Here is a 72,089-nt window from a genome sequence, read left to right on the forward strand (position 1 = left end):
TCTATTGAGATAATCATATGGCTTTTATTTTTCAATCTGTTGATGTGGTGTATTACATTGATTGATTGGTGGATATTGAAGAATCCTTGCATCCCTGGGATAAAGCCCACTTGGTCATGGTGTATGATCTTTTTAATGTGTTGTTGGATTCTAATTGCTAGAATTTTGTTAGGGATTTTTGCATCTATGTTCATCAGTGATATTGGCCTGTAGTTTTCTTTTTTGGTGGCATCTTTGTCGGGTTTTGGTATTAGGGTGATGGTGGCCTCATAGAATAAGTTTGGAAGTTTACCTTTCTCTGCAATTTTCTGGAAGAGTTTGAGTAGGATAGGTGTTAGTGCTTCTCTAAATTTTTGGTAGAGTTCAGCTATGAAGCCATCTGGACCTGGGCTTTTGTTTGCTGGAAGAATTCTGATTACAGTTTCAATTTCCATGCTTGTGATGGGTCTGTTAAGATTTTCTATTTCTTCCTGGCCCAGTTTTGGAAAGTTATACTTTTCTAAGAATTTGTCTATTTCTCCCACGTTGTCCATTTTATTGCCATATAATTGCTGATAGTAGACTCTTATGATCCTTTGTATTTCTATGTTGTCTGTTGTGATCTCTCCATTTTCATTTCTAATTTTATTGATTTGATTTTTCTCCCTTTGTTTCTTGATGTGTCTGGCTAATGATTTGTCAATTTTATTTATCCTTTCAAAGAACCAGCTTTTGGCTTTGTTGATTTTTGCTATGGTCTCTTTTGTTTCTTTTGCATTTATTTCTGCCTTAATTTTTAAGATTTCTTTCCTTCTACTAACCCTGGGGTTCTTCATTTCTTCTTTTCTGGTTGCTTTAGGTGAAGAGTTAGGTTATTTATTTCACTTTTTTCTTGTTTCTTGACATATGCCTGTATTGCTATGAACTTTCCCCTTAGCATTGCTTTTACAGTGTCCCACAGGTTTTGGGTTGTTGTGTTTTCATTTTCATTCGTTTCTATGCATATTTTGATTTATTTTTTGATTTCTTCTGTGATTTGTTGATTATTCAGCAGCATGTTGTTCAACCTCCATATGTTGGAATTTTTAATAGTTTTTCTCCTGTAATTGAGATCTAATCTTACTGCATTATGGTCAGAAAAGATGCTTGAAATGATTTCATTTTTTTTTGAATTTACCAAGGCCATATTTATGGCCTAGGATGTGCTCTATTCTGGAGAAGGTTCTGTGTGCACTTGAGAAAAAGGTGAAATGAATTATTTTGGGGTTAAATGTCCTATAGATATCTATTAGGTCTAACTGGTGTATTGGATCATTTGAAGTTTGTGTTCCTTGTTAATTTTCTGTTTAGTTGATTATCCATAGGTGTGAGTGTGGTATTAAAGTCTCCCACTATTATTGTGTTATTGTTAATTTCCCCTTTCATATTTGTTAGCATTTGTCTTACATATTGCAGTGCTCCAATTTTGGGTGCATATATATTTATAATTGTTATATCTTCTTCTTGGATTGGTCCTTTGATCATTATGTAGTGTCCTTCTTTGTCTATTTTCACAGCCTTTGTTTTAAAGTCTATTTTATCTGATATGAGTATTGCTACTCCTGCTTTCTTTTGGTCTCTATTTGCATGGAATATCTTTTTCCAGCCCTTCACTTTCAGTCAGTATGTGTCCCTTGTTTTGAGGTGGGTCTCTTGTAATCAACATATATAGGGGTCTTATTTTTGTATCCATTCAGCCAGGTTTGTCTTTTGTTTGGGGCATTCAACCCATTTATGTTTAATGTTACTATTGATAACTATGATCCTGTTGCCATTTACTTTTTGTTTTTGGGTTCGATGCAAAAAAGCAAAATGGCTGTCAGGGGAGACCTTACAAATAGCTGTGAAAAGAAGAGAAGTGAAAAGCAAAGGAGAAAAGGAAAGATATAAACATCTGAATGCAGAGTTCCAAAGAATAGCAAGAAGAAATAAGAAAGCCTTCTTCAGCGATCAATGCAAAGAAATAGAGGAAAACAACAGAATGGGAAAGACTAGAGATCTCTTCAAGAATATCAGAGATACCAAAGGAACATTTCATGCAAAGATGGGCTCGATAAAGGACAGAAATGGTATGGACCTAATGGAAGCAGAAGATATTAAGAAGAGATGGCAAGAATACACAGAAGAACTGTACAAAAAAGATCTTCACGACCCAGATAATCACGATGGTGTGATCACTCACCTAGAGCCAGACATCCTGGAATGTGAAGTCAACTGGGACTTAGAAAGCATACTACGAACAAAGCTAGTGGAGGTGAAAGCATTCCAGTTGAGCTATTCCAAATCCTGAAAGATGATGCTGTGAAAGTGCTGCACTCAATATGCCAGCAAATTTGGAAAACTCAGCAGTGGCCACAGGACTGGAAAAGGCCAGTTATCATTCCATTCCCAAAGAAAGGCAATGCCAAAGAATGCTTAAACTACCGCACAATTGCACTCATCTCACACACTAGTAAAGTAATGCTCAAAATTCTCCAAGCCAGGCTTCAGCAATATGTAAACCGTGAACTTCCTGATGCTAAAGCTGGTTTTAGAAGAGGCAGAGGAACCAGAGATCAAATTGCCAACATTCACTGGATCATGGAAAAAACAAGAAAGTTCCAGAAAAGCATCTATTTCTGCTTTATTGACTATGCCAAAGCCTTTGACTGTGTGGATCACAATAAACTGTGGAAAATTCTGAAAGACATGCAAATACCAGACCACCTGATCTGCCTCTTGAGACATTTGTATGCAGGTCAGGAAGCAACAGTTAGAACTGGACATGAAACAACAGACTGGTTCCAAATATGAAAAGGAGTACGTCAAGGCTGTATATTGTCACCCTGCTTATTTAACTTATGTGAAGAGTACATCATGAGAAACGCTGGACTGGAAGAAACACAAGCTGGAATCAAGATTGTCGGGAGAAATATCAATAACCTCAGATATGCAGATGACACCACCCTTATGGCAGAAAGTGAAGAGGAACTCAAAAGCCTCTTGATGAAAGTGAAAATGGAAAGTGAAAAAGTTGGTTTAAAGCTCAGCATTCAGAAAATGAAGATCATAGCATCCGGTCCCATCATTTCATGGGAAATAGATGGGGAAACAGTGGAAACAGTGTCAGACTTTACTTTTGGGGGCTCCAAAATCACTGCAGATGGTGACTGCAGCCATGAAAGTAAAAGACGCTTACTCCTTGGAAGAAAAGTTATGACCAACCTAGATAGCATATTCAAAAGCAGAGACATTACTTTGCCAACAAAGGTCTGTCTAGTCAAGGCTATGGTTTTTCTGTGGTCATGTATGGATGTGAGAGTTGGACTGTGAAGAAGGCTGAGTGCCGAAGAATTGATGCTTTTGAACTGTGGTATTGGAGAAGACCCTTGAGAGTCCCTTGGACTGCAAGGAGATCCAACCAGTCCATTCTGAAGGAGATCAGCCCTGGGATTTCTTTGGAAGGAATGATGCTAAAGCTGAAACTCCAGTACTTTGGCCACCTCATGTGAAGAGTTGACTCATTGGAAAAGACTCTGATTCTTGGAGGGATTGAGGGCAAGAGGAGAAGGGGACGGTAGAGGATGAGATGGCTGAATGGCATCACTGACTCGATGGACGTGAGTCTCAGTGAACTCCAGGAGTTGGTGATGAACAGAGAGGCCTGGCGTGCTGCGATTTATGGGGTCGCAAAGAGTCAGACACCACTAAGCGACTGACTGATCTGATCTGATCTGATCTTATACACCCTTTTTGGGTTTCTTGTCTAGAGAATATCCTTTAACATTTATTGGAGAGGTGGTTTGGTGGTGCTGAATTCTCTCAGCTTTTGTTTGTCTGCAAAACTTTTGATTTATCCTTCATATTTGAATGAGATCCTTGCTGGGTACAGTAATCTGGGCTGTAGGTTATTTTCTTTCATCATTTTAAGTATGTCTTGCCATTCCCTCCTGGCCTGAAGAGTTTTTATTGAAAGATCAGCTGTTATCCGTATAGGATTCCCCTTGTGTGTTATTTGTTGTGTTTCCCTTGCTGCTTTTAATATTTGTTCTTTGTGTTTGATCTTTGTTAATTTGATTAATATGTGTTGGGGTGTTTTGTCTTGGGTTTATCCTGTTTGGGACTCTCTGGGTTTCTTGGACTTGGGTGGTTATTTCCTTCCCCATTTTAGGGAAGTTTTCAACTATTATCTCAAGTATTTTCTCATGGTCTTCCTTTTAGTCTTCTTCTTCTGGGACTCCTATGATTCAAATTTTGGAGCATTTAATTTTGTCCCAAAGGTCTCTGAGATTGTCCTCATTTCTTTTAATTCATTTTTCTTATTTCCTCTCTGATTCATTTATTTCTACCATTCTGTCTTCTATTCCACTAATCCTATCTTCTGCCTCCATTATTCTATGTTTTTGGTCTAATTTATTGCATTATTCATTATATTGACTCTTTTTTACTTTCTTCTAGGTCCTTTTTAAACCTTTCTTGCATCTTCTCAAATCTTGTCTCCAGGCTGTTTATCTGTGATTCTATTTTGATTTCAAGATTTTGGATCATTTTCAGATAGTTCCTTGGTCCGCTTATATTTCTCAAGATCTATAGGCACCTTCCTATATAGTCGGTGCTAAATGCATGGGTTTTAATTTATGGCACCTGTCACTTCCAAGGCGGTTCCCTCTGTTTTAGCTTTTGTTTGCTGGTCTCTTCAGTAGCTGATTTCCGTGCTGACACAACGGGGGCGGTAGTGGACACTTTTTTTAGACTCATTTGTTCAGTCATGCTGTGGGGAGGGAGGGACGCTGCAAACAAATAACACTGGAGTCTGTGGGGAGTGCTCACAGTGTCTCAGCAACACTGGGCCTGCCCCCGCTCACGGCGCATGTGCCCTCCCTGTCCACACAGCTGAGGTTCTAGGTTGCTCCACAGGGAATCGTCGGAGGCCGGCCCTGGGCTGCATGCACCTCCCAGGTCTAAGCTGCTCAGGTTCAGGCACTCAGGTAGTCCTCAGAGGTGCAGACTCCATTAGGCCTGCATTTTGCGCCCTTCCCAGGTCCAAGCAGCTCAGGTGATGAGGTCTTTGGTGAGTGCAGTTGGTGCAACGTATCGCCTCTCCTGTCCCTGCCGTTCGGTTTTCTGGGTGTACAACTGACACACCTTCTCAGGTGGATGATGACTGTCCAGAACCCCAAGAAGTCTTAGTCAGCAAAGAAGCCTGCTTGCAGTTTGGTAGATAATGTCTCTCTGGGGCTGCGATTGCCCGCTTCCGGCTCTGGCTGCCTATCACCAGAGGGGGATGGTCTGCAGCCGGCTAGTTCTGTTCAGTCCTTTGTTCTGTGTGTGATCCTGGCGGTGTCTTAGGGCTTTTCGCGTGGTAGCTATCCCACAGTCTGGTTTGCTAGCCCAAGCTAGTTCTCTCTGATTACTCTAGGGGCATTCAGGCCTGATCCTTACTCTAAGCAACACAGCCCACGCCTCCCTGCCCAGCCCCTGCCTGCCAGTGGCGGATGCAGGTGTCTGTGCTGCTTCTCCGCTGGAGGAGTTACCGTTGGGCTTGTAATCTGTGGGTTTTAATTATTTATTCATTTTTCCTCCCTGTTATGTTACCCTCTGTGCTTCCAAGGCTTGCCACAGACTCGGCAGTGAGAGTGTTTCCTGGTGTTTGGAAACTTATGTCTTTTTAAGACTGCCTTCCCAGGATGGAGCTCCGTCCCTACCTCTTTTGTCTCCTTTTTGTCTTTTATATTTTTTCCTACCTCCTTTCGAAGACAATGGGCTGCTTTTGCGGGTGCCTGATGTCCTCTGCTGGCATTTAGAAGTTGTTTTGTATAATTTACTCAGCGTTTAAATGTTCTTTTGATGAATTTGTAGAGGAGAAAGTGGTCTCCCCATCCTATTCCTCCACCATCTTAGGACTGCCCTCTGTTCTTACATCTTTAAAGACAGAAGTGCAACACTTCACACAGCCTCCCTTTTGTCTTCCATCTCTCTAGTACTGCCCCCACCTGCCTCTCTCTCACAAGGATGCTTGTGATTACATCATTTAACCTACCTGGATAATCTAGGCTATTCTTCCCATCTTAAATCATTAACCGTAGCACAAACTATAGAGTCCCATTTGCCATGTAAAAGGCAACATTCCCAGGGCCCAGGAAGCAGGACTTGGATGGATGTCTTGGGGGTCACTACTCAGCCTACCAGAGGAGGCAAAGTGGTTTAAAATTAGTGATCCAAGATTTTGTACATATATATATATATATATATATATATATATATATATATATATATGTACATATATATATATATATGGCAGATAAAAACCAAAAAGAAAAGTCACAATTAAGATAAAAACAAAGATGGATAAAATAAAGGCAGTCATTCAAAACAATATATTAAAGACAAAACTTATTTCTTTAACATGGTTGTTAATAAACTCTAAGAAATTCACAAAGACAATTAGGAAAAAAATGAAAATAAAAATGGTACCATAGATCTGTCAAATATAGAAAAAGAAAATAATGAGTATGTCATAAGCAAATTAAAAAAATAAATTTTACAACATAAATAAAATCATTAGTGTTTGTGTACTTTAGTTATTTTGGAATGTGTTTGAGTTTGGCTATTTTTTAAATTAGAGAGATATAAAATAATTAGAGAATAGGAAATGCAAGGGAAAAAAAATCAGAAGTATTCATGTTTCATATATAAAGACCATCGGGGACCCACCTGTAGATTAAAAGTTCCAAGAAGCCATTCATGCATCACAGGGGACCATGAACCATCTTAATTAAAGGGTGATATTCTATACAGTTGTACTTAAGCCCTTGGGCATGGCCACAGCCTGTTAGAAACCTGGTCACAGAGTAAGAGGTGAAGGGCAGGTAAGCAGAGCTTCATCTGCTGCTTCCCATAACTTGCATTATCTCCTAAACTGCAACCCCCCAAGCCCCACCACACATTGATGGAAACAATGTCTACCAAGAAACTGGTCCTGGTACCAAAAAAGGTTGGGGACTGCTGATTCTCTAGGGTTTGGGTTTGCACTCAGTGGTTTTGAGTAAGGTTTAAAAAAGCAAGCATTTCCTCTGATATCAGAAAGTTGGGGTAATTTTATGACTAATTTCCTAATAAGTTTCACCTAGGAGACAGGTGACATGAATTGAGGCTAATGTAATTGGGAAAGGAGTTTTTCAGCACAGGGAGCCAAAATAGAAGGATGTTTGATTACTTTTACAGTTTTCACAGTGTTCTTGTTTCTGAGTTTAGACAGGGTTACAGAGTGAGCTGCTTTTGTTCTGCTCCTACACGTTCTTGGACTGGTCTGTCTAAACGGCAGCCTGCTGACTTTCCCACGTTAGTAAGGAAATATCTTGGTGCAACTGTTAGTGTTGTCAGGAACCAGCTGACAGCTGTCAGGTCTGCCTTTTTTTCTTTTTTTTTTTTTTTTCCTCAGAGGCCTGAAATGTCTAGAAGCAATGAATACATTGCATTTCCCTTGTGGCTCAGTGGTAAAGAATCCACTTGCAATGCAGGAGATGTGAGTTCTATCCATGGGTCTGGAAGATCCCCTGGAGAAGGAAATGGCAACCCACTCCAGTATTCTTGCCTGAAAAAATCCCATGGACAGAGGAGCCTGGCAAGTTACAATCCATGGGTCACAAAAGAGTCTGAAGCTGAGTTACATGACCGAATGACTAAACAACAACAACAATGAATGCATTGCTTTCAAAAGTAGAGAAATATTTTTGAACCCTAGAGAAAGGAGAAACCCTGTGTGTTTTAGAGCAAGTTGAAGGTTGAATGGGGTGGTAGCTACATGGACCATCAGCATTTGGTGACATTCACACTCGCTCAGTACCTTCCCAAAAGGTTCTCATGTCCAACCTGCAGATGGATAAGTTAGACATCATCTAGAAGGATCTGTGAGGATGGTAACAGAGAGCATCAATACAGTAAAGAATGTGAAAAAAATAAGTTACCAATGGCTTTGAGCTGCTTCCTGTTACCCTATTAACATGTGGACAATTTTAAGACAGAAATCCAAAATTTAGTGGCCGGGGAAATCTTTATGAATGACCGTGTTAGGATCTCTTCTATCTCAAGGATTTTGGAAGATTTGTAATCAGAGATTAACCAGACTCCAAAACACAAATTACTCTGTGAAACAAAATAAGACAATATGGTTTTTTAAAATTTTCTATACAACCTAGCCGGAGAAGGCAATGGCAACCCACTCCAGTACTCTTGCCTGGAGAATCCCATGGACGGAGGAGCCTGGTAGGCTACAGTCCATGGGGTCGCTAAGAGTCGGACACGACTGAGCGACTTCACTTTCACTTTTCACTTTCATGCATTGGAGAAGGAAATGGTACCCCACTCCAGTATTCTTGCCTGGAGAATCCCAGGGACAGAGGAGTCTGTTGGGCTGCCGTCTATGGGGTCGCACAGAGTTGGACACGACTGACGTGACTTTGCAGCAGCAGCAGCAGCAGCATACAACCCAGTAATCCCATTGCTGGTCATACACAGCGAGGAAACCAGAATTGAAAGACACACGTGTATCCCAATGTTCATCACAGCACTGTTTATAATAGCCAGCACATGGAAGCAACCTACATGTCCATCAGCAGACGAATGGATAAGAAAGCGGTGGTACATATACACCATGGAATATTACTCAGCCATTAAAAAGAATATATTTGAATCAGTTCTAATGAGGTGGATGAAACTGGAGCCTATTATACAGAATGAAATAAGCCAGAAAGAAAAACACCAATACAATATACTAACACATATATATGGAATTTAGAAAAATGGTAATGATAACCCTGTATGTGAGACAGCAAAAGAGATACAGATGTATAGAACAGTCTTTTAGACTCTGGGAGAGGGCGAGGGTGGGATGATTTGGGAGCATGGCATTGAAACATGTATAATATCATATGTGAAATGAATTGTGAGTCCAGGTTCAATGCATGATACAGGATGCATGGGGCTGGTGCACTGGGATGACCCAGAGGGATGGTATGGGGAGGAGGTGGGAGGGGGGTTCAGGATGGGGAACACATGTACACCCGTGGTGGATTCATGTGATGTATTGCAAAACCAACACAATATTGTAAAGTAATTGGCCTCCAATGTGGGGTATGAACCAGGACCCAAAAGATTCTAAAGAGTCACCATTATATGCTCCAGGGACTCAAGTCCTAATTAAAGTCTGGAAAGATGGGTCCCCAAAGGCTCAACTCCAGCCCACATGGAAGGGCCTCTACCCTGTAATACTTTCTACCCCCACAGCAGTCAAGATACCAGGACATGACTCCTGGATTCACTGCTCACGAGTCAAGCTGTGGAAGAAAACAGAAGAGGACACTTGATACACCTGTAAGCCCCTGGGAGATCTCAGATACCTATTCAGAACTACAAATGAGTGTCATTCTAATGAACACCCCCAAAATCTGTTTTCTGGGGATAAAATTTCTCAGGATAACTCTAAAGAGCCAACACAGCTTGACAGACTGTACTCCAAAACAGACAGGAGATATATCTTCTGATCCCTGAACAAGGAGGGACTTGAGTCATCGTGGCCATGTGAATTTAAAATTGACTAATGTCCCTACTAGTCCTTGTTATGCTATATTGATGATGCTTATGATTATTCCATGTACTGTCAATTGGCTAATCTGTTTTGTCTCTGCCGAAGTCAACCACCTACAACATGCAGTGCCAGTTCAACAAAGATATAAAACTACAGCCAACCACGGAAAATATCACACACCCTTGGACACTGCTATAAGGACTCTGAGGCTTGAGACTAGCAAGAGGGGGAGGCCCAATACCCCTCGCCATCCCAGTTCAGCAGGAAGTAGCCAGAAAGACCTCGATGCCCCTATTCCCAAAGAATTGGGCCTCCCATCTCTTGAGGGGGGAATGTTAGGTAGGTAGAATAGGGAAAAGGAGTCCAAAATGGTGGTGGCTAAAAGACAAGGAAGGTCAAAGGGAGGTCCAAGGACCAGAGTGAAGACTTCAGGCAGAACAAACAGCACTCCTGGCTAAGCCCAATTTGCATAGGGCAGGCCCAGGTGGAGGAAAAAAACATATAAAAGGAGGAGCCAAAGCACTCTCTCATGGACTCTCTTTCCCACATGCGTGCACTCTTTTCTTTCTCTCTCTCTTTCATTTTCCTGCTATCTTCTAAATAAAATAGAGCTGTATCACTGAAAAAAATAAAATAAAATAAATAAATTTATATTAAAAAATTCTAATTGTGAATTTGAAATCTAACCAGATAAACTCACACAGTTCACATTAGGTGATACTTCTTGCCAATTTTACATGCATTTATACTGTATATCCCCTGGTAGCTCAGCTGGTAAAGAATCTGCCTGCAATGCAGGAGACCTGGATTCAATCCCTGGATTGGGAAGATCCCCTGGAGAAGGGAAATATTACCCACTCCAGTATTCTGGCCTAGAGTATTCCATTGACTGTACAGTTCATGGGTTTGCAAAGAGTCAGATTCGACTGAGAGACTTTCAATCACATATTGTATACAATGGATCTTCACTATGTTATGAGGTTATTTTGGGAAAGTCAGTACATTTCTATGAGCTTTAATTATGACACCTCTAAAATAAGATGTATGCACTAATATATCCTTTGTCTCTATTCTTTTGTTGAACTATGTACATTGGTATCTATATTTAACTTCAAATGTTTATTCATATTTGGAAGTACCACAGAAGAACAAAACTCAGTTCCTGAAAATATTAAGCTGTATTTTGAGACTGTCTAGAGAAAGCAAAATAATTTTTCACCCAAGAATAATGTTAAAATAACATTAGCCAAACATTTTATAAATAACCCAATGTCTTTTTCTTCCCCCAACTACAGCTTTCTGTTTATCTCCTTTATAGACATCCTTACTATTTAGAGTCAAGACTAATAAAAATGGGTCAGCAAAGGAATTGGGAAAGTATATCACTAGTGCCAGCAGCAAAACTGAGTGCATGCTTGTGGCCACCTCCTATCTTTCACTCATGTCATCTTAGGAATTTATAGCACCATAGCACGGCTGCACCATCATATTCCATGTATTTTCTGAATCTACATATGCTATCAAATTAAAATGCAATTAAATGCATGAGAATGATGAATGTTTTATTAAGTAAAAATATGTTTATTCTACAAGTAAAGGAAAATGTCTAGCTCATGAAATTATAGAAAAGAGAAGTAAAAATACTGACAACATCTATAAAAACTTGATTTGCGACTGATGATTGTGAACTCTGTAAGGGAGGTGGCTTGAGTGCTCAGTTGCTTCAGTCATGTCTGATTCTGTGACCCTATGGATTGTAGGGGCTAGTCTCCTCTATCCATGGGATTCTCCAGGCAAGAGTACTGAAGTGGCTTGCTATGCCCGTTTCCAAGAGATCTTCCTTACCCAGGAATCGATACCATACCTCTTGTGTCTCCTGCATTGCAGGTTGATTCTTTAAACACTGAGCCACCTGGGAGGCCCAAGGAAGGTGGCAGATGAAAAAAACTACTTGCAGACCATGGAGTTGATTATTGGCTATCTACCGCTGATCAGGTACATGACCCTGGACGGGTTATTTTACCAATTTCCTCATTTGTAAAATAAATATGTTAATATATACACCAGAGTGTTCTGATTTAAAATTTAAAAGCACATGCAAAGTGATTAAATTATTTGGCAAATAGCAAGCACTCAATACCTGTCAGCTTTTAGATTGTTCCTGCCCACTTCTGGCCTCTGTGGAAATTTATTTTTCAGATTTGTCCTTCCAGTGTTTATTTACATTCTTTTTCACTTGACTTCCTTAGATCTTTGACACTTTTTACACGAACCAGGAATATTTAATATAATATGAACACTCAAATAATGAATATTTTTAGATAAACCAAGGGGAAAGAAAACAATGGGGTCATCTATTCATTCTATCAGTAGAGTTACTGTTTAAATTCAGTGATGTCAGCTGGTCTGTCCATAATATAATTCACATGCCTCTACTGCAGATGGCAACTGCAGCAATGAAATTAAAAGATGCTTACTCCTTGGAAGGAAAGTTATGACCAACCTAGACAGCATATTAAAAAGCAGAGACATTACTTTGTCAACAAAGGTCCATCTAGTCAAGGCTATGGTTTTTATAGTGGTCATATGAGAGTTGGACTATAAAGAAAGCTGAGTGCTGAAGAATTGATGCTTTTGAACTGTAGTGTTGGAGAAGACTCTTGAGAGTCCCTTGGACTGCAAGGAGATCCAACCAGTCCATCCTAAAGGAAATTAATCCTGGATGTTCATTGGAAGGACTGATGTTGAAGCTGAAATTCCAATACTTTGGCCAAAAAAGCTGACTCATTTGTAAAGACCTATTGCTGGGAAAGATTGAGGGCAGGAGGAAAAGGGGACGACAGAGGATGAGATGGTTGGATGGCATCACTGACTCATTGGACATGGGTTTGGGTAAACTCTGAGAGTTGGTGATGGACAGGGAGGCCTGGCATGCTGCGGTTCATGGGGTCACAAAGAGTCGGACACGACTGAGCAACTGAACTGAATTGACTCATATCATAAAATATAATCCCTATGCTTCTTATCATCTGAACAAAGCAATTTCTCTGTGTGTCTATATTAAAAATATGAAGTGTGGTGGACATTAGTACAATTTACTAATATTTGTAGTTTTCCTCCTTCCAATTATACAAGGTATTTGCATCCCTGCCATGTTAAGGTTTTTGCTCAAGTGGCTGATGAAATGTTGCCCTTTCAGGTGGATGTGTCTAATGTCTGGTGCTCAAATCTGCAGCCCATACATTCTCTGCAGGGGTGATTGTGGAAAAAAGTGATAAGAAGATGCCATAAGACTGAGACTGTGGGGACAGTCTCAGACTCTTACCTGAGTCTACATATAGACAGTAACTATCTTAAATAAATAAAATAATAAATTTTGTTGTTGCACAGACTTTCTTTCATCAGCCAAAAGTAACAGGAAGTCCAAATCAGCACTGGTTTCAACAAAATACAAAAAAAAATAATTGATTTCTCTCTTAGAAAATTGAGAGTTAAATTGAGTAAGTTAAATGGAGGCAGCAGCATCAGGGATGGAAAGATGCCCAACAGTTCCAGTGGACAGGCTTTTCTGAACTGGTTGTTGTAAGGTCTCCCTTACTCAGTATGTTGCTGGTTTAGAATTGCTGTTTCAACTCTAACTTTCATATCCACATTACAATCAATAAGAAGAAATAAAAAAGCAATAAAGACATGGTTCTTCCCTTTAATAACTTTTTTTCTGTAAGTTGCACATACATTTGCATTCTGTTGGAATGTAACATAGTTACATAATCATTATTACTTGTTAAGGCAGTAGAAAATAAAAGCTACATTCTGAAAGGCCAGGTGTCCAACTGGAACATTTTGAAAGAGATAATGGTTTTTTGGAGAAGGCAATGGCACCCTACTCCAGTACTCTTGCCTGGAAAATCGCATGGACGGAGGAGCCTGGTAGGCTGCAGTCCATGGGGTGGCGAAGAGTCAGACATGACTAAGCGACTTCACTTTCACTTTTCACTTTCATGCATTGGAGAAGGAAATGGCAACCCACTCCAGTGTTCTTGCCTGGAGAATCCCAGGGATGGGGGAACCTGGTGGCCTGCCATCTATGGGGTCACACAAAGTCGGACACGACTGACGCGACTTAGCAGCAGCAGCAGGGGATTTTAAAAGAAAGATTTTATCATTTAGGTATTTTATAAATTACAGTCACAATGCCTAATGTCTGCAATGGGAAAGACATGGGCAGTTACGTTGGAACACACTGAATCTTTGCTCAAGACTGTCTGTATCCTAGAAATTGCTTAGATGGGTACTGCCAACATGCAACTCTACTCAAAGCTACTATAGATAACCAAGATCCTTTGGGACCAATATATTTTACTATATCTAGGATTTTTTTCTTTTTTTTCCCAGCTTTATTGAGATATAATTGACATACAGCATTGTGTAAGTTTAAGTTGTATTATGTGAAGATTTAGTACCATATATGTTGTAAGGTGATTACCAAAATTAGAATAAGACGTTAACACATGCTTACCTTACATAGCTCCTCCGGGCCGCCGCCCCTGACCCCGGACTTGGGTAGCTCTTCTTGGCTGTTCCTGCGCCCTTGCAGCCTGGCACTCTTGGCTGCTGCCCCTGACCTCGGACGTGGGGTAACTCCTCTTGGCCGCTGCCCTTCGGGCATGGGGTCCTCCTGGCTTCTGCCCCTGACCTCAGACACGGGGTAGCTCCTCTTGGCTGTGCTTAGTGCACCGGTCTCAGCCACCCGTGCTTAGTGCGCTGAGCTACCCCACGTCCAAGGTCAGGGGAGGCAGCCGAGAGGAGCTACCCTGCGTCGGAGGTCAGGGGCAGCGGTCGAGAGGAGCTACCCCACGTCCGAGGCTAGGGGCGGTGGCCGGGAGGAGCAACCCCATGTCCAAGGAGCAGTGGCTGCGCGGGCGCAGGAGGGCCTAGACAAGCTATCCCATGGTGAAGGTCAGGAAGTGCAGTGGGGAGGAGATACCCCTTGTCCAAGGTAAGGAGCAGTGGCTGCGCTTTGCTGGAGATACCCACGCCCAAGGTAAGAGAAACCCAAATAAGACGGTAGGTATTGCAAGAGGGCATCAGAGGGCAAACACACTGAAACCATACTCACAGAAAACTAGTCAATCTAATCACACTAGGACCACAGCCTTGTCTAACTCAATGAAACAAAGCCATGCCCATGGGGCAACCCAAGACGGCCCGATCATGGTGGAGAGATCTGACAGAATGTGGTCCACTGGAGAAGGGAATAGCAAACCACTTCAGTATTCTTGCCTTGAGAACCCCATGAATAGTATGAAAAGTCAAAATTATAGGATACTGAAAGAGAAACTCCCCAGGTCAGTAGGTGCCCAATATGCTACTGGAGACCAGTGGAGAAATAACTCCAGAAAGAATGAAGGGATGGAGCCAAAGCAAAAAGAATACCCAGCTGTGGATGTGACTGGTGATAGAAGCAAGGTCTGATGCTGTAAAGAGCAATATTGCATAGGAACCTGGAATGTCAGGTCCATGAATCAAGGCAAATTGAAAGTGGTCAAACAAGAGATGGCAAGAGTGAACATTAATATTCTAGGAATCAGAGAAACTAAAATGGACTGGGATGGGTGACTTTAAATCAGATGACCATTATATCTACTACTGAGGGCAGGAATCCCTTAGAAGAAATGAAGTAGCCATCATGGTCAACAAAAGAGTTTGAAATGCAGTACTTGGATGCAATCTCAAAAATGACAGAATGATCTATGTTTGTTTCCAAGGCAAACCATCCAATATCACAGTAATCCAAGTCTATGCCCCAACTAGTAACACTGAAGAAGCTGAAGTTGAATGATTCTATGAAGACGTACAATACCTTTTAGAACTAACACCCAAAAAAGATATCCTTTTCATTATAGGGGACTGGAATGCAAACGTAGGAAGTCAAGAAACACCTGGAGTAACAGGAAAGTTCGGCCTTGGAATACAGAATGAAGCAGGGCAAAGACTAATAAAGTTTTGCCAAGAAAATGCACTGGTCATAGCAAACGCCCTCTTCCAACAACACAAGAGAAGACTCTACACATGGACATCACCAGATGGTCAACACCGAAATCAGGTTGATTGTATTCTTTTTAGTCAAAGATGGAGAAGCTCTATACAGTCAACAAAAACAAGACCAGGAGCTGACTGTGGCTCAGATCATGAATTCCTTATTACCAAATTCAGACTTAAATTGAACAAAGTAGGGATAACCACTAGACAATTCAAGTATGATCTAAATCAAATCCCTTGTGATTATACAATGGAAATGACAAATAGATTTAAGGGACTAGATATGATAGATAGAGTGCCTGATGAACTATGGAATGAGGTTTGTGACATTGTACAGGAGACAGGGATCAAGACCATCCCCATGGAAAAGAAATGCAAAAAAGCAAAATGGCTGTCTGGGGAGGCCTTAAAAATAGCTGTGAAAAGAAGAGAAGCAAAAAGCAAAGGAGAGAAGGAAAGATATAGACATCTGAATTAAGAGTTCCAAAGAATAGCAAGAAGAGATAAGAAGGCCTTCCTCAGCGATCAATGCAAAGAAATAGAGGAAAACAACAGAATGGGTAAGACTAGAGATCTCTTCAAGAATATTAGAGATACCAAGGGAACATTTCATGCAAAGATGGGCTCGATAAAGGACAGAAATGGTATGGACCTAACAGAAGCAGAAGATATGAAGAAGAGATGGCAAGAATACACAGAAGAACTGTACAAAAAGATCTTCACGACCCAGATAATCACGATGGTGTGATCACTGACCTAGAGCCAGACATCTTGGGATGTGAAGTCAAGTGGGCCTTAGAAAGCATCACTAAGAACAAAGCTAGTGGAGGTGATGGAATTCCAGTTGAGCTATTTCAAATCCTGAAAGATGATGCTGTGAAAGTGCTGCACTCAATATGCCAGGAAATTTGGAAAACTCAGCAGTGGCCACAGGACTGGAACAGGTCAGTTTTCATTCCAATCCCAAAGAAAGGCAATGCCAAAGAATGCTCAAACTACCGCTCAATTGCACTCATCTCACACGCTAGAAAAGTAATGTTCAAAATTCTTCAATCCAGGCTTCAGCAATACGTGAACCATGAAGTTCAAGCTGGTTTTAGAAAAGACAGAGGAACCAGAGATCAAGTTGCCAACATCCGTGGACCATGGAAAAAGCAAGAGAGTTCCAGAAAAATATCTATTTGTACTTTATTGACTATGCCAAAGCCTTTGACTGTGTGGATCACAATCAACTGTGGAAAATTCTGAAAGAGATGGGCATACCAGACCACCTGACCTGCCTCTCGAGAAATCTGTATGCAGGTCAGGAAGCAACACTTAGAACTGGACATGGAACAGACTGGTTCCAAATAGGAAAAGGAGTACGTCAAGGCTGTATATTGTCACCCTGCTTATTTAATATATGCAGTGTACATCATGAGAAACGCCTGACTGGAAGAAACACAAGCTGGAATCAAGATTGCTGGGAGAAATATCAATAACCTCAGATATGCAGATGACACCACCCTTATGGCAGAAAGTGAAGAGGAACTCAAAAGCCTCCTGATGAAAGTGAAAGTGGAAAGTGAAAAAGTTGGCTTAAAGCTCAACATTCAGAAAACGAAGATCATGGCATCTGGTCCCACCTCTTCATGGGAAATAGATGGGGAAACAGTGGAAACAGTGTCAGACTTTATTTTTTTGGGCTCCAAAATCACTGCAGATGGTGACTTCAGCCATGAAATTAAAAGACGCTTACTCCTTGGAAAGAAAGTTATGACCAACCTAGATAGCATGTTCAAAAGCAGAGACATTACCTTGCCAACAAAGGTCTATCTAGTCAAGGCTAGTGGTTTTTCCTGTGGTCATGTATGGATGTGAGAGTTGGACTGTGAAGAAAGCTGAGCACAGAAGAATTGATGCTTTTGAACTGTGGTGTTGGAGAAGACTCTTGAGAGTCCCTTGGACTGCAAGGAGATCCAACTAGTCCATTCTGAAGGAGATAAGCCCTGGGATTTCTTTGGAAGGAATGATGCTAAAGCTGAAACTCCAGTACTTTGGCCACCTCATGCGAAGAGTTGACTCATTAGAAAAGACTTTGATGCTGGGAGGGATTGGGGGCAGGAGGAGAAGGGGACGACAGAGGATGAGATGGCTGGATGGCATCACTGACTCAATGGACTTGAGTCTGAGTGGACTCCGGGAGTTGGTGATGGACAGGGAGGCCTGGCGTGCTGCGATTCATGGGGTCGCAAAGAGTCAGATACGACTGAGCGGCTGAAATGAACTGAACTGAACTACCTCACATAATTACCTTGTTGCTGCTTTTGCTGTTATTGTAAAAACATTAAAGTTCTATTTTCATAGTAGCTTATGGGTGTGTGTATATATCAATTCAGTTCAGTCAGTCAGTCATGTCTGACTCTCTGGAACCCCATGGACTGCAGCACACCAGGCTTCTGTCGATCACCAACTCCCAGAGCTTACTCAAACTCATGTCCATTAAGCCGGTGATGCCATCCAACCAACTCATCCTCCATCATCCCCTTCTTATCCTGCCTTCAATCCTTCCCAGTATCAGGGGCTTTTCCAATGGGTCAGTACTTCACCTAAGGTGGCCAAAGTATTGGAGTTTCAACTTCAGGATCAGCCCTTCCAATGAATATTCAGGACCAATTTCCCTTAGGATGGACTGGTTTGATCTCCTTGAAGTCCAAGGGACTCTCAAGAGTCTTCTGCAATACCACGGTTCAAAAGCATCATTGCTTCAGCTCTCAACTTTCTTTATAGTCCAACTCTCACATCCATACATGACTATTGGAAAAACTGTAACTTGACTACATGGACCTTTGTCGGCAAAGTAATGTCTCCGTTTTTTAATATGCTGTCTAGGTAGGTCATAGCTTTTCTTCCAAGGAGCAAGCATCTTTTAATTTCATGACTGCAGTCACCATCTGTAGTGATTTTGGAGCCCAAAAATGTAGTCTCTCGCTGTTTCTATTGTTTCTCCATCTATTTGCCATGAAGTGATGGGACCAGATGCCATGATCTTAGTTTTATGAATGTTGAGTTTTGAGCCAACTTTTCCACTGTCCTCTTTCACCTTCATCAAGAGCCTCTTTACTTATTTTTCACTTTCTCCTGTAAGGATGGTGTCATCTGCATATCTGAGGTTATTGATATTTCTCTCAGCAATCTTGATTCTAGATTGTGTTTCATCTAGCCTGGCATTTCACATGAAGTACTCTGCATAGAAGTTAAATAAGCAGGGTGACAATATACAGCCTTGACGTACTCCTTTCCTGATTTGGAACCAGTCTGTTCCGTGTTTGGTTCTAACTGTTGCTTCTTGACCTGCATACAAATATCTCAGGAGGCAGGTAAGGTAGTCTGATACTTCCATTTCTTGAAGAATTTCCCACAGTTTGTTGTGATCCACACAGTCAAACTTTGTCACTGTCCTCTTTCACTTTCATCAAGAGCCTCTTTCCTTCTTTTTTGCTTTCTGCCATAAGAATGGTGCCATCTGCATATCTGAGGTTATTGATATTTCTTCTGGCAAACTTGATTCTAGATTGTGCTTCATCTAGCCTGGTATTTCACATGAAGTACTCTGCATAAAATTTAAATAAGCAGGGTGACAATATACAGCCTTAAAATACTCCTTTCCTGATTTGGAACCAGTCTGTTGTTCCACATTTGGTTCTAACTGTTGCTTCTGGACTTCCCTGGTGACTCAGATGGTAAAGCATCTGCTTACAATGTGGGCGACCAGGGTTCAACCCCTGGGTAGGGAAGATCTCTGGAGAAGGGAATGGCAACCCATTCTTGCCCCCCCCCCCCCAACAAAAATGGGCTCAAAGAAGTGTTTTTTTTTTTTTTTTTTTTTTTCAGGGATTCCCTTGTGGCTCAGATGGTAAATTGTCTGCTTACAATGTGGGAGACCCATGTTTGAGCCTTGGGTCAGGAAGTTCCCCTGGAGAAGGAAATGGCAACCCAGCCCAGTATTCTTGCCTGGAAAATCCCATGGACTGAGGAGTCCAGTAGGCTACAGACCATGGGGTCGCGAAGAGTTGGACACGACTGAGCAACTTCACTTTACTTCACTTCACACAGTCAAAGGCTTTGGTGTAGTCAATAAAGCACAAATGTATGTTTTTCTGGAACTCTCTTGCTTTTTCTATGATCCAATGTATGTTGGCAGTTTGACCTCTGATTCCTCTGCCTTTTCTAAATCCAGCTTGAATATCTGGAAGTTCTTGGTTCACATATTTTTGAAGCCTCACTTGGAGAATTTTGAGCATTACTTTGCTAGTGTCTCCTGCATTGCAGTGGATTCCTTACCCACTGAGCTATCAGGGAAGACCATGTGTATGTATGTATACACACACACACATATAATATATATCAGGAGATGATTAAATCAGTATGTTGATAAAATATCTGCACTCTCATATTCACAGAAGCATTATCCACAATAGCCAAGATATGAAAACAACCTAAATGTCCAATGACAGATGAATGGGTAAAGGAAATGACATATATATGTGTGTGGGTGAAGGAGACGCACACATGAAGGAGACTTGTGAAGATCAAATAGAAGATAAAAGTTGAGACCAGATTATTGAAAGGTTTTATACATTTTCTCAAGTAACAGACTTTATGATTTGATTATTGAAAAATTTATAACATTGTACATTATGAATTGAAGAAAATTATTTTAAAAAATTTTTAAAAATAAATAACTCTGGTAGTACTCAAGAATGTAACTGGTTTTAATACTGGAGAGGCAGGCATAAATAAATAACCTATAAAGCTAAGGAAGGTTAAAGCAGAGCAACTCATTTTCATGGGCTTGTGCAAAATACTTCAGTGAGTGAAGTTGCTCAGTTGTGTCCAACTCTTTGCAACCCCATGGACTGTAGCCCATCAGGCTCTTGCATCCATGGAATTTTCTAGGCAAGAGTACTGCAGTGGCTTGCCATTTCCTTCTCCAGGGAATCTTCCCGACCCAAAGATCAAACCCAGGTCTCCCGCATTGCAGGCAGATGCTTTACCGTCTGAGCCACCAGGGAATCAGATGGGGTAACAAAATGTTCACATATTTATAATTTTTATAAAATTTGAAAAATTAACCAAAATTTAACTTAAAACTACTGTAACCACATTGACTTTTATTTTTTTCCCATTTCTCTTCCACATATCAGACAGTGATTCAGTTTTCTTGGGCATTTTGTCCGTTAGTCAAATTTTTGGAAGATGGAGACATTTAACTTGAGCTATATCAGAACAGGGCTTCTCAGGTGGCGCTAGTGATAGAGAACCCTCCTGCCAATGCAGGAGACGTAAAAGATGCAGGTTTGATCCCTGGGATGTGAAGATTCCAGGAGGGCATGGCAACCTACTCCAGTGTTTTTGTCTGGAGAATCCTAGGGACAGGGGGACTGGCAGGCTGCAAAGAGTCAGACATGACTGAGGCAACTGAGCATGAATGCATTATCAGAACCAGTACGTAAGGACAGCAATCCTGTGGACATGGTTTGCTTAACACTTTGAGTTTAACCAGAAAACTAGTGAGAAAGACCTGAGGGATCACAGTGGAACTTCTTTAGTCCTCCAGGTTATTTCACAGTCATTTGCAATACTGTGATCTTAAAAGAATATTATATTTTGTACACACCATAAAGAAAACCAGTCAACACCAGACATCATGATGGAGCAAAAAGAGTAGACAAACCACTGCCCATACACAAATAAAGGAGTGATTTTTTAAAAATGGAAACATGTCATTGACAGTAGTCCTTTCACATGATTCTGAGTGAGGTTTGAACATTCTTTGGCATCCTTTCTTTGGGATTGGAATGAAAACTGACCTTTTCCCGTCCTATGGCCACTGCTGAGTTTTCCAAATTTCCTGGTATATGGAGTGCAGAACTTTCACAGCATCATCTTCCAGGATTTGAAATAGTTCCACTGGAATTCCATCATCTCCATTAGCTTTGTTTGTAGTGATGCTTTCTAAGGCCCATTTGACTTCACATTCCAGGATGTCTGGCTCTAGGTGAGTGATCATACCATCGTGATTATCTTGGTTGTGAAGATCTTTTTTTGTACAGTTCTTCTGTGTATTCTTGCCACCTCTTCTTAATATCTTCTGCTTCTGTTAGGTCCATACCATTTCTGTCCTTTATCGAACCCATCTTTGCATGAAATGTTCTGTTGGTATCTCTAATATTCTTGAAGAGATCTCTAGTCTTTCCCATTCTGTTGTTTTCCTCTATTTCTCTGCATTGATCGCTGAGGAAGGCTTTCTTATCTCTCCTTGTTATTCTTTGGAACTCTGCATTCAGATGCTTATATCTTTCCTTTTCTCCTTTGCTTTTTGCTTCTCTTCTTTTCACAGCTATTTGTAAGGTCTCCCCAGACAGCCATTTTGCTTTTTTGCATTTCTTTTCCATGGGGATGGTCTTGATCCCTATTTCCTGTACAATGTCATGAACTTCCGTCCATAGTTCATCAGGCACTCTATCTATCATATCTAGTCCCTTAAATCTATTTCTCACTTCCACTGTATAATCACAAGGGATTTGATTTAGGTCATACCTGAATGGTCTAGTGGTTTTCCCTACTTTGTTCAATTTAAGTCTGAATTTGGCAATAAGGAGTTTTTTGCTTTACTGACTATGCCAAAGCCTTTGACTGTGTGAATCACAATAAACTGTGGAAAATTCTGAAAGAGATGGGAATACCAGACCACCTGACCTGCCTCTTGAGAAACCTATATGCAGATCAGGAAGCAACAGTTAGAACTGGACATGGAACAATAGACTGGTTCCAAATAGGAAAAGGAGTATGTCAAGGCTGTATATTGTCACCCTCATTATTTACCTTATATGCAGTGTACATCATGAGAAACGCTGGGCTGGAAGAAACACAAAATGGAATCAAGATTGCAGGGAGAAACATCAATAACCTCAGATATGCAGATGACACCACCCTTATGGCAGAAAGTGAAGAAGAACTAAAAAGCGTCTTGATGAAAGCGAAAGAGGAGAGTGAAAAAGTTGGCTTAAAGCTCAACATTCAGAAAACGAAGATCATGGCATCTGGTTCCATGACTTCATGGCAAATAGATGGGGAAACAGTGGAAACAATGTCATACTTTATTTTGGGGGGCTCCAAAATCACTGCAGATGGTGACTGCAGCCATGAAATTAAAAGGTGCTTACTCCTTGGAATGAAAATTATGACCAACCTTGACAGCATATGAAAAAGTAGAGACATTACTTTGCCAACAAAGGTCCATCTAGTCAAGGATAGACGGTCATGTATGGATGTGAGAGTTGGACTGTGAAGAAAGCTGAGCACTGAAGAATTGATGCTTTTGAACTGTGGTGTTGGAGCAGACTCTTGAGAGTCCCTTGGACTGCAAGGAGATCCAACCAGTCCATTCTGAAGGAGATCAGTCCTGGGTGTTCTTTGGAAGGACTGATGCTAAAGCTGAAACTCCAATACTTTGGCCACCTCATGCAGAGAGTTGACTCATTGGAAAAGACCCTGATGCTGGGAGGGATTGGGGGCAGGAGGAGAAGGGAATGACAGAGAATGAGATGGCTGCATGGTATCACCGACTCGATGGACATGAGTTTGGGTGAACTCCAGAAGTTGGTGATGGACAGGGAAGCCTGGGATGCTGCCATTCATGGGGTCGCAAAGAGTCGGACACGACTGAGCGACTGAACGGAACTGAACTGAACTGAGTGAGGTACACTGGATAGGAACCTCTGTGGACTAAAGAGAGGGATCAAAGAAATAAGAGGGATTTGGTTTGAAATGGGTGTTATTATGGCTTCTACTACTTGTTGTGTGATATTTTCCCAATCACCCTAGAAGTTACTGTTTCCGAAAACAGAAAACTACAGGTAGGGAAGCACAGAGGTGATATTAATTATTTATTTCTGCATGTTTCAACCACAAACTTACTAACTTAAAACACAAATTTATTATTTGAGTTTCAAAAGTCTGGGCACAGCTTAGCTGGGTTCTGTGCATGTCTCACCAAGCTGCAACGTACTGGTGGGAGATAGAGTCCATCTGGATGTTGGAGGAGGACAGAAAATTCTTCCTTGGATCACAAGGTGTTGACATCAATCAGCTCCTTGGGGTTTAGGATTCATAGTGGACTGCTTCATCACAGGTAGTGAGGGAGAGAGACAGAGAGAGAGAGGAGACTATCAAGATGACACTACTCTTATGTAATCACACACTTAACTGCACCCATCACATCACCTTGGCTACATTGTATTGGCTAAAAATAAGGCACTAGTCCTTAACATTGCAAATACCAGTAAGATGAAATACGGTTTAAAGTCTACTGGCCAGAGGCTCCACTCCTCTCTTTGTGAATAATGCTGTGAGTGACTTAATGTAGGCTTCCCGTTGAGCAAATGACTCTCCAAAAAGAAGTCCAGACAAAAACAGTAGAATAGTAATAGCTCAGTAACTTGGAATAGTAGCTAATGATGATAGGGTCAACCAATTACAATTGCTAATAAATTTAAAACCAAGCACTTGGGACAATGAAAATGAAGAGAAACATTTGCAATTTTCTTGCAGTTTCAGTCTATGCCATGCTCAATTAAATACGTTAGAAAACTTTACTAAATATAATGATAAAGTTTGTGAATATCTTTTTCTTAAGATTTTTAAATTTAAGGAGGAAAGTCATTTACTGTTATAAAAATACTCTTCTCAATATATTAAATTGATTAAATAAAAAAAAAAAACCCTACAAACTAAAGTGCATTTCTTTGCCAACAAATATTATTGAAATATGCATGGAAAACATTGCAGATAATATGAAAAGTGTTAGAATACTGATACAGTAATACAGTTACAGTATGAAACATTTGCTTCCTAGTTGAATAATTTTCAGATACTCCCAGAATATCTGAGTTTAGGGTATTTTCTGGATTTTGTTTCAATAATAAAATATTCTACAAAGTGCCTTTTTATTGACATATTAAAAAAAAGTGAAAGTTGCTCAGTCGTGTCTGACTCTTGCGACCCCATGGACTGTAGAGTCCATGGAATTCTCTAGGCCAGAATACTGGAGTGGGTACCCTTTCCCTTCATCTGGGGATCTTCCCAACCCAGGAATCAAACCAGGGTCTCCTGCACTGCAGGTGGATTCTTTACCAACTGAGCTATCAGGAAAGCCCTATTAAAGGAAAGAAGTACTGACAAAGAATATAGTTAAAGACATCTTTAACAAAAGTCAGTGCTTGGGTTAAAAACTATGCATGGATAACCACTGATGAAATGATCACTTTTACTTGGCCAAAGGTTGTGGAATATGGTCCAGTGTGAGCACTAGAGCATTATCTGAAAATTTTTCCAATGAATTATTCATAACCTAGTTAATGCAGAAACTAATTAATTTTGTCAGTTGCTAGCTTTGTGACCAGAAGAAGATTATTTAAAGTCACTAAGGGCTCCAGTTCTCTTGTATGTCAGGTGGGAACACTACCTAAGTACACTATAAGCAGTGACATTCTTAGCAGTGCTTGGGTTGTGGCAGGCACTGTCCATCACCATGTCTACCCTTCACTCTCCTTTCACTGCACTGCACATTTGCATCTTTGGTCCACCCACACAGCAGACCAGAAGTGTTGGTGAACTAGGCCCCTTGTGTGGAGCCAAACCAGGGATATACTGAAGTGGGTACAAAAACCTCAATGTTCTCATTTCTCAATTAGGATAATTCAACTCATTAAATATTTTGACTCTGCTTAGGAACTATTATGTCAGTTCGGTCACTCAGTCAGGTCTAACTCTTTCTGACCCCATGGACTGCAGCATGCCAGGCTTCCCTGTCCATCACCAACTGCCGGAGCTTGCTCAAACTCATGCCCATTGAGTTGGTGATGCCCTCCAACAATCTCAACCTCTGTCATCCCCTTTTTCTCCTGCCTTCAATCTTTCTCAGCATCAGAGTCTTTTCCAGTAAGTCAGCTCTTTGCATCAGGTGGCCAAAGTATTGGAGTTTCAGCTTCAGAATCAGTCCTTCCAAGGAACTATTGCTGCTGCTGCTAAGTCACTTCAGCCGTGTCCGACTCTATGTGACCTCATAGATGGCAGCCCAACAGGCTCCCCCATCCCCGGGATTCTCCAGGCAAGAACTCCTTAGAAGAATGGATACTAATGGAGCACTCTATGTATTTGTGTATTTGTTTTATTGCACTTGCCAAGAAATGCACATGGAAATGTTTATGTAGTCACATTAAAATGATAACTTTACTAGATATTTGTTCTTGCTTCCTTCTTTATATATAATCTAACTTATTTTTCATTTATCAGACTTATTTTATGTACGTATTGTAATCAAGTTTACGGAAATCTCTTTTTGAAGCAGTCTATATAAAAATTGGATAGACAGTAGAAGGCAGGTAGAGAACAGAAAGCAAGAGAAGGAAATAGTAAGATTAACTATTTGTAGATTTTCCCCAAGTCCTGGGAATCCCGAGAAATGAAACATGAGACTTTGGCCGGCTAATATCAGGTTTCCTGGGAGGGCAAGAAGAGGAGGTTGTGTTCAGTCACTGGCCCGTCAGTCAGCCAAGCCTATGTAATTAAAGTCTAATAAAATCTGAACCACACAGATAGAGTGTACTTGCTGGTGGGTGACACACGTTGATGTGCCAGGAAAGTGACACATCTTGAGGACAAGGAAGCTCCATGTTTGGAACCCTCCTATCCTCACCCTTTGAGTCTCTTCATTTGGTTGATTGTTATTTGTATCTTTTACAATAAAACTGCATTCATAACTATAGCACTTTCTTGAGTTCCATGAGTCATTCTAGAAAATTATCAAATCTGAAAGGACAGTGAGAATCATCAAATTTGTAGCCCATTAGTTGTGTAGGTGGCTGATGAACCTCAGAACTTTCAGCTTCACCTCCTTTGAAGAGGAGAGTCTTCTGGAGACTCAGAGGTCAACCTGAGAAATCTATACTAACTCCAGGTAGTTACTATCAGAATTACATGGCAGAATTTAATGAAAATGAAGAGCAGAAAGAAGGCAAAATTGTGTTTAGAAAATAGTAGGAAAGAAGGAGGTAGGTATAGACCAAACCAGTGGGAGCTAATGGTATGCAAAATATGGAGTCTGAATGTTTTTCCTAAGTGCAAGAGAAAGCGTTTTAAAAATTTAAAGCATCAGTGTCTCTTTTGCTGTCTCGTACACCGGGTTATTGTTACCATCTTTCTAAATTCCATATATATGCGTTAGTATACTGTATTTATGTTTTTCCTTCTATGCACGATACTGGATGCTTGGGGCTAGTGCACTGGGACGACCCAGAGGGATGGTATGGGAAGGGAGGAGGGAGGAGGGTTCAGGATGGAGAACACATGTATACCTGTGGCAGATTCATTTTGATATTTGGCAAAACTAATACAATTATGTAAAGTTTAAAAATAAAATAAAATTAAAAAATAAATAAATAAAAATAAAATAAAATTTCAAAACTTCAAAAAAAAATTTAAAGCAGATAAAAAATAGAAATAGAATTACGGTTAAAACATTACCCTGGATGCTGTGTGAAAAACTGCAGACTGTTTGGTGGCTGCAATGACCATCCAGTGAAGATAATCCAGGCATGGATGTGTATAGTCACAGTGGAAATGGAGATATTGGGATTTATGTTGATTTTAGAGCCTCAAGTCTTGCAGCTGGTTGGTTGAGGAGTAAAGAAACTGAGAGGAGACAAGGGGCTATTTATTTTTAGGTATTGACCTGAATTGCCAATGCAGGAGACATGAGAGACAGATTCGATCCCTGGGTATGGAAGATCCCCTGGAGGAAGGTGTGGGAACCCGCACCAGTATTCTTGCCTGGAGAATTTCATGAAGAAAGGAACCTGATAGGCTACAATCCATATTTGCACAGAGTCAGACACAACTGAAGTGACTTAGGATGAATGCATGAATTGGCCTGAAAGTAGTAAGTACTCAGATGGAAAAAAAATGGGGAGAAGAACTGACCTATTAGGAGAGATGGAGAGAATTTTGTGTATCTTTAGGTGGTTTATTGTGGCAGCATTTTGATGAATTCCCCAAAGATTTTTACATCCAGATTTGGAAACTGTGATTACATTACTGTATATATTAGTGGGGAATTAAGTGAGCTCTGGGAGTTGGTGATGGACAGGGAGGCCTGGTGTGCTGTGATTCATGGGGTCACAAAGAGTCGGACATGACTGAGCAACTGAACTGAACTGAAGGTTTCAAATAAGCAGACATTAAAAATAGAGAACTTAGTGTGTGTTATCTGGATAGGCCCTATGTAATTATAGTTTTTTGAGTGGAAGAGAGAAGTACAAGAAAGAGAATGAGAAAGATGGCAGAGTGAGGACTCAACTCAATGATGCTGACTCTGAATATGGTTAAGTAGGACATAATCCAAGGAATGCAGGTGGCTTCCAGAAAAGGCAAGGAAATGGATTTTCTCAGAAAACCTCAAGAAGGGAACTCAACACTACTGACAGCTTGATTTTAGCCCAGGAGAAGCCTGTGATAGAATTCTAATCTACAGAAATACAATACTATTATGTGGTTGAAATCAGTAAATTTGTGGTAATTTTTTACAGCAGCAATAAAATATTAATATACCTGTTAATCATACAGTTTGAGGTTTTCAGAAAGAAGTTATTTTATAAATATTTAGTTCAGAGAAGGTTGGGTAAAGAGATGCAGACATGAGGGTTGAGAACATATTGATAAAAAGGCAGATAGACAAAGGAGAGGCTAATTTAGATAATACATAGGTTAAGATAGTACAGCTTAGCATTTTGGAAGTCTAATACTACACAGTTACTGTGTGGCATAATGAGGGAATTACTTAAGGTATGTTTTGTGTCAAGTCACAAGTGTGAAAACTTACTTATTGTAATTGCTGATGTATTTTTTACATTGTGAATTATTTTGTTTAAGACATTCAAATTTATATTTTTATCTAGTACAGTTTTTAACATGGAAGTGAGCATCAGAATGCAAATAACAGAAAAAAAGAGAAGCTCAAGGCAAAGGAGAAAAGGCAAGATATACCCATCTGAATGCAGAGTTCCAAAGAATAGCAAGGAGAGATAAGAAAGCTTTCTTCAGTGATCCATGCAAAGAAATAGAGGAAAACAATAGAATGGGAAAGACTAGAGATATGCAGATGACACCATCCTTATGGCAGAAAGCAAAGAGGAACTGAAGAGCATCTTGATGAAAGTGAAAGAGGACAGTGAAAAAGTTGGCTTAAAGCTCAACATTCAAAAAACTAAAATCATGGCATCTGGTTCCATCACTTCATGGCAAATAGATGGGTAAATAGTGGAAACAGTGTCAGATTTTATTTTCTTGGGCTCCAAAATCACTGTAGATGGTGACTGCAGCCATGAAATTAAAAGACACTTGCTCTTTGGAAGAAAAGCTATGACCACTCTAAACAGTATATTAAAAAGCAGAGACATTACTTTGCCAACAAAGGTCCAACTAGTCAAAGCTATGGTTTTCCTAGTAGTCATGTATGGATGTGAGAGCTAGACTATAAAGAAAACTGAATGCTGAAGAATTGATGCTTTTGAACTGTGGTGTTGGAAAAGACTCTTGAGAGTCCCTTGGACTGCAAGGAGATCCAATCAGTCCATCCTAAAGGAAATCAGTCCTGAATATTCATTGGAAGCACTGATGGTGAAGCTGAAACTCCAATACTTTGGCCACCTGATGTGAAGAATTTACTTATTGGAAGAAGACCCTGATGCCGATAAAGATTGAAGACAGGAGGAGAAGGGGACGACAGAGGATGAGATGGTTGGATGTCCACTGACTCAATGGACATGAGTTTGAGCAAGCTCTGGGGGTTTGTGATGGATAGGGAAGTCTGACATGCTGCAGCCCATGGGGTTGCAAAGAATCTGACACAACTGAGTGACTAAACTGAATTGAACTGAAGCATCAGAAAATAATTAACATAGAGGTTTAGATACTAAAGGAAACTTTTAAAATGTATTCTATATTAGGAAGATTGGAAGATTTTTTGTTTTCATTTTCTTCTTAGACATAATTTCATACTTCTTGAAAACTACTGAAAAAATTCCGAGAGAGCACTGACCAAGTACCAGTATGAATGATTCTCTGTTTGCCAAACAATAATTATTACGTCTCAAAGGGTTACAAAATGTATATTAATGACTTTTTTTTTTTATCATTTCTGGACTCTGCCTTGTCAATTATTTTGAGAAATGATAAAAATTATTCCCTACAAATTGTCAGCAATTAGAGTCCATTTCCCTGTGTTTGGTATACATATTTCATATTATCCTATAGTGACATTATAATTGACTAAAGTGTTTAACCAATTATACTTTGAGGGTTATTTTCCCTGGCTCTAGAAGTATCTTATTGAGACAATAATGAATTCTGTGCAGCCAATCTTATTCTCTCCGGTTGAAAAGACTTTATTATTTATCACAGATAGAGAAAGGCAGTTTTCTTCACTGAAAAAAAGCAAATTAAAGTGAAGTGAAAAAAAAATAGGATTGCTGGAGCAAAAATTTGAGAAAGCTGCTTCATGAGAATAAAGCAGGCTGTGAAGAGAAGCTGGCCTTTTACAGTCAGATGTTGCCTTTCACTGGTATTTGTTAAATTTAAAGACACCATGAAAATCGTGTGACATTGCATTCAAATGCTTTTAGACCTCTCTTTGGATACAAAATGTAGGTTTCATGCACCTTTTATCTCTCCAAGCTAGTGGAGACTAGGGCAATGCTGTTTGTGCTTCAGAGCACTGCGTTAGTTACAGAATCCAAATGCAGCCACACAAGAACTTGGGAAGCTTATTTTCAATGGTACTTTTTAACTGCAATGGTTTAGTATTTCTTCATACTAAAAATTAGCTGCTGTATGGATAGTTTACTCAAACCCAGTTGCATTATTTATGTGCTATCAAAATTAATTTTTTAAGCTCATCTATCAAAGCATTTTAATATTTGCAAAAAATCTTGAAACAATCAATCATACAAGGAGTTTCCTGGTTCCGGAATATCCTCAAGTGTTGTGAAAGTGAAAGCACACCCCCTCGCCTTCCTGAGAGGTGGAGGATTTTACTTCATCTCTCTCCTGGACAAGGGTCTTTTTCTGTTTGTTTTCATTTCTTTGTTTAATGAGACAATGCTACTTGGAGCACATATTTAAATACACAGTTTTCAAAGCTTGAATAAATATTTCAATTTCTTTAACCATTAAGATAACAAGCATATTTATTATCCCCCCAAATTTCCTTTTGTTTCTTTGCAATGCCTCCCTCCTACCTCTATAGCCAATCCCCAGGCAACGACTGATCTGCTTTGTCAAAGTGGATCAGTGTTCATGATTTCAAATTTTATATGAAAGTTATACAGTTTGTATCTTTAATTTCGTTCTTACTTTTTTTTAACTCAGATACTTTTTTTTTGAAATTCATTATGTTGCAGCATGAATCAATACTTTTTAATTTATTTTTAATTCAGCACAGTATTCTACTGCATGTTATTGTTGTTGTTTAGTCACTAAGTTGTGTCTGACTCTAAAGCATGGAAACCTTACAATTTATGTGTTTATTCCATATGTTGATGGATATTACAAATAATATTGCTGGGTGGTTATAAGTTGCATTTGCCCAGGGACTGATGATGTCGAATATATTTTCATGAGTTTTTTGGTCATCTATCTTTGGGAAAGTGTCCGAATCTTTTGTCCATTAAAAAAAAAATTTGGACCATATTTTTTATGAAATTTGTATACTCATTAAGAGTCTGAACTTCTAAAATTCTTTCTAAAGACCATATTCTGGATACAAGCTCATTATGAGACACATGATGTACAAAGAACAAATATTTTCTCTGTCTGTGGCTTGTCTTTTCATTCAACTCTGAAGGAAGAAACCAGAAGTGTCAAATTTAAATTCTGTAAGTGTACACTACACACTTCCTTCTCAGGAATACTCAGGAGTAAAATATCATTACATCAAACAACAACCATAATGATAGAATTTGGATAATTAGAAGCTATAAGCTGTTTAATGACAGGGCATAGGTTGATCTCTGAAATCCAGGCATCTTAAAATATTGATTTGTTCAAATAATACTTCCAAGGAGAATTTTGCGCTAATAGAAAGTAAAACAGCATTGTATATTTTTTATACAGCCTCCATATTTGAGAAGAAATAAGACTAGCATTTTGAGAATATTCTCAATTTGATATCAGCTCTAAATTTATGAATTTGAATTGTGTTTGCACTTCTCTAGCTGCAAAAGGAGAAATAATATATTCTCTCTTTGAGACTATTTTTCACTATCATTATTTTCAAGACTAAGCAATGGAATTCCACAGTTAACACTAAAGGAAGACAACAGGTCTAAAACAAATATATTATTGGAGCCTGGTAGCTCCCTGAATTAAGGAGATAGAACTCCATGTCTTGTGAAGCCAGTGTGGGTAGAATTTGCATGACAGAGTACTGCAGAAAAGAGAGTTACCCAAGGAAAGAAGTTCAAATATATTCAGAAGGGCCTCCTAGAATATTCAGTTGATTACTAATCAGAGAATGAAGTAAAGACAATACCTGGTGCCAGGCAAAGGACTTCTTCAAAAACTTAAAGGTAAAAATATCTGGAATTAAAGAGAATATGGAACAACAGATATGCTTAACAACCAAAGTAGAAAGCTGTATAATCAGGGGCGGGTGGTGGGGTGCGGGGGTTGTGGTGAGGTTGGAGGGACGGTTGGCTACAGTATTAAGCAGGATGTTGCCACAAAAGTGGAAGAAAAAATAATCCTGACTAAACATAGTTCAAATCCAGCCTAGAAAAGTTTAAAAGCAAGATTCAGATGGTAAAAATATTATCAAAAACTTAACGATATTCTGGAACTAAGCCCCAAAATTTGGTAAAATAAAAATATTTTAGTTAAGAATCAAGGTAAAATTCAGAATGTCTGGTAAGCCCCAAAATGACCAGATATGAAAAGAAGGAGGAGAAGAGAAAATCTAATGAGAAAAAAAAAAAAAAACAACGGACCCAGAATTACGCAGATGGTAGAAATTTTAAAAAAGAGCAAACGTTAAAACACTGATTATGAAAATATACTTTATGTCCATGTTAGTTAATTTGGTCTTTGGCAGTTTCCCAACTTTTAAATTTATTATTTTTTCTTTGTGACTAATATCATGTTGATGTATATTGCCAATGTACGAATATGATGTGTTTATAATTATGGAAAATTGTCATAATTTTTTTTTTTGGAAAATTGTCATAATTTTTAACATTCAAAGTGAAAAAGAAACCATATGTTCCAAAGGACAATGAATTGGTCTTGCTATTTATTTACATCTACCAGCATTTATCTAGCTACTCATGTTTTGAAGCACAGCTAGTTTTGTAAAGGAGGGGAGAAAATCTTTGAATTTGGACTTTGAATTATGGACTCTGGGCTTAGAGAACAAAATTTCTCCCTGTAGATCATCTACACACTTTGAGGGCAGGAAAGCCTTGTGTGCTGCAGTCCATGGAATCTTACTGAAGAGTCAAACTGACTGAGCAACTGAACACAACACAGTTTAAGCTACTTGATTCTGCAAGGTGACAACAAGGTGGGCTTAGGTCTTAGGCTTCTTCTGAATCTCAACTATTCTTTTTGCTTCGGGACAAATAACACAATTCCTCTAATGCACCTCATCCACAAAATGGAAATCATAATACTTGCTAAAAAAATAAATAATATAAAAATGACTAGAACATAATTGGAGAAGGCAGTGGCAACCCACTCCAGTACTCTTGCCTGGAAAATCCCATGGGCGGAGGAGCCTGGTAGGCTGCAGTACATGGGATCGCTGAGAGTCGGGCACAACTAAGTGACTTCACTTTCACTTTTCACTTTCATGCATTGGAGAAGGAAATAGCAACCCACTCCAGTATTCTTGCTTGGAGAATCCCAGGGACAGAGGAGCCTAGTGGGCTTCCATCTATGGGGTGACACAGAGTCGGACACGACTGAAGTGACTTAGCAGTAGCAGCAGCAGAACATAATAGAAACTTACTAAATGTCAACTTTTAGAGAAAATTATGTTGAAGAAGTGAGCATGCATATTTAAAGAAATGAAAATTGAATTTTTAAAATATGTTTAAACAGAAGCTATGTGTTCTTTTCCTGTTCTTTGGCTATTATGTGTGTGTGTGTGTGTGTGCGCGCGTGTGCGCGTGTGTGTGTGTAGTGGATTTATAATTTATTTTCTCCTCCTTTCAATAATTCTAATTTTAAAATGTAGACTGTTAGAATCAATATTTTACTAGGGTGAGAACTTACTACTTGACTCCTGTGTTGGGAAGAGGTACAGTAAATTTTTAAACTCTTTAAAAATTTTGCTATTTTTTTCATCGTTAGGAAATTCAGTGATATGTGAGTTGGTGCTCTATATAATGTGCAAAGCAGTATATAAAGTACAAACAATTTTAACAGTACTTATTAATTTTAACAGTACTTATTAACATTTTTCACTATGTTAATTTTAATGAAAACAATTAAATAAATGTTACTTTAACTGGAGCTCTATGACTTAATAATCCCTGCAGGTGCCTGCCAACACACAACAGCTTTTCTTTCCCACTTACAGTTCCATTAGACAGAGTAATAAGTAGCAGTGTAGGTATTACATTTCTAGGGGAAATGGAGTTTAAATAGTAAAAAAAAAAAATATTACAATGATATTAATCTCACGGTCATATTGATAGTTACTAAAAAAGTAGGATTAATGAATAAATCATACTAATCTGACCTAAAGAATGGATTCAGTTACTATGCTTTGAAAAAGTCATTTCGTTAATCTTACAACTGTTCACCAATTCATAAAAGGTTAAATGAAACATTATTTTCATTAGGTCTCTTCACAGCCATCTTGAGTGATTATCTAGAGCTTGTCAGGTTATGTGATTATTTTCCTTCTATGTAAGGCAACGTGAAATTTATAAAATTTATTGGATATTTTGAAAGACTGGCAATTTAATAATGTTAGTAGCTAAGGCATGCTTGATTCAGAAGATAGACTGTGGAGACTTTGTTATTCCTTACAATGGTTATCTAAAGGGGTCTGGTGAATTAAAAAATGTTTTCCAGGGCCCTTCCTGTGCTACGGGCTGGTGAGGAGATGGTGGCGAAGGTTTCCTGGCCATTCCCCTCCAACTACTCCCCAGCGGGAGCTGGAACCAGTTGGCCTGCAATGAGATTTCATTCTCACCATTCAAAGGACATCCTTTCTGAGCTGCTGTGAATAAATTTGGAGTGATACTGTATGTTTCTATCTGATGGAGAATTAGCTGAACCTTGACTAAATATTGTTGCACTGGACGACTTCAGAATATTATTGGGCATGTCACTCAACAGGAGTCAGAAGCCCCATGGACTGAAGCACATTGGCCTCGATCAGTTCTGGGACGACCTCAGAGCTGGCATCCAGCAAGCGTACACTAGATGGAGCACGGCCAAGTCCAGATCTACAGAACTCTACACTCACACGTGTAACTACCACACCAGTGTTCGGAACACGAGTGTTCACCAGTCCAACCAGGCTCGAGGGGCTGGTGTCTCTCCTAAATTGAAAAAGGAGCAGACTCCAGGGGAGCTCAGTTTGCAGGCTTGGAATTGTACAAATGGCTTAAAGAATTCCTGAAGAATTACTTGACAAATCTTCTTCAGGATGGAGATGATTTTATGGATGTGAGTGTACTGAAGTTCTACAGTAAGCAATGGGAAGACTACAAATTTTCAAGCAAAGTGCTGAATGGGATTTGTGCCTACCTCAATCGACATTGGGTTCACCATAAATGTGACAAAGGGTGGAAAGGAATCTATGAAATCAATTCTCTTGCATTGGTGACTTGGGGAGACTGTCTTTTCAGGCCACTGAATAAAGAGGTAACAAATGCTGTTTTAAAACTCATTTAAAAAGAAAGAAATGGTGAAGCCTTCAATACAAGACTGGCAAATGGAGTTGTACGGTCTTACGTGGAACTGGGGCTGAATGAAGATGATGCCTTTGTGAAGGGTCCTATGCTAACAGTGTAAAAAGAATCCTTGCATATCAGTTTCTTGCTGACACAGAAAGATTTACCAGAGAGAGTACTGAATTCTTGCAGCAGAACCCGGTTACCCCCTTTGCTGGAGGAGCAGCAGAGGGTCCAGATGTACCTTCATGAGAGCACGGAGGATGAACTTGCCAGGAAGTGCCAGAAGGTGCTCATCAAGAAACACCTGGAGATCTTCCACACAGTTCATGAACCTTCTGGATGCCAACAAAATGAAGATTTGGGTCTCATATATAATCTTGTATCTAGAATCCAGGATGACCTGGGAGAATTGAAAAAACTCCTGGAGATACACATTCATAATCAGAGTCTTGCAGCAATTGAGAAGTGTGGAAAAGCTGAGTTAAAAGACCCCAAAATGTGTATACAGACAGTGTTGGATGTTCATAAAAAATACAATGCCCTGGTGATGTCGGCATTCAACAATGATGCTGGCTTTCTGGCCTCACTGGACAAGGCTTGAGGTTGCTTCATAAACAACGTGGTTACCAAAATGGCTCAGTCATCTAGTAAACGCCCCTAGTTGCTGACTTGATACTGTGACTTGCTGGAGTCCAGCTCCAGCAGCCAGGGATTCAACCTGAAGGGGTGACTGGACTCTTTTGAGTCAGCCTCTCAGTTTTCTTGGACTGACTATTTATTTCAAGTGAAGATTCTCTTTTATACTTTTACAAAAGTATTAGATCAGAGGTTTGACATCAGTTCCCCCTGACCCAGATTTTTTGTCTCCAAAAGTCATTGTTGCCCCTCAAAAGGAGTTCCTGCCTCAGTGATTCTCTTATCTACTTCTCATATGTCCTTGTGAATACATAGTAACTCCTGTTAATGTCTGGGCTGCGTACCACATTCCTCAGTTTATTTCTTATCTTTCTAACTCCTGTTTGTCCCTAATATCTTAGCTCGCTATTTCTTAAAAAGGGCTTCTAGCTATTAATATCTCTAAAGTTCCTAATCTCTATAAGCTATAGTAGAATATGCTAACATTACAACATTCCTTAAATCTTTAGCTTCTAACTATTTTAATTATTCCTAAGCCCTAAATTCAGCAAACTCCTTTGCCATAAACACTTTCCTAACAAATAGGCTTCAGATAGCAATCCCTCCCATGGCCTCAAGCTGTAGCCTATGTGCTTACCCTGGAACACTCTTTTGTAAAAGTCCTTGAACAAATGTCAATGATTAACTTTACAAATTATTTTCTGAGCACAGCTGCAGAAGACTTTGTGCCTTCTCAAGCTCCTCTCAAAAACAATAAGCACGTTAATATTCTTTTCAGTCAACTCAGCCGAGGAAAGGGAAAAACAAGTCAGAATCACAAAGCCTAACTCCTTCATCCCAGGTCCATGCCTGTGGGACAAAAAGAGGGAGTTGGGGCCATGCCTCCATTTTGTCAGTAATGCCTAACGCGGCTCCTGACTCCCTTTTAAAAGAGTTCAAAGAACCATTCAACCAAGTGATGGTGGTCTTCAAATAAATTGAAGACAAAGATGTGTTTCAGAAGTTCTACATGAAGAGGTTGTCTCTGCTGGCTAAGAGGTTGTCTGTCAGAGTGTGTGAGTGATGATGACGAGGCAAGCACAATCTCTAAGCTACAGCAAGCTTGTGGGTTTGAGTATATCTCTAAACTTCAGCGTGGGCACAGCTCCTCGGTATGTAAAACCTGTAGGACTTGTGCCAAAATGTCCGTTTTGATCTGGGTGCTCCTGGTCAGCTGCTGATGGCATAAGCCATCAGCATAAGCATTCAATGTTTCAAGACATTGGTGTAAGCAAAGATTTGAATGAGCAGTTCAAAAAGGACCAGACGAACTCCAAGCCGCTGGACTTGGATTTCAGTATTCAAGTACTGAGTTCCAGACTGTGGCCCTTTCAGCAATCTTGTATGTTTGCCTTGCTGTCTTGGGCTGGAAAGGAGTTACCAGCAATTCACAGCCGTTTACTCCAGCCATCACAGTGGCAGAAAATTGACATGGTTATATCAAGTATCAAAAGGAGAATTAGTAACAAACTACTTCAAAAACAGATACACTTTGCGGGCATTTACAGTCCAGATGGCCATCCTGCTCCAGTACAACACAGAGGATGCTTATGCCATCAGCAGCTGACCCGGAGCACCCAGATCAAAACGGATATTTTGGCACAAGTCCTACAGGTTTTATGCTCTGAGGGGCTGTGCCCACCCTCAGACTTTTTGGGGTTAAGCCAGGAAACTGTAGGTGTTCTCCTCCCTGTCCACTCACTCCAAATACTCTATCTCGATCAGAATGTCAATGCATTTCTTAATTTACTGGGTCCTGGGGCTTGCATCTTGAGGACAGCTGAGTCAGTACTTCTACAGGTTTTATGGAAGTCAAAGTTATTGGTCTTGTAAGATGAAAATGCAAATGCGGATGAGGTGGAATTGAAGCCAGACACCTTAATAAAATTAAATATTTGTTATAATAAGAAGAAATGAAGGGTTAACTTCAATATGCCACTGAAAATGCAGAAACAAGAAACCACACACCTAAACATCCAGGAAGATTGCAAACTACTGGTTCTGGCTATTGTCAGAATTATGACAATGAGGAAGGTCCTAAAACACCAGCAGTTTTGGAGAACTACTTGGAGAACTACTGACTCAGTTGTCCTCAAGATGCAAGCCCCAGGACCCAGTAAATTAAGAAATGCATTGACATTCTGATGGAGAAAGAGTATCTAGAGTGAGTGGACGGGGAGGAGGACACCTACAGTTTCCTGGTTTAACCCCAAAGAGTCTGAGCGTGGGCATAGCCCCTCGGTGCACGGGGAGGGGAGCTGAGTGTGCAGCGGCGGAGCCTCCGGACTCCTGCTCGGCCTGAGGCCCAGGCTCCCATCGTGGGCTGGGGCTACTGGAGCTGCTCAGGATCGCCACAATTCCTGTCGTCCATACTGACACCAATGCCATTTAACCTAATTTAAGACTAAAGGGTGGAGAAGTCAATGGCACCCCACTCCAATACTCTTGCCTGGAAAATACCATGGATGGAGGAGCCTGGTAGGCTTCAGTCCATGGGGTCGCTAAGAGTCGGACATGACTGAGCGACTTCACTTTGACTTTTCACTTTCATGCATTGGAGAAGGAAATGGCAACCCACTCCAGTATTCTTGCCTGGAGAATCCCAGGGATGGGGGAGCCTGGTGGGCTGCCTTCTATGGGGTCACACAGAGTCGGACACGACTGAGGAGACTTAGCAGTACCAAGACTAAAGGGTGGGACCTTCTGCGCTGAGGGCTGCACGCTTCTGCATCCGAATCAACCCATTGGCCATGTGAGCACCGCCTGCTGGCGGGGGCCCCTCTGAGGCCAGCAGGCCTGGAGAGCCGCTCTGAAGCAACCCACGTGTAATCTGCTATGAAAAGCCACTTGTATAGTGTCTTTCATCTTTTTAATGTGTGAAAATAAAGAAAATTAAAGGATTTCTGTACAAAAAAAAATATTTTCCACAAACAAGACGTATAATTTCATCAAATCATTTACTAAAGTTTGATTTCATATGACTATATTTAGTCATATAATATGAAGACACTTAACCAACTGGAATGGCAAGTTATACTAAGATCACAACTATCCACATTTTAGAATTATTTGCTGAAGACATCTATAACGAAGACATCAAAATGTCAAATATGTATATTTCAATAAAGTCTCACATCATTTCCTTATAATCAAATATTTATACTTAAATTTAAAAATATTTAGTTATAAAAGTATATTAAGTGACTAAATAAATAACGTATGAAATAAATTCAATTTGCCACCAAAGAGATGTTACCAATTCTATAGGAACTTTTTTTTTTTTTTCACAAAGTTTAAAGGGTTTCTTTTCTCTTTTTTTAAAATTTATTTTAATTGGAAGCTAATTACTTTACAATATTGTAGTGGTTTTTGCCATACATTGACATGAATCAGCCATGGGTGTACATGTGTTCCCTATCCTGAACCCCCTCCCACTACCCTCCCTATCCCATCCCTCAAGGTCATCCCAGTGCACAGGCCCTGAGCACCCTGTCTTATGCATCAAACCTGAAGTGACGATCTGTTTCACATATGATAATATACATGTTTCAATGCCATTCTCCCAAATCATCCCATCCTCACCTTCTTCCACAGAGTCCAAAAGACTGTTCTTTACATCTGTGTCTTTTTTGTTGTCTCGCATATAGGGTCATCATTACCATCATTACCAATGACGCATAAATTCCACATATATGCGTTAGTATACTGTATTGGTGTTTTTCTTTCTGACTTACCTTACTCTATAATAGGCTCCAGTTTCATCCACCTCATTAGAACTGATTCAAATGCATTTTTAATGGCTGAGTAATATTTCGTTGTGTATATGTACCACAGCTTTCTTATCCATTTGTCTGCCGATGGACATCTAGGTTGCTTCCATGTCCTGGCTATTGTAAACAGTGCTGTGATGAACATTGGGGTACATGTGTTTCTTTCAATTCTGGTTTCCTTGGTGTGTATGCCCAACAGTGGGATTGCTGGTTCGTATGGCAGTTCTATTTCCAGTTTTTTAAGGAATCTCCACACTGTTCTCCATAGTGGCTGTACTAGTTTGCATTCCATCCAACAGTGTAAGAGGGTTCTCTTTTCTCCACACTCTCTCCAGCACTTATTGTTTGTAGACTTTTTGATAGCAGCCATTCTGACTGGCATGAAAAGGTACCTCATTGTGGTTTTGATTTGCATTTTTCTGATACTGAGTGATATTGAGCATCTTTACATGTGCTTGTTAGCCTTCTTTGGAGAAATGTCTATTCGGTTGTTTGCCCACTTTTTACTGGGTCATTTATTTTTCTGGAATTGAGCTGCAGGAGCTACTTTTATATTTTTGAGATTTGGGTTTCTTTTAATTATCTTTAACATAGGCAAGGTTATTTAAGTCAATAAATTCTTAAGGAACTGCACACGTTCTTATTTTTTCCACTGCCAATCTCCATGGCTTGTGATGCACTGCAAGACTGTAATTGCACAGCTCAGACTGGGGAGATTAGTTTGTAGTAAGGTTACAATGTCATCTTTGGTAAAAAATAAGATATTACTGCTTTTGGTTCTTTCTTTTCGAAGGCTATAAATACACATTTTATTGGATAAGATTGTGTGTTATTCTAAGGTTGACTGTTCAGTTGAGTTAAGTTCAGTCACTTAGCCATGTTCAACTCTTTGCAACCTCATCAATTACAGCACGCCAGGCCTCCCTGTCCATCACCAAATTCCAGAGTTCTCTCAGACTCATGTTCATCAAGTCGGTGATGCCATCCAGCCATCTCATCCTCTGTCGTCCCCTTCTCCTCCCAGCATCAGAGTCTTTTCCAATGAGTCAACTCTTCACATGAGGTGGCCAAAATACTGCAGTTTCAGCTCTAGCATCATTCCTTCCAAAGAACACCCAGGACTGATCTCCTTTAGAATGGGCTGGTTGGATCTCCTTGCAGTCCAAGGGACTCTCAAGAGTCTTCTCCAACACCACAGTTCAAAAGCATCAAGTCTTCGGTGCTCAGCTTTCTTCACAGTCCAACTCACACCCATACATGATTACTGGAAAAACCATAGCCTTGACTAGGGGGACCTTTGTTGGCAAAGTAGTATCTCTGCTTTTTAATATGCTATCTAGGTTGGTCATAACTTTCCTTCCAAAGAGTAAGAGTCTTTTAATTCATGGCTGCAATCACCATCTGCAGTGATTTTGGAGCCCCCCAAAACAAAGTCTGATACTGTTTCCACTATGTCCCCATCTATTTCCCATGAAGTGATGGGACCAGATGCCATGATCTTCGTTTTCTGAATGTTGAGTTTTAAGCCAACTTTTTCACTCTCCTCTTTCACTTTCATCAAGAGGCTCTTTAGTTCTTCTTCACTTTCTGCCATAAGGATGGTGTCATCTGCATATCTGAGGTTATTGATATTTCTCCCAGCAATCTTGATTCTGGCTTGTGCTTCTTCCAGCTCAGCGTTTCTCATGATGTACTCTGCATATAAGTTAAATAAGCAGGGTAACAGTATACAGCCTTGACATACTCCTTTTCCTATTTGGAACCAGTCTGTTGTTCCATGTCTAGTTCTTGACTGCAAATGTAATAAATTCTTTCCTTAACAATAAAAAATGTAATTTATTCTGTCATAAACTAAAAATGCCTTTCTGTGGGAAAGCCAAATCAAGTTATTATAAAGGTACACTGAATATCGGAACTCAGAAAATATTAGTAGAATTGTATAGGCATGTATTTGTATAAAATAATAGTATTTTGGAATGAGAAATTTTTTGAAGCTTCTGTTAGCTATGATGCTGGAGTAGGAAATGGCAACCCACTCTCGTATTCTCGCCATGAGAATTCCATGGACAAAGGAGCCTGGTGGGCTATAATCAGTGGGTCTGCAGAGAGTTGGACATGACTGACAGACTGAGTACCTTGACCAGGATATATTTAAACATACAATTATGAAATAGTAATATAATGTACCATGACTTGTCGGTATTGGTTGGCCCTAATAGCATGGCTTAATTTTATTGAGTTAGACAAAATGTGGTTCATGTGATTAGATTGGCTAGTTTTCTGTGATTGAGGTTTCAGTCTGTCTGCCCTCTGATGCCCTCTCTCAGCACGTACTATCTTAGTGGGGTTTCTCTTACCTTGTACGTGGGGGTATCTCCTCTTGGCCACTCCAGCACCTGCGCAGCCACTGCTCACCACAATGTCAGAATATTATCAAGTACTTTCACTCTCTTCCCATCTCTCAGCTGGAATTCCCTGTGTCTTCTGGTGCTGTGAAAAAAAAAAAACAGCATCGAAAGATCTTCATGACCCAGACAATCACAATGGTGTGATCACTCACCTAGAGCCAGACATCCTGGAATGTGAAGTCAAGTGGGCCTGAGGAAGCATCACTACGAACAAAGCTAGTGGAGTTGATGGAATTCCACTTGAGTTTTTCAAATCCTGAAAGATGATGCTGTGAAAGTGCTGCACTCAATATGCCAGCAAATTTGGAAAACTCAGTGGCCACAGGACTGGAAAAGATCAGTTTTCATTCCAATCCCAAAGAAAGGCAATGCCAAAGAATGCTCAAACTACTGCACAATTGCATTCATCTCATACTCTAGTAAAGTAACGCTCAAAATTCTCCAAGCCGGGCTTCAGAAATAGGTGAACCGTGAACTTCCAGTTGTTCAAGCTGATTTTAGAAAAGGGAGAGGAACAAGAAATCAAATAGCCAACATCTGCTGGATCATCAATAAAGCAAGAGAGTTACAGAGAAACATCTATTTCTGCTTTATTGACTATGTCAAAGCCTTTGACTGTGTCGATCACAATGAACTGTGGAAAATTCTTAAAGAGATGGGAATACCAGACCGCTGCCTCTTGAGAAACCTGTTTGCAGGTCAGGAAGCAATAGTTAGAATTGGACATGGAACAAAAACTGTTTCCAAATAGGGAAAGGAGTTTCCAAATCGGGAAAGGCTGTATATTGTCACCCTGCTTATTTAACTTATATGCAGAGTACATCATGAGAAACGCTGGGCTGGAAGAAGCACAAGCCAGAATCAAGATTGCTGGAGGAAATATCAATAACCTCAGATATGCAGTTGACACCATCTTTATGGCAGAGGGTGAAGAATAACTAAAGAGTCTCTTGATGAAAGTGAAAGAGAGGAGTGAAAAAGTTGGCTTAAAGCTCAACATTCAGAAAATGAAGATCATGGCATCTGGTCCCATTACTTCATGGGAAACAGATGGGGAAATAGTGGAAACAGTGTCAGACTTTATTTTGGGGGGCTCCAAAATCACTGCAGATGGTGATTGCAGCCATGAAATTAAAAGACACTTAATCCTTGGAAGGAAAGTTATGACCAACCTAGACAACATATTAAAATGCAGAGACATTACTTTGCTAACAATGGTCTGTCTAGTCAAGGCTATGGTTTTTCCAGTAGTCATGTATGGATGTGAGAGTTGGACTATAAAGAAAGCTCAGCGCTGAAGACTTGAAGCTTTTGAACTGTGGTGTTGGAGAAGACTCTTGAGAGTCCCTTGGACTGCAAGGAGATCCAACCAGTCCATTCTAAAGGAGATCAGTCCTGGGTGTTCTTTGGAAGGACTGATGTTGAAGCTGGAACTCCAATACTTGGGCCGCCTGATGCAAAGAACTGACTCATTTTAAAAGATCCCTGATGCTAGGAGAGATTGAGGGCAGAAGGAGAAGTGGACAACAGAGGATGAGATGGTTACATTGCATCGCTGGCTCAATGGACATGAGTTTGGGTGGACTCTGGGAGTTGGTAATGGACAGGGAAGCCTGGTGTGCTGCAGTCCATGGGGTCGCAAGGAGTTGGACATGACTGAGTGACTGAACTGAGCTGAACTGAATATAATGTAATATTCTGATTTATTTATCATACTGAATATACTAGTTTCCTAGACCCATACTAATAAATTACCCAAACTGGGTGGCTTAAAAACAGAAATGTGTTCTCTCATATCTCTGGAGGCTAAACGCTCTAAATCAAGGTATTGACAGTGCTATTCTCTCTCTCTCTCTGAAGGCGCTAGGGGGGGCTTTACTGATTCTTCTAGCTTCTCATGGTTCCTTTCCTTGAAGGTGCATCTTTCCTTCATTGTCACATGTCATTATCCCCGTGTATCTGTGCCTCTCTGTCCAAATTTCCCTCTCCTTATTTGTTTCCATGTAGGCATGACTCCAATTTTGAAGGGAAACTATTCAACTCAGTACATAACTCACAAAAATCCAAATTATAATGCTTACATGAAAGTTCAGTCTTCAGGTTTCTACTTAATTTACTGATTGCTGGTCTCATGTAAGGTTTTATCAGATCAATGTTAAAAGTTATTGTATGTTCAGCAGTGGTGGCTAATTGTGGCACATGGACTTAGTTGCTCATGGCTTGTGGAATCTTCCTGGATCAGGGATCGAACCAGTGTCTCCTGCACTAGCAGATGGATTCTTTAGGGCTTTCAAGGGGACACAGTGGTAATGAATCTGTCTGCTAATGCAGGGGATGCACCAGATATGAGTTCTATCTCTGAGCCGGGAAAATCCCCTGGAGGAGGGAATGACAACTAACTCCAGTATTCTTGCCTGGAAAATTCCATACACAGAGGAGATGGACAGGCTACTGGGGTTGCAAAGAACTGGACATGACTGAGCCACTGAGCATGCATGAATGCATACATGCATAAAGGAATGCAAACATGCAGCAAGGCTGAATATATCAATATGATGAAAAACATGTAAGAATATAGGAATAATAAGGAGACATTTAAAATGGTGAAACTTAAATAATCATGTCTGTAACAATCACCAAGTATCATGGAATCTTGGAAAAAATAAAGCAAATTAATGGAACTATTAATATTTTCTTCTCTAACTTTGGAAGTTGACTATAATAAAAAAAGAGAAAAAAGTTTTGTTTAAAGTAAGAAATTGTAAGTTGTTTCTAAAATTATATAAACATAACTTAGATAACCTAACATTTAAGTAATCCTTTCCCTAAAGCTGACTTTAAAGAATAGCAAGAAGAGATAAGAAAGCAAAGAATAACAAGAAGAGATAAGAAAGCCTTCTTCAGCGATCAATGCAAAGAAATAGAGGAAAACAACAGAATGGGAAAGACTAGAGATCTTTTCAAGAAAATTAGAAATACCAACAGAACATTTCATGCAAAGATGGGCTCGATAAAGGACAGAAATGGTATGGACTTAACAGAAGCAGAAGATATGAAGAAGAGATGGCAAGAATACACAGAAGAACTGTACAAAAAAGATCTTCACAACCCAGATAATCACGATGCTGTGATTACAGACCTACAGCCAGACATCTTGGAATGTGAAGTCAAGTGGGCCTTAGAAAGCATCACTAAGAACAAAGCTAGTGGAGGTGATGGAATTCCAGTTGAGCTATTTCAAATCCTGAAAGATGATGCTGTGAAAGTGCTGCACTCAATATGCCAGCAAATTTGGAAAACTCAGCAGTGGCCACAGGACTGAAGAAGGTCAGTTTTTATTCTAATCCCAAAGAAAGGTAATGCCAAAGAATGCTCAAACTACCGCTCAATTGCACTCATCTCACATGCTAGTAAAGTAATGCTCAAAATTCTCCAAGCCAGGCTTCAGCGATATGTGAACCGTGAACTTCCAGATGTTCAATTTGGTTTTAGAAAAGGAAGAGGAACCAGAGATCAAATTGCCAGCATGTGCTGGATCATGGAAAAAGCAAGAGAGTTCCAGAAAAACATTTATTTCTGCTTTATTGACTATACCAAAGCCTTTGACTGTGTGAATCACAATAAACTGTGGAAAATTCTGAAAGAGATGGGCATACTGGACCACCTGATCTGCCTTTTGAGAAATCTATATGCAGGTCAGGAAGCAACAGTTAGAACTGGACATGAAACAACAGACTGATTCCAAATAGGAAAAGGAGTATGTCAAGGCTGTATATTGTCAACCTGCTTATTTAACTTATATGCAGAGTACATCATGAGAAATGCTGGACTGGAAGAAACACAAGCTGGAATCAAGATTGCTGGGAGAAATATCAATAACCTCAGATATGCAGATGACACCACCCTTATGGCAGAAAGTGAAGAGGAACTGAAAAGCCTCTTGATGAAAGTGAAAATGGAGAGTGAAAAAGTTGGCTTAAAGCTCAACATTCAGAAAACGAAGATCATGGCTTCTGGTCCCTTCACTTCATGGGAAATGGATGGGGAAACAGTGGAAACAGTGTCAGACTTTATTTTGGGGGGCTCCAAAATCACTGCAGATGGTGACTGCAGCCATGAGATTAAAAGATGCTTACTCTTTGGAAGGAAAGTTATGACCAACCTAGATAGCATATTCAAAAGCAGAGACATTACTTTGCCAAAATGGTTCGTCTAGTCAAGGCTAGTGGTTTTTCCTGTGGTCATGTATGGATGTGAGAGTTGGACTGTGAAGAAGGCTGAGCACTGAAAAATTGATGCTTTTGAACTGTGGTGTTGGAGAAGACTCTTGAGAGTCCCTTGGACTGCAAGGAGATCCAACCAGTCCATTCTGAAGGAGATCAGCCCTGGGATTTCTTTGGAAGGAATGATGCTAAAGCTGAAACTCCAGTATTTTGGCCACCTCATGCGAAGAGTTAACTCTTTGGAAAAGACTCTGATGCTGGGAGGGATTGGGGGCATGAGGAGAAGGGGACAACAGAGGATGCGATGGCTGGATGGCATCCCTGACTCAATGGACATGAGTCTGAGTGAGCTCAGGGAGTTGGTGATGGACAGGGAGGCCTGGCTTGCTGCGATTCATGGGGTCGCAAAGAGTTGGACACGACTGAGTGACTGAACTGAACTGAACTGAAAGGTGACTTTCTGATAGTCAATTCATTAAATGGAACTGGTCAGACTTTAAGATATACTTTGTATATCATCACTAAATGACCTGAGATATTTTGTATTCATGAGCTAATTGAAAGATGCTTGTTGCAATTAGTGCTTCAAAGAGAGGAGAATTACCTCTGTCAATTATATATCAGCTATAATACATGTAGCTCTGAATTAGCTAGATGAAAGTTATTTATAAGACTTGTAAAACCCAGCAGTAAAGTCACTTCATATCTGAGTGATTGGAATATGCCACTAGCAGATATTTTTTTTCTTTCAGAGCATTTGTGTAATAAATTAAAACGTGGTACTTAATATATTCACAATAAATAACAGATCTCTGTGAAATTTGAAAGTTTTTAAACCTGTTTTTAAAATCATGGGGGAAAGTGTTTTAAGTTGGAGAAAAGCATAGTTTTGTTCCAAATAATAGGGTAAAAATGAAAAAAAAAAGTATGTTTTAGATTCATATAATTTATATTTTTTATATAATTTTTGGTTTGGTTTGAAATAATTTGAAATCTAGTGTACATCTAATACCAGATTAATTCAAAAGCAAAAAAGTTTTAAAGTATTTGTAAATTTTACAGCAAAATGAAATATAAATTTAGGAGATGGTATGTTTTAATATGTAGAAAAATATTATTGTCTAGTAGTGCTCTCTTACTGAGAATAATTTGAGAATCTAGAAAAAGACAAGAAAAATATCGTCAAGTCAGAGACTTGGGAAACTTAAGACATAAAAGAATGATGGTCAAGAACAAAAAGAATAAGAAAAACCAGAACTGCGAGTGTGGCATTTAGGGTTGCTTTCCCTGTATTCTTCTCCTGATTCAAAAAGAAGAAACTGAGAAGCTTCTAGGCTGAACTGAACTTTTCACACTCTCCTAGGACTAGGAAGAGTTTTTCAGTAGTATTTAAAAATTTTCACTAGCTAGCTCCTGGTTGTGGGGGCCCTCCTGAGCATTGCAGAATGTATAACAGTGTCTCTGGTCTCTACACACTAGATGCCAGAAGTAACAAACTTTCTTTTCAAAATGTAACAACCAAATTTTCCCCAGGTAATAGATATGAATTGGGGCTTCCCTGGTGGCTCAGACGGTAACCTATCCACCTGCAATGAGGGAGACGCAGGTGTAATCCCTGGGTCAGTCGGGATGATCCCCTGGAGGAGGGCATTGCAACCCACTCCAGCACTCTTACCTGGAGAATTCCACAGACAGAGGAGCCTGGTGGGCTACAGTCCATTGGATCATAAACAGTCGGACACAACTGGAGTGATTTAGCACACACAAATGCAATAAATACCAAATATCTCCTGCAACAAAAAAGAACCTAATAAAGAACTACTGTGATAAAGGAACTGAAGTTTTAGTTCAATTTAGGGCTTCCCAAGACGGGGTTCCTAGTAAATAGTTCAGGCTTTCAACTGAGACCCCAAAAGGTATTCTTCTACTTCTAGATATAAATATAAACTTGAAATAAGTTGGCCCTGGAGGAATGAGGTTCAACTTTAAAATATTTGGATCCCTGAATTTTATTAAGCGGTCTGAAACTGCTAGCACATCAAATGTCTGCAAGAAGCAAACCTAATTCATATGCCATTATAGGCCACAAATAATGTTTATGTTCACTGTATATCATTTAATCCATCTCAGCAGGCACTGAACAAGAATAGGCACCACGACTAGAATTCAAAGAAATATTATAACTTGTCTCTCCATGGAACAGAGTTCTTACATACAGACTTTTAAAATATATATTCATAGTGTATTTGAGCAACTAAAAGGTGAGATTGCAAACTTTCCCAGAGAATTGGAAAACACAAAAATAAAATATATGGAGAAGGAAATGGCAACCCACTCCAGTACCCTTGCTTGGGAAATCCCATGGGCAGTCTAGTGTGCAACGGTCCATGGGGTACAACAGGGCCGGACACGGCTTAGCGACTAACAACAGCAAATGGCAGTTCTAGCCAGTGTGTGAGAACAAAGACTTGTAAGGAATCGGGGGTTGGGGCTGAAACCAACATCCTGTTGTTTACAGATGTGAATGTCTATTTAGAAAAACCAAAATAAACTGCAAGCAAATATTTAAACTAATATATATATATATATATATATATATATAAAAGTTCTAGAAATGGCATAAAAATTAAAACTAGAGAGGTGGAAATTATGGTCAAAAACTTTCTTGAGGTTTCCTAAACAACAGATGTTATGGAAAATATGCATGAGTATTCTCAGTCACTCAGTTGTGTCTGACTCTTTGCAACCCACTGGACTGCAGCCCATAAGGCTCCTCTGTCCATGGGATTTTCCAGGCAAGAATACTGGAGTGGCTTGCCATTTCCTCCTCCAGGGGACATTCCTGACCCAGGGATCAAACCTGTGTCTCTTGCATCTCCTGCATCGCAGGCAGATCCTTTACTACTGAGCCACCTGGGAAACTCTCCTGTGGGAAATAAAAAAGTTGTTAAGAAGATATGGAATATGGAAGACTCTGCTTTTGGTAAAGAAGGAATTTCAAGGGATTAATTTATCTGCTCTCCCCTTTGCCTGAAAAAAAATACATATTATTATGTTATAATAATCAATGATATATTATAGATAATATATATAAATATTATATATATAAATCAATATACAATAATAATATATATATATACATGAGGAGTACCTTAAAATGGTTCTTATTTCTTTGATAGTGTTTCCAGGCTTTGGTGCAGGGAAGAGGAATTGATGTAGAGCTCTGAGAAACCCTTGAGTTGAGCTAGAGCTGAAAGTTCAAGGAAACCAAGGCAGCTAGAGTCTGCAAAGCAAAGTGCCAGAGTGATGACAGCTGTATAACAGCACTCTCTTGAGTGTCCAAAAGAGTACTTATCACACATGGTAGGAAACTACTTAAGGCCCAGGCAGCACCACTTCAGAGAATTTAAGGTAATCCCACCAGCACATCAGGCTAGAAAAAAGTGTTAATCCATGGGACAATGGGCAGAGTCTTGAGGAAGTTCATATCTTAGTCGTTAGAAATAGTCAGCTTTAGACTGAGCATTAATACGTACGTTAATAAAAATGACCATACCTGAAGGATCAAATTGTTCTCAAGTACTTAACCGCACTGAGGGACAAAGCATAAGGATATTTACACAAATCTGAAAATGTGAAACACTCAACAAGGTAAACTTCACAATGTTTACCATCCAACCAAAATTTTTCTAACATGCAAAGAATCAGAATAACTTTGCCCATAAAAAGGAGACTGATTATTCAATAAAAACAACACAGAACTGGGATGGATGTTAGAAGTATTAGATACAAATATTAAATCTATTTTCATTATCATTTCATATGCTTAAAAAGTTAAGTAGAGACATGGAGAATAAAAGACTGTGTTTAAAATTTTAGATATGAATACTACAACATCCAAGAGGATATGATAATCTAGACTATCTGGATGTGGATAATTTACTTAATAGCAAATTACATACTTAAAGAGTAAAAAAAAAAAGCAAATTTGAAGACATAATATAGAATATACAAAATGGAACATATAGGGGAAATTTTTTAAAAATGAAAAGAGCATCATTGATCTGCGGAACAATATTTCTAGACATCACATCTAGAAATGACAAAAAAAAGAGTATCCGTTGGAAGGTAGATCCAAACTGCCTTCCCAGCCACAGTAATGGCATTTCCCTCTCCGGACAAATGGAACAATTCTTGCTAATGAGGCAGGAGGAAAAATCTGTTGAAAGATGTATAAGAAAGTTTTTTCTTTGAAAACTTTCTCCCCCTTTTCTTTTATGAATGTGGTGTTAAGAAATGTTGGAAGATGCTGTGACCTTGAAGGCAGCTGGCCTGAGGATAAAGTTGACAACCAAAAACTGCAGAGAAAACAAAATGGAAAGAATCAGAGCACTTGACAATTTTACTGAGTCACTGAATTAACCAGTCATCATCCCTTGAGACATGGGCTTCCCAGGTGACACTAGTGGTAAAGAACCCACCTGCCAATGCATAAGATGTGGGTTCAATCCCTCAGTAGGGAAGATCCCCTAGAGGAGAGCAGGGCAACCCACTCCAGTATTCTTGCCTGGAGAATTCCCATGGACAGAGGAGCCTGGCAGGCTGAAATGCATAGGGTCACAAAGGGTTAAACATGACTAAAGTGACTTAGTATGCACACACATCCCTTGAGACAGTCTATGTGACAATTTTCCTCATTGTTTAAACCACTTTGAGTAGAGTTCTCTGCTACTTGTGGCAAAATAAGTTGACATGATTGGCCAAGTCCATTAACTAGAAACCAATATCCACAATAGAATTAAACAACTCACATTCCAAGTGTCTTTTAAAAATATTTCTTTCCTCTTGGCAGCATCTGTACTGTATTACAGATACGTATTATCTGTACATTCTGTTCATGGGGTTCTCAAGGCAAGAATACTGAAGTGGTTTGCCATTCCCTTCTCCAGTGGACCACATTCTGTCAGACCTCTCCACCATGACCCACCCATCTTGGGTGGCCCCACAGGCATGGCTTAGTTTCACTGAATTAGACAAGGCTGTGGTCCTAGTGTGATTAGATTGACTAGTTTTCTGTGAGTATGGTTTCAGTGTGTCTGCCCTCTGATGCCCTCTTGCAACACCTACCATCTTACTTGGGTTTCTCTTATCTTGGACGTGGGGTATCTCTTCATGGCTGCTCCAGCAAAGCTCAGCCGCTGCTCCTTACCTTGGATGAGGGGTATCTTCTCACTGCCGCCCCTCCTAACCTTGAACGTGGAGTAGCTCCTCTAGGTCCTCCTGCGCTGGCACAGCCACCGCTCCTTGGACATGGGGTTGCTCCTCTAGGCCGCCGCCCCTGACCTCAGTCATAGGGTAGCTCCTCCCGGCCGCTGCCCCTGGCCTCTGGCAGAGGATAGCTTCTCCAAGCCACTGCCCCTGACCTCGGACATGGGGTAGTTCCTCTCGGCCATTCCTGTGCCGTCACAGCCTGGCACTCTTGGCCACTGCCCCTGACCTCAGACGTTGGGGTAGCTCCTCTTGGCTGCTGCCCCTCGGGCATGGGGTCCTCCCAGCTTCTGTCCCTGAACTCAGATGTGGGGTAGCTCCTCTCTGCCATGCTTGTGTGCATTGTGGTTTTAGAAAAGACAGAGGAATCAGAGATCAAATTGCCAACATCTGCTGAATCATGGAAAAAGCAAGAGAGTTCCAGAAAAACATCTATTTCTGATTTATTAACTATGCCAAAGCCTTTGACTGTGTGGATCACAATAAACTGTGGAAAATTCTTCAGGAGATGGGAATACCAGACCACCTGACCTGCCTCTTGAGAAACCTATATGCAGGTCAGGAAGCAACAGTTAGAACTACACATGGAACAACAGGCTGGTTCCAAATAGGAAAAGGAGTATGTCAAGGCTGTATATTGTCACCCTGTTTATTTAACTTATATGCAGAGTACATCATGAGAAACTCTGGACTGGAAGAAACACAAGCTGGAATCAAGATTGCCGGGAGAAATATCAATAACCTCAGATATGCAGATGACACCACCCTTATGGCAGAAAGTGAAGAGGAGCTAAAAAGCCTCTTGATGAAAGTGAAAGTGGAGAGTGAAAAAGTTGGCTTAAGGCTCAACATTCAGAAAACGAATATCATGGCATCCGGTCCCATCACTTCATGGGAAATCGATGGGGAAACAGTGGAAACAGTGGCAGACTTTATTTGTTTGGGCTCCAAAATCACTGCAGATGATGACTGCAGCCATGAAATTAAAAGACGCTTACTCCTTGGAAGAAAAGTTATACTAACCTAGATAGCATAATGAAAAGCAGAGATACTACTTTGCCAACAAAGGTTCATCTAGTCAAGGCTATGGTTTCTCCAGTAGTCATGTATGGGTGTGAGAGTTGGACTGTGAAGAAAGCTGAGCAACGAAGAATTGATGCTTTTGAACTGTGGTGTTGGAGAAGACTCTTGAGAGTCCCTTGGACTGCAAGGAGATCCAACCAGTCCATTCTGAAGGAGATTAGCCCTGGGTGTTCTTTGGAAGGAATGATTCTAAAGCTGAAACTCCAGTACTTTGGCCACCTCATGTGAAGATTTGACTCATTGGAAAAGACTCTGATGCTGGGAGGGATTGGGGGCAGGAGGAGAAGGAGACGACAGAGGATGAGATGGCTGGATGGCATCACTGACTCAATGGACGTGAGTGAACTCCAGTAGTTGGTGATGGACAGAGAAAACAATAATTGTTTAGTTGTTTAATGAATGAATGAATGAATTATGCAAAACTCTATGATATAAAATTATTACAATGTCTTAGCTTCATTGGTAATAAAGTACTGAACAAATATTTTTCTTATTTTGCAAACATTTTGTTCTATACAAAAGAAATATTTCAATATTCTGTATGTTCTTTCCTTTTGACCAAGAATAATTTAAGTCAATGAAATAATAAAGCTATGCAATGAAATGGATAGTATTATCATAGTAGAAGGCAATTTGTACTTGCAAAGAAATCCTGTTTGATTGCCCTCGTATTACAGTAGGAACTTCAGTTTTCATATACAAACAAAGATAAAATTACAATGAGACTTTTCTTGAGAATAATATGAGGTAATTTATGTTATGCTGCTGCTAAGTTGCCTCAGTCATGTCCGACTCTGTGCTACCCCAGAGACAGCAGCCTACCCGTCCCTGGGGTTCTCCAGGCAAGAACACTGTAGTGGGTTGCCATTTCCTTCTCCAGTGCATGAAAGTGAAAAGTGAAAGAGAAGTCGTTCAGTCGTGTTCGACTCTTAGCGACCACTGCAGCCTACCAGGCTCCTCCGTCCATGGGATTTTCCAGGCAGGAGTACTGGGATAGGGTGCCATTGCCTTCCTTCTCTGTAAATGGGAGGTTCCCTGGTGGCTCAAATTGTAAAGAATCTGCCTTCAGTACAGAAGACCTGGGTTTTATCCCTGGCTTGAAAAGATGCCTCGGAGAAAGGAATGGCTACCCACTCTAGTATTCTTGGGAGAATTTCATGGACAGAGGAGCATGGTGGGCTACAGTCCAGGGACTTACAAAGAATAGGACATGACTGAGTGACTAACACTTTTTCTGTAAATAATTAACAATCATACGTGTTAGCTCTAAATTCATCAAGTCCTACTTAGTATATAATCAAAATAATTTGGCATAGGCTTTATCTACAATGCTGGTACATGGTATATTTTTTATATGCATCTGAGATAAGCTAGCACATTTACATATAAGTAAGAAAATAGCAATTTTCATTGACCAGATGCAAACAAAACTTTTTTTTTTGCTGGACCAGATGACTTGTAGGCTCTTCTTTCTCTAACCAAGGATCAACCCAGAGCCCTTGCACTGAAATCACTGAGTCCTAGCCACTGGACTGCTAGGAAATTCCCCAAACAAAACTTGTTAAAGGTGTCTGAAGACACGCTATTGTCTTCTTCCCTTTCCCTGTAGACAGAAATTAACTCAGAGATTTTATAATTGCTAAATTATAAAGAGGTCATTTGGTCTTATCTAAAGATATATTGATATCAGATCACAGAAAGTTACATAATCTTTCTCCTGGGATGTTGTAAAAAAGAGTAAACTCACTTCTATAAAAAAACAATAAATTGGTATTTAATGACTGGATCATCAGGAAACTCATGAATCATATATGATGCAGTACTAAAAAGGATAGCTCTAAAAACAACATTGCATGATCATTTTGTGAAGAAATGTAGTTGAAAACATATGTAAGCTTTGTAAATTATGTACTAGAGTAGTACAGATCAGATCAGATCAGATCAGTCGCTCAGTCGTGTCTGACTCTTTGCCACCCCATGAATCGCAGCACGCCAGGCCTCCCTGTCCATCACCAACTCCCGGAGTTCACTGAGACTCATGTCCATCGAGTCAGTGATGCCATCCAGCCATCTCATCCTCTGTCATCCCCTTCTCCTCCTGCCCCCAATCCCTCCCAGCATCAGACTCTTTTCCAATGAATCAACTCTTCGCATGAGGTGGCCAAAGTACTGGAGTTTCAGCTTTAGCATCATTCCTTCCAAAGAAATCCCAGGGCTGATCTCCTTCAGAATGGACTGGTTGGATCTCCTTGCAGTCCAAGGGACTCACAAGAGTCTTTTCCAACACCACAGTTCGAAAGCATCAATTCTTCGGTGCTCAGCCTTCTTCACAGTCCAACTCTCACATCCATACATGACCACAGGAAAAACCATAGCCTTGACTAGATGGACCTTTGTTGGCAAAGTAATGTCTCTGCTTTTGAATATGCTATCTAGGTTGGTCATAACTTTCCTTCCAAGGAGTAAACGTCTTTTAATTTCATGGCTGCAGTCACCATCTGCAGTGATTTTGGAGCCCAAACAAATAAAGTCTGACACTGTTTCTACTGTTTCCCCATCTATTTCCCATGAAGTGGTGGGACCAGAAGCCATGATCTTCGTTTTCTGAATGTTGAGCTTTAAGCCAACTTTTTCACTCTCCACTTTCACTTTCCTCAAGAGGCTTTTGAGTTCCTCTTCACTTTCTGCCATAAGGGTGGTGTCATCTGCATATCTGAGGTTATTGATATTTCTCCCGGCAATCTTGATTCCAGCTTGTGTATCTTCCAGTCCAGAGTTTCTCATGATGTACTCTGCATATAAGTTAAATAAACAGGGTGACAATATACAGCCTTGACGAACTCCTTTTCCTATTTGGAACCAGTCTGTTGTTCCATGCCCAGTTCTAACTGTTGCTTCTTGACCTGCATACAGATTTCTCAAGAGGCAGGTCAGGTGGTCTGGTATGCCCATCTCTTTCAGAATTTTCCACAGTTTATTGTGATCCACACAGTCAAAGGCTTTGACATAGTCAATAAAGGAGAAATAAATGTTTTTCTGGAACTCTCTTGCTTTTTCTATGATCCAGCAGATGTTGGCAATTTGATCTCTGGAACTTTTTTTGGAAGGATGGAAATTTTCTGGATCTGTGTTGTTTTGGGCACTCAAAAAAGACCAGTGTGACTAAAGAACTAACTTAAATATAACTTAACTTAGTGCCATTTAAAATAATTTACATGTGGCATGCAGCTACTGTCTATTGTACCAGCAGTGATCTAGATATTTAGTTTGGTGAAAGAAAAATATGTCGTTTTGACTTGAAAATCTGTAAGAAATCCATCATACATGCCCCACTAGGCTCTCAATGGAGAGAATTTGTAAGTCACACAAACAAGTCATAGGCCCTCAGACTGTCTCAGAGCTGCTAAGAAGAAGTAGAAATGTAATGAATGGACTTGGCTTTAAGATTTTCTCAATGTATGCATTTGAAAAACAACTATAGTTTTGAGATTAGAGTATTTATGATAACAAATAAAGGGTGGAGCAAAGAAAGTAAAGACAATGAAATGCAGAAAAATGGGAAGAAGACAGAGAACAAAGCAAAAGGAATGATTAGGGTTAGCAGGAGATAAGGGGGTGAGAGAGAAATTGGAGGACTGGGATTAACATATACACATTTAGTATATATAAAATAGATAAATAAGAAGGACCTGCTCTATAGGACAAAGAACTCTACTCAATACTCTGTAATGACTTATCTGGGAAAATAATGTTAAAAAAATAAAATATTGGATATATGTATAATGGATTTCTTTGCTGTACATCTGAAACTAACACAAACTTGTAATTCAACTACACTCCAATGACATTTTAAAAAATATATAAAAATAAATAAAACAAAAGAAATGATGAAATAAAATTAATTTGGATCTGTCAAAGATAGCTGAGTATCATAACCGTATAACATCTTACATTGAAAGAAGAAAACAATCTGTGCATTATAGTGATAATGCAGTAATTGGAGAGAAAGCTACTCCAGTGGCAATGACAACTCTATTGCACCAGTAAACCTGAGGAATAACAGTAGGGATGGTAAGATGGGACAGTGTTAAGCAGAACTGCCATGTGCAGTTGTCCAAGTTGCAGCCTGCTCAAGGTACCTGGATGAAGTCAATAAGGGCTAGACTTCAACTGATCTCCCACTCACCAAGCTATAAGCCCTGCTGTTGGAAAGCATTTGTTGGAAGAAAAGATGCCATTTTCCATCTTTCCACCCCAAAGCAGCTTTTTTTTGCCTCTGTCTTTCCATGTAGGAGTTCTTCCTGTTTATTCAGTCAAAGGCATAGTGTACCTTTAAGCAAAAGCTCCAAAATGAAGGTTCTGCCACTCACTACAGAAGTAACATAAATGAAGGGTTATATCTGACTTAATGCAAAGAGCAAGGAGAGAAAGACATGACAAATATCTTCTCTTCATCTAAGTGATTTATGCCATTTGAGTTATATTAATTTAAATAGAAAAAAATTAGAAGCAAGCTAGGGTTTAAAAGCTTATAAATATGATTTTATTTTAATGTCTACCTCTGTTTTGCTCTGTAGGCATTCTCCAGCTTATGGAGGCTCAAGTTATAACTCTACCAACAATGTAGGACAATTTGTGTCTGTGTAATGGAGACCAATTCTTTTCCTTTTTTTCTTGTGCAGGCACATAGAGATGCATTTATTCTTTTTCATGACTAGATATAAAACAAATAAATACCATGGTTCACAGCTAAAAATATAATTATCTTAGGTGCACTACATTTTATAAATATTTAAATACTATTTTATACAAGGCATTCTGCTGTCTTTTGTAGGTCATAAAAATTTCTCAATATAGTATTAGTGAACATCTATAATATGAACTGGAGGGCTTCCCTGGTGGCTCAGCTGGTAAAGAATCTGCCTCCAGTGCTGGAGACCTGGGTTTGATCTCTGGGTTGGGAAGGTCCCTTGGAGAAGAGAATGGCTACCCACTCCAGTATTCTTGCCTGGAGAATGCCATGGACAGAGAAGCCTGGCAGAAGACAGTCCATGGGGTTGTACAGAGTTGGACACGACTGAGTGACTTTCACTTTCACTTTTCATAATATAAACTGAAATGAAATCAACCTTAAAAAGTTAAAGTAAATGAACTGACATAGGAAAGATTAATACACTCATCCTATAGGCTTTAAAGAGAAAGAGAATAATTTAGGGAAAACTTTGAGAACAAAGTAATATTTGAGGGAAGTATTGAAAAATTATCAGGACTGATTTTGATTGCTTGATATAAGTGGATTATCAACCCCAGAAGAGGTATGAGTTAAATGTGTGCATGCTCAGTTGAGTCTGATTCTTTATGACCCCATGGACTGTAGCTCACCAACTCCTCTGTCCATGGGATTTCCCAGGTAAGAATATTGAAGTGGGTTGCCATTTTCTCCTCCAGGGGATCTTCCCAACCCAGGGATCAAACCAGTATCCCTTGCATCTCTTATGTGTTAAATGTATGGAGGCAAAGCAAACAAAGCCAATGCATGGTTCAGGGGAGTGCTAATAATCTTGTTTGACCAGGCAATAGAAGAAAAAGCACAGAGGAAGAGAAAAACAGAAAAGGCTGAAAAGATATGTTGTTTCACTGTTGTAAAGGGCCTTAGTTTTTTGTTGTTGTTATTGTTGTTGTTATTGTTGAAAGAAAAGTATGTATTATTCAGTCAGTGATATGAAGCATAGAATATGATCAAAACCCTGCTTTGGGACAGAGTATCTGTAGTGTTGTATAGTACTGGACTACAAGTGGGTAAAAAATTGACTGAAGAAGTAAGAGGAACTTTTAATATACAATGTGAGAATTAAGCTTCATATACAGAATATACACATTCATTTATAAGGTTAAATCTAAAGTATACATTTAGGGCAGAAGATCTAAAGAGATGTTTATCCAAAGAAGACATACAGAATGTCAAAAAGCACATGAAAAAAATGCTCAACATCTTTAATCATTAGATAAATTCAAATCAAAACTACAATGAAATACCATCACCAGTTGGAATGACCATAATCAAAAAGCCTGCAATAAAAAATGCTGGAGATGGTGTGGAGAAAAGGGAACCCTCCTGCACTGTTGGTGGGAATGTAAATTGAAACAGGCACTATGGAGAACAATATGGAAGTTCCTTTAGAAACTAAAAAGAAGAGCTACCATATAATCTAGTAATCCCACTCCTAAGTGTAAATCAGAGAAAACTATGGTTAAAAAAGATACATGTACCCCAGTGGTCATTGCAGTGCTGTTTACAATACAGAACATGGAAGCAACTGATGTGTCCTTCATTAGAGGATCTGATAGAAAAAAAGATGTGGTACATATATACAATGTAATATTACTCAGCCATACAAAAGAATGAAATAGTGTCATTTGCAGCAACACAGATGGACCTTGAGATAACATTACTAACTGAAGCAAGTCAGACAAAGATAAATGTCATATGATGTTGCGGTCTTTTTTACAGACTGGGGCCTGGTGGATCGGAGTCAATGAAAAGAAAGCAAAAGAGAGAGAGACATATATTCCCTGGGTTACGTGGAAAACCAATAAAGCCCTAGAATAGGGCTTGTACCACTCACGCAGGCACAGGATGTCCTCTCAAGGAGGTCTTGAAAACCCGGGCAGGAAAGTGAGCTCGGCAGACCTCCACGCTCCAAAAAACTAGCCAGAGAGGGAAAGAAGGACACGGGGGACCCAAGTCTCTAGTGGAACGAGGGTGCTTTATTCATGTTTGCGTGAGCTTATATTTTGTTATACAAGGAAGCTTTAGGTAAAAAATAAAGTTAGGCAAAGAACAAAAAAAACAGATGTATAACAACCATTACCAAGGGAATAATAAGAAATAACAATCATCACAAGGCCAGAAGACAATCCATATCTTGAGTAAGAGGGTTGTGACTAAACAGTTCTACCTTAGGGTAAAAGGTTACTGAAGGAAATCCGTGTATGTGTTCTGTCCCATGACCTCAGTCCTGGGAACAGTGTGCCACTCCACTTGTTCCTGTCTATCAGGAACTGATAAGGAACAGAGGGTTCATGAGAAACAGAAAACAACATACAGGAATCCTAAAGTCAAAAGTTCCCTCACAATATGATATCACTTATATGTGTAAAATCTTTAAAAAATGATATAAGTGACATTTACAAAACAATATCATGGACTTTGGTAACAAATTTATGATTACCAAAAGGGAAAGATGGGGAGAAGGATAAATTAAGAGTTTGGGGTTAAAAAATATACGCTACTATATATAGTCAACAAGGACCTACTGAATAGCACAGGGAACTCTACTCAATGTTCTACATTCCATATAGGTTATATGTGGAAGAAGTGTGTGAAAAAGGATAGATATATGTATATGTATAACTGAATCATTTTGCTGTACACCTCAAAGTAACACAATATGGTAAATCAACTATACTCTAATATAAAATTTTAAAAAAATCATACAGAAAGAAGAGAAGAAATGGATACAAGTCTCCCTATCCTTTTAACAGGACAGAAGCATGCACTAGCAGCAAAGATTGAGGCTACTTTTCTTTAATTACCTATTGAATCAAAGTCCATGATAGCTGAAAATATGACAATGGTCCAGTTTTTGTTTAAAAAGAGATTGTCTTATCTAAATCTAACACCAATCTCACTGATTGCTCACTCATCACGTTTCACCAAATATTCATAGATTTGAGATAAATGATAAATTGTCCTTCTTCATAGCATTTATAAGTTGACAGTCACAAATATATGCTCATAAATATTGTCATTGGTGGTGTTGTTAGGCTGCTGTCATGTCTGACTCTTTGTGACCCAATAAACTGCAGCATGGCAGGCTTCCCTGTCCTTTACTATCTCTCAGAGTTTGCTCAAACTTGTGTCTGTCGAGGCCATGATGCCATCCAATGATCCCATCCTCTATCACCCCCTTATCTCGCCTTCAATCTTTCCCAGCATCAGGGTCTTTTCCAATGAGCCAGTTCTTCATATCAGGTGGCCAAAATATTGGAGCTTCGGCTTCAGCACCAGTCCTTCCAATGAATATTCAGGGTTAATTTCCTCTAGGATTGACTGGTTTGATCTCCTTGTTGTCCAAGGGACTCTCAAGAGTCTTCTCCATCACCACAGTTCAAAAATATCAGTTCTTTGGCACTCTGCCTTCTTTATTGTTCAACTCTCACATCCATATATGATGATTGGAAAAACTATAAGTTTGACTATACAGACCTTTGTCGGCAAAGTGATGTCTCTGCTTTTTAATACATTGTCTAGTTTTGTCATAAATGTTAACTAAACATAAAACATATTTTTAAAATAATAAATTTGGGAGGTTATTGTTTTTCATTGATTTTAAATTGCTGGCAATCTTAGTTCACATTGATACCATTTGAATTTCAGCCATACTGAAACTCTAAGTTTCTGTTTTTTACTCATTGAAAGATTACCAAATTGAAAATTGTAAGTGATACTAAAGAATGTGTCAGAACTCTATGCATTCTTTCAGAATACTTGATCTTATATTACATATGGGGTAATGCTTAAAGATATATATTGCTAGAATTAATTTATTTTATTTAATAATCTGTCAAAGTCTAAGTAAACTATGTTAAACCTATGAGAAAACTAGCTAGTTTATTATCAAGCTGAATAAAAATGTTTAACAGTTTATTATTCACATGATGATCCATATTTGAGAGTGGCATTGTTAATGATATTCAACTTCTTGCATGCATCAATCACAGAAAAATGCTAATGCTAATAAAAATGCTAATGATCTCTGTTGACTGGAGCAGGACAGCGGGCAGTTCAGCAGTGACCACCCCAAGCCTCCTTGAACCTCCTGTTTGTTTTCCACATCATCCTGCACAGCTGTCTGCCACAGCCAGAGGAGAGCAAATGGCTTTTTACTTTCTGCCTTCCCAAGCTTGTGTGCGCATCTCTTGACAGAATCCTTACTAGAAACCAAATGGCAGGATATTGGGCAAATATTATTGAACACGCTTTTCCAGGGTAAGTCCCCCAAAAATGCAGAAAAGGCGGGAATGACGCTGGAATGACAAGAAACAATCTGTATGCTGATTGTGATGAAACAGAAGAGGAGACAATAAGAGGCATTTGCCTTCTACCCTTGGTGATCACATTCAGGAGAGAAGGGAAATGTTAAGTGCTAACTTGCCAAATCACATAAACATGAAATCTGAGGTGTCACCGGAAAATGTGGAAAACTTAAGGAGACGGAGAATGAGTTTACAGCAGAGTTGTTGAAAATGTCCCTGACATGAAGCATCGTGCTCCCCCAGCTCACTTCTCTACCCCATTTCCATGCTTTCAGCTTATTCGCACAGTTTTCATTTTGAAGAAAAGTTGTGACTAGCATGAAAACATTGAGTCTCAAACAGGTGAGAGATAGGGAAAGAAAATTATAATAAGGAATAGGCAAAGGATTATACATCTGTGTACAGAGATAATATCAATTGCTTATGATAGAAACATCACGCCGTCTGTTATTTCATAGCATGTGAAACAGGGTTTAATGCGGGGCAACACTGTCAAAGTGTTCCCTGAGGATCAGCTGCTGGGGCGCCACCTAGTGGCAGTTGTGCTGCTGACGAGGCAGTAGCACCTGCCCCTGTCACCATCTTCTTTAGGATATGATTGATTTCCCTTGGTTCTTTCGCATTTTCTAAGACAAGTTGTTAAATCTTCCTTTTGATTATGAGAGTCCACCTTGGATTCTAGTAACATCATGAAATTGGAGAGTAAAAAAGTTGGCTTAAAGCTTACCATTTAGAAAACGAAGATCATGGCATCCGGTCCCATCACTTCATGGGAAATAGATGGGCAAAGAGTGGAAACAGTGTCAGACTTTATTTTCCTGGGCTCCAAAATCACTACAGATGGTGACTGCAGCCATGAAATTAAAAGACGCTTACTCCTTGGAAGGAAAGTTATGACCAACCTAGATAGCATATTCAAAAGCAGAGACATTACTTTGCCAACAAAGGTTCGTCTAGTCAAGGCTATGGTTTTTCCTGTGGTCATGTATGGATGTGAGAGTTGGACTGTGAAGAAGGCTGAGCGCCGAAGAATTGATGCTTTCGAACTGTGGTGTTGGAAAAGACTCTTGAGAGTCCCTTGGACTGCAAGGAGATCCCACCAGTCCATTCTGAAGGAGATAAGCCCTAGGATTTCCTTGGAAGGAATGATGTTAAAGCTGAAACTCCAGTACTTTGGCCACCTCATGTGAAGAGTTGACTCATTGGAAAAGACTCTGGTGCTGGGAGGAATTGGGGGCAGGAGGAGAAGGGGACAACAGAGGATGAGATGGTTGGATGGCATCACCGACTCGATGGACATGAGTTTGAGTGAACTCTGGGAGATGGTAATGGACAGGGAGGCCTGGTGTGCTGTGATTCATGGGGTGGCAGAGTCGGACAGGACTGAGCGACAGAACTGAACAACTTCATTTTCCAAAGTAAGTTAAAGACACTAGGTTTCTGGCTCATATAAACATCGGGCGTCTAAGTAAACTTCAGGCAAGAGGTTCTGAGTGAAACAAGGTTAATTTGAAATGACTTATCAGCATATTTGGGCTGATGGCTGTGCAAATTCACTGTAGTAAGAATAAAAAATATGGGAATTCATGGTCTGCAGAGATAAAATATCTCATTACATTACCGTGCATTGATATCTGGAATAAAGCCCCTTCTTTAAAAGTAAAGTCTTTAGGGAACTGAGAACCTTTGATGTTTGTTTGATTAGCAAAAGAGAGTGATGATCTCTGCTTGTGTTACTACACTAGAAAGGAGAAATGATCTTTGGAAGATTAGCTCAGGACAGGGGAGAGTAGAGGTCAATTCTGAGAAGTAATGTTTATTTCCATATTCCATACCTGTGAGAACTACTGAGAAATCCTGATTTCAGCTAAGAGCAGTACAAGGAAAGATATCTTCACTTGGAGTCTCTTAAAGAATTTTCTATGGGTAGTTACCTATTGATTAGTAGGCTATGAAATCAGTTACAGTTCAGTTCAGTCACTCAGTCGTGTCCATCTCTTTGCGACCACATGAATTGCAGCACGCCGGGCCTCCCTGTCCATCACCAACTCCCAGAGTTCACTCAGACTCATGTCCATAGAGTCAGTGATGCCATTCAGTCATCTCATCCTCTGTCATCCCCTTCTCCTCCTGCCCCCAATCCCTCCCAGCATCAGAGTCTTTTCCAATGAGTCAACTCTTTGCATGAGGTGGCCAAAGTACTGGAATTATAGCTTTAGCATCATTCCTTCCAAAGAAATCCCAGGGCTGATCTCCTTCAGAATGGACTGGTTGGATCTCCTTGCAGTCCAAGGGACTCTCAAGAGTCTTCTCCAACACCACAGCTCAAAAGCATCAATTCTTTGGTGCTCACCTTTCTTCACAGTCCAACTCTCACATCCATACATGACCACTGGTAAAACCATAGCCTTGACTAGACAGAAGTTGGTTGGCAAAGTAATGTCTCTGCTTTTCAATATGTTGTCTAGGTTGGTCATAACTTTCCTCCCAAGGAGTAAGTGTCTTTTAATTTCATGGCTGAAGTCACCATCTGCAGTGATTTTGGAGCCCAGAAAAATAAAGTCTGACACTGTTTCCCCATCTATTTCCCATGAAGTGATGGTACCAGATGTCATGATCTTAGTTTTCTGAATGTTGAGCTTTAGGCGAACTTTTGCACTCTCCTCTTTCACTTTCATCAAGAGGCTTTTTAGTTCCTCTTCACTTTCTGCCATAAGGGTGGTGTCATCTGCATATCTGAGGTCATTGATATTTCTCCCAGCAATCTTGATTCCCGCTTGTGCTTCTTCCAGCCCAGCGTTTCTCATAATGTACTCTGCATATAAGAAGCAGGGTGACAATATACAGCCTTGATGTACTCCTTTTCCTATTTGGAAACAGTCTGTTGTTCTATGTCCAATTCTAACTGTTGCCTCCTGACCTGCATACAGGTTTCTCAAGAGGCAGGTCAGGGGGTCTGGTATTCCCATCTCTTTCAGAATTTTCCACAGTTTATTGTAAACCAAATAGTCAAAGGCTTTGGCATAGTCAATAAAGCAGAAATTGATTTTTTCCTGGAACTGTCTTGCTTTTTTGATGATCCAGTGGATGTTGGCAATTTGATCTCTGGTTCCCCTGCCTTTTCTAAAACCAGCTTGAACATCTGGAAGTTCACGGTTCACGTATTGCTGAAGCCTGGCTTGGAGAAGTTTGAACATTACTTTAACGCATGTGAGATAAGTGCAATTGTGCTGTAGTTTGAGCATTCTTTGGCATTGCCTTTCTTTGGGATTGGAATGAAAACTAACTTTTTCCAGTCCTGTGGCCAATGCTGAATTTTCCAAATTTGCTGGCATATTGAGTGCAGCACTTTCACAACATCATCTTTTAGAATTTGAAATAGCTCAACTGGAATTCTATCACCTCCACTAGCTTTGTTTATAGTGATGCTTTCTAAGGCCCACGTAACTTCACATTCTAAGATGTCTGGCTCTAGGTGAGTGATCACACCATCATGATTTTCTTGGTCATGAAGATCTTTTTTGTACAGTTCTTCTGTTTTTTCTTGCCACCTCTTCTTAATATCTTCTGCTTCTGTTAGGTCCATACCATTTCTGTCCTTTATCGAGCCCATCTTTGGATGGAATATTCCCTTGGTATCTCTAATTTTCTTGAAGAGATCTCTAGTCTTTCCCATTGTGTTGTTTTCCTCTATTTCTTAGCACTGATCGCTGAGGAAGGCTTTCTTATCTCTTCTTGCTTTTCTTTGGAAATCTGCATTCAGATGCTTATATCTTTCCTTTTCTCCTTTGCTTTTCACTTCTCTTTTTTCACAGCTATTTGTAAGGCCTGAAATCAGTTTAGTCATTTCTAATATAATTTTTAGTGATATAATATAGAGTGAAACAAAAAAAATATTACTGTCCATCACATATTAAAAGTGGGAAAATAATTACATTTGAAACTTGGGTATCAGTTTCATCTGTATATGATATGCAAAAAACAAAATGGCTGTCTGGGGACGCCTTATAAATAGCTGTGAAAAGAAGAGAAGCGAAATACAAAGGAGAAAAGGAAAGATATAAACACCTGAATGCAGAATTCCAAAGAATAGCAAGAAGAGATAAGAAAGCCTTCTTCAGCGATCAGTGCAAAGAAATAGAGGAAAACAACAGAATGGGAAAGACTAGAGATCTCTTCAAGAAAATCAGAGATACTAAAGGAACATTCATGCAAAGATGGGCTCGATAAAGGACAGAAATGGTATGGACCTAACAGAAGCAGAAGATATTAAGAAGAGATGGCAAGAATACACAGAACTGTACAAAAAAAGATCTTTATAACCCAGATAATCACGATGGTGTGATCACTGACCTAGAGCCAGACATCCTGGAATGTGAAGTCAAGTGGGCCTTAGAAAGCATCAATATGAACAAAGCTGGTGGAGGTGATAGAATTCCAGTTGAGCTATTCCAAATCCTGAAAGATGATGCTGTGAAAATGCTGCACTCAATATGCCAGCAAATTTGCAAAACTCAGCAGTGGCCACAGGACTGGAACAGGTCAGTTTTTATTCCAATCCCCAAGAAAGGCAATGCCAAAGAATGCTCAAACGACTGCACAATTGTACTCATATCACACGATAGTAAAGTAATGCTCAGAACTCTCTAAGCCAGGCTTCAGCAATACATGAACTGTGAACTTCCTGATGTTCAACCTGGTTTTAGAAAAGGCAGAGGAACCAGAGATCGAATTGCCAACATCCACTGGATCATCGAAAAAGCAAGAGAGTTCCAGAAAACCATCTATTTCTGCTTTTTTGACTATGCCAAAGCCTTTGACTGTGTGGATCACAATAAACTGTGGAAAATTCTGAAAGAGATGGGAATACCAGACCACCTCATCTGCCTCTTGAGAAATGTGTATGCAGGTCAGGAAGCAACAGTTAGAACTGACCATGGAACAACAGACTGGTTCCAAATAGGAAAAATACTACGTCAAGGCTGTATATTGTCACCCTACTTATTTAACTTATATGCAGAGTACATCATGAGAAACCCTGGACTGGAAGAAACACAAGCTGGAATCAAGATTGCTGAGAGAAATATCAATAACCTCAGATAAGCAGACAACATCACTCTTATGGCAGAAAGTGAAGAGGAACTCAAAAGCCTTTTGATGAACGTGAAAGTGGAGAGTGAAAAAGTTGGCTTAAAGCTCAACATTCAGAAAACTAAGATCATGGCATCCGGTCCCATCACTTCATGGCAAATAGATTGGGAAACAGTGGAAACAGTGCCAGGCTTTATTTTTCTGGGCTCCAAAATCACTGAAGATGGTGACTGCAGCCATGAAATTAAAAGATGCTTACTCCTTGGAAGGAAAGTTATGACCAACCTAGATAGCATATTCAAAAGCAGAGACATTACTTTGCCAACAAAGGTTCATCTAGTCAAGGCTATGGTTTTTCCTGTGGTTATGTATGGATGTGAGAGTTGGACTGTGAAGAAGGCTGAGCACCAAAGAATTGATGCTTTCGAACTGTGGTGTTGAAGAAGACTCTTGAGAGTCCCTTGGACTGCAAGGAGATCCAACCAGTCCATTCTGAAGGAGATCAGCCCTGGGATTTCTTTGGAAGGAATGATGCTAAAGCTGAAACTCCAGTACTTTGGCCACCTCATGTGAAGAGTTGACTCATTGGAAAAGACTCTGGTGCTGGGAGGGATTGGGAGCAGGAGGAGAAGGGGACGACAGAGGATGAGATGGCTGAATGGCATCACTGACTTGATGGACATGAGTCTGAGTGAACTCCGGGAGTTGGTGATGGACAGGGAGGCCTGGCGTGCTGCGATTCATGGGGTCGCAAAGAGTCGTACACGACTGAGCTACTGATCTGTTCTGATCTGAGCTGATGATATGGGTTCTTGTGAGAGTCTTGTGTTTTCCTGTATTGTGTTGTGAGGAAAGATTTGTTTCTAACACCCGATCTTGGTGAAAAATAAAATAAAATTTATATCTTAATAGGACAGGGGAATGTAAAGACAAGATGGAGTGGTGAGATTTCCTAACATTGCTATAAGTCACTAAGAATGTCTCTTGTTTGTCATTAAATTTTTAATATATTTTTTTCCTCATAAGATACAAATTGAAATTGGACAGTTTCATGGAATATTTCCTTAAGGCAAGAGAATAAGTGAGGAGAATTCAAAGGTGCTATTATCTGAAAAAACAATCCATAAAGTTCTGACAAAGGGTTTATTCTTGAGGGATCATGTACTTCATATTGTCTAAAATATTAGCTAAGAAAAATAACACTAAAAATAAATATAAATCCTTAGAAAACATAAAAATCATTTATATGTATTGTTGCTGTTGTTAAATTGCTAAGTCCTGTCCGACTCTTTAGCAACCCCATGGACAGTAGCTCACCGGCTCCTCTGTCCATGGGATTTCCCAGGCAAGAATACTGGAGTGGGCTGCCATTTCCTTCTCCAGGGGATCTTCCTGACTAGGGATTGAATCCAAGTCTCCTACATTGGCAGGTGGATTCTTTGTCTCTAAGCCACTAGGGAAGCCCTCATGTATATGTATTGTTTGTTGTTGTTAAATTGCTAAGTCATGTCTCATTCTTTGCAAGCCCATGGACTGCAGCATTCCAGACTCCTCTGTCCTCCACCATCTCCCAGAATTTGCTCAAATTTGTATTCATTGTGTCAGTGATACTATCTAAGTGCCTCATCCTCTCCTACCCCTGTCTCCTTTAGCCTTCAATCTTTCCCAATATCAGTGTCTTTTCCAATGATTCAGCTCTTCACATCAGGTGGCCAAAGTATTAGAACTTCAATTTCAGCATCATTCTGTCCAATGAATATACAGGGTTTATTTCCTTTGGGATTGACTAGTTTGATCTCCTTGCAATCCAAGGGACTCTCAAGATTCTTTTCCAGCACCAAAATTTGAAAACATCAATTCTTCAGCACTCAGCCTTCTTTATGGTTATATACATATATATTCCCAGGTGGCTCAGACGGTAAAGAATCCTCCTGCAATGTGGGAGACCTGCGTTTGATCCCTGGGTTGGGAAGTTGGGAAGATCCCCTGGAGAAGGGCATGGCAACCCACTCTGGTATTCTTACCTGGAGCAGTAGAATCCTCATGGACAGAGGAGCCTGGCAGGCTACAGTCCATGGGGTCACAAAGAGTCAGATATGACTGAGCAACTGAGCATGCACACATGCACACACACACATACACACACACACATATATTTATATATTTGACCCTGTAATACATTATACAATGTTATAATTTTAAAAGATCTTGAGAAGTATTTAGAAGTGAGAAGTGTCAGACACACTTGCTAGTTTGAAGATGGAGAGGGCAATGTGATGAGGAAAGCAGGTGGCCTCAAATAGTTGAGAGAGGCTGGCTGTCAGCAAGGAGATGGGAGCTCAGCACAAGAGCTATAGAGATTTGAATTCTGACTGCAGCCTGAAGGAGCCTAGATGTGGACTCTCCCAGGCCCTCTAAAGAAGAGCTCAGGCCAAGAACACTTTGATTTCTTTCTGGTGAGATCTTGAGTAAAGGAACCAGCTGCACCCTCCCAGAATTATAACTGATGCAATTATGACATAATATATTTGTGTGGTTTCCCACTGTTGAGATCATGATAACTAGTCATGGCAGCAAAGGAAAACAAATGCACATTCTGAGCTCAAATGTTTATCCTTCACATGCTAGGATGGTTGCAGAACTACACAGTGACAATGACTCAATGAAAGTAAATATTTTTATGATTATTCTTTTTAGTCTCTACAGTACTCCAAAAGTCAGTTAGACTTTGCAGTAAGGAATCAATAGGGTGAGATGGAAATACTAACACTGATAATTTTTTGTTTAAAAATTCTTAACATGATGAATAGTAAACTATTTATTTTGAAATGATTTCTCCCTTTGATGAGTTTGTGAACTTTCTTCCAGTTTTAAAAATGGCCGGTTTGGAAATAGTGATTTGTTTTAAAATGGATCATACAGATATTTCCCAATGCTGAGCAAGACAGGAAGATGAAGACAGAATACACAAAGTTGTTTATTCTGAATCACTCAGGTTGAGGTTACATAAGGTAATAGGAACAATGAGAAAATTTGCAGTGATTTTTGTTAAATATGTGCTTTGACCTTAATGTTTTTAATACCATGCTCTCTGACATAAGACATTTATAAATATGTCTCTTATTTTATGACCCAGTTAACTTTATTTTTCCTCTGATAAATATTATTTTCCCTTTTCAAGTGAGAGAATGAGCTTTTAAGTGAGATATTTTAAAAATGAGTTATATTTCCTAAGTGAAAACTAAACATTATGAAAAACTTATTATAACTTTTACTAGTGTTTTCACTGGATACAAACTATAGAAATAACCTTACAGTTTTTTCCACTGAGTTATTAAGCCTTCTGATTTGCTATGATCTTTCATGTTCAGTATGCAACCTTGACTTTGCCCTTATAGGAAAGAGAAACTTACACACACAGAGGCTAAGTCCAGATTTGGAGAAAAGGAACAATTTCCTCTGAATTTCATGAATGAAAAAGGTAAAAATTGGATACAGGACAACACAAGGGAGAAACAGACCCTTGTTGGGAGTATATGTAAAGTTGCCTGAGCCTCGTGGCTCATCCAGCCTGCATCCCAAGCTTCAAGGCCTTATTGAAATATTGTCATTGTATTTAATAAGAAATGAAATTCCAGTTTGAGAAACAGTTCAAACTAATTTGGGAAAATGAATTAGTGTTTAGCTTTTCTTTCCATGCTAAGATACTGGCTGTTGTCCCATGACTGAGAAAAAACTTACTTTAAATTGTTAGTGCATTGAAACTAAACATATGAGTCTTTAAAAATATTGTAAGAGAATTGCAAGAAATGAATAATTGGTTTTAGTTTTGTGGTTATTTTTAACAATGTATGCCAAGATAATTTCAGTTCACATAATTTATTTAATGTGCTTTCCTTCTTATTCAGTCTGAGACTTATTTTTACCCTTTATATATAATGATACATAATATATAAATATCATATAATGACAAATGTCAATGTATTTATTTCACATGCAATTTGGAGAATTTTATACATCTTTTACCTGTAGGCTGTTTGGTATATTCAAGTAAAAAAATGTTTCACTTTCTAAAACCAGAATAAATGATCAAAAACACAAATACAATGCTTGCATGCAAATTACTTATAAATATGATATGAAATAGATAATAAAAAGAAAAGCATATTTAGCATAAATAATAAGTTAGATATATTCTAAACCAGCCATCCCCAAACTTTTTGGCTTTGTGGAAGACAATTTTCCCATGGACTGGGATGAGGGTGATGGTTTCAGGGTGATTCATGTGCATTATATTTACTGCGCAGTTTATTCCCATCAGTATTATGTAAGCCCCACCTTAGATCAATAATCAATAGGCATTAGTTCCTGGAGGTTGAGGACCCCTGCCTAATAGAGTGGTCTGCTGTGTAATGAGAGAAAAAATTATTCCTTCTCACCATTGCTAAAGATAATATTATCATAAAGGTGAAAAAAAAAAAAAAAAAAAAAAACGAAACCACAGGGCACAATGTCAGGAAATGACTTTCTCTTAATATCAAAGCATCATTTCTTGCACGCCAGTATATTCCTGGGCAGAAGGGTCAGTACAGGAATGTGTCTTCCTTTCTCTGGTGAGCCTGCAAGAAAGCACGCCTGAGCCAGATGAAGGGAATGCACTGTGAGGCTTTGTTCCTGGTAAGGGATCTCATCCTCAATGCTCCCCTTTACGAGGTGAGATTGGGAAGGACCTTGACAATAAAGCACACACTTCTTTATTGGTGCCAAATGTTTGCAGAGATGCTGAAAACCAGTTCCTGAGAAGAAGCTTGGGTTCTGTGTAAACCTTTCTCTGCTTCCAC

At 39.7% G+C, this 72,089-nt stretch overlaps 1 pseudogene; it reads left to right on the forward strand.

Annotated features, from left to right (window-relative positions):
- Positions 1-35,054: 35,054 nt before the first annotated feature.
- Positions 35,055-38,513, forward strand: LOC113894781 (annotated as a pseudogene).
- The last annotated feature ends 33,576 nt before the right edge of the window (positions 38,514-72,089 follow it).

Source organism: Bos indicus x Bos taurus, chromosome 6, assembly GCF_003369695.1.
Source record: "Bos indicus x Bos taurus breed Angus x Brahman F1 hybrid chromosome 6, Bos_hybrid_MaternalHap_v2.0, whole genome shotgun sequence".
NCBI lineage: Eukaryota > Metazoa > Chordata > Mammalia > Artiodactyla > Bovidae > Bos > Bos indicus x Bos taurus.